Source organism: Colobus angolensis, unplaced genomic scaffold (assembly GCF_000951035.1).
Source record: "Colobus angolensis palliatus isolate OR3802 unplaced genomic scaffold, Cang.pa_1.0 Scaffold100, whole genome shotgun sequence".
NCBI classification, from domain to species: domain Eukaryota; kingdom Metazoa; phylum Chordata; class Mammalia; order Primates; family Cercopithecidae; genus Colobus; species Colobus angolensis.
In genome coordinates, this window is record NW_012110920.1 from 4,290,155 (window position 1) to 4,362,243 (window position 72,089).

Here is a 72,089-nt window from a genome sequence, read left to right on the forward strand (position 1 = left end):
ATATAAAATGGAAGATACATGAATGGTGATAAAATTTAAGGGATTTGGTAATTTACAAATCCATGCCTTATTTGGATATGAAGAAAAAAAGCTAAAGAACATAATTTAGGCCAGTAACTAGGCTAAAGAAAGGAGTAGAAGATAAGATTGAATGAAATTTCCTGTGCAGTTCCCTGGGACGATGAGATATAGGGTAGTTTTCCAGTTCTCTCACAGTTGGTTTTAATAATATCAAAAGGCTCTCTCTTTCTTTGCTTTCTCCTGATTTTTCCTGCACTCATCTCCTAGGTCCCTCGGGGAAATACAATAGTTATTATAGTCATGTCTAACATTTCAAAATCATTTTAACTTAATCAAGCATGTTTGCACGGAAAAGTAAAGGCTTTGGTGCCAGAGAAATATGAGTCTGGTCCCTACTCCACTACTTCCCAATTGTGTGTTCTTGGGCAGCTCCTCAACCTCTCTGGCCCTCAGCTTCCTTAGGTGGATCAATGCTATCAACTTCTAAGGATTGTTATACACAGTAGCCTAGTACTAGGTGTGTAGTAACCACATAGTCAAGTTCAGTTGTTACCAAATTCTCTACAGATGTATGTTTTGTGCTCTTTATTTTCAACTTAGTACAGGTCCTTGCTTTCAAAATCAAGGTAAAACCAAAAGGTATGCAAATGCAGTGTAACAAACAAGCCTAGACAATTAAAAAACAAAACAAAAAACCTGAAACAATAGGACTAACATTGAATAGCAAAGCAATTTAGCGAAGAAAGAGGTTATGAGAGTGAGACACTCTCAAACCTCCTCTTTCTTTTTATGTTAAGTTCTGGGATACATGTGCAGGATGTGCAGGTTTGTTACATAGGTAAACGTGTGCCATGGTGGTTTGCTGCACCTATCACCCCATCCCCTAGGTATTATGCCCAGCATGCATTAGCTCTTTTTCCTGATGCTCTCTCCCCATTGCCGCTCCTGCCCCCAAGCACCAGTGTGTGTTATTCCTCTCCCTGTGTCCATGTATTCTCATTGTTCAGCTCCCACTTATAAGTGAGAACATGCGGTCAAACTTCCTGTTTCATTTGGACCTCACTACAATTCTGTAATAGAGGCAGGGGAAGTGATCAAGGCATTCAACGAACTGGAAAAAGCAAAGCACAGATGGGTTTCAGCTCCATTACAGCTGCTATAAAATGAACTGATAGGATTAAGAAAATGTTAAAGTTTCTTTTAAGGCTGCAATTCTATTATTCTTTGGCTTTCCTAAAGTAAGCCTACTAGTTAATGTGAGATCTGATACCAGAACTCACGTTTCTTGATTCTCAGCTCAGGACTTTGTGCTAGACTGGGAAGTGTTGGGACATAAGAGAACCTCAAAATGAAAATCCCAGCTGGACAGAAATGCCCTCCTTCCTTTTCTACTGGCAGCGTTTTAATACAAGCTTCAAATGTTAATAGAACAGCTTTGGCAATGTTTGCTCAAATATGCTCAGGCCTGAATAATGATTTCCGTCTTCACAAGTAAGTACTTTCATTGTTGAAACTGCACCCAGTTCCTGCATAATTACTGCTGCTTGATCAGTTGAAACTCTTCCATACTTAAGCCTTTCCTCGTGCCAGAAAAACCACAGCTTTCCACCTCTTAAACTTACTTCATTTCTTTTGAGTTGTTTCCTCCATTATCACAAAAAACCAAACATGCTTTCCAAGATAAATATTTACTCTCAGAGTTCCACTCTTCTTTCAAAAGACAAAATAGACACCTTAGCCGAAGAGCAAATGACACATGTAGAATACTAACCATGGAAGCCACATATTTCTATTTGTGGGCACATAAGTGCATATATGCCTCTAGTGTGCTTTATGGTTGACTTCTTTAGACTCTAATTTGATCTGAAGTCCAAAGTGGCCTCAGCTCCCTGAAGACACTGGGGCCTTATTTTGTTCCAAGAGACAATGCCATGGCAATGTGGTGTTTGCCTGGTTACAATGACTTCCACAGAGGCCACATATTCCTGGCAAGATGTTAGCAGGTGCTGAATTTGAAATAACTATAGCATCTCTACAATTTGATTCTGCATGCTTTTATTCTATGAATCTGGTTATATATAGTAAATCCCTATTATGTGAATAAGAGGGAACTATATTTGACTGTTTAGAATGTTAGATAAATTACATTTGCAATAACAGGTTGCTTTTATATGTGCCCAGTCATCTTTTTAACTCATTTCCTGTTTAGAAAAAAAACACTGCATCTTGCTGCTGTGCTCATTTAATCTCACATAAACATGCTCTTTGAGGCTGAAGCAAATCTGACTGATTTTCAGTATGAAAATAAAATATAAAAACTGTTCATGAAGTTATTTCTAAATAGAACTTGTCTCTAATCCTAATGCAACAGAAATGTATATGATGTTATAAAGATTAGAGACAAGAGTATTCTCAGGGCAAATGGGAAATGGGTTAAAAATCTACAACTTCATCATATTTATTAGATTATAAGAACCTTGATGTGTGGAACTTAATCTTATTGCTCTCATCTGGCACCTAGACTAGAAATTGGTACAGAAAAGCTACTACATTGATATGTGATTCACATAGGTGTTGAGAGTACTATGACATACAATAGCAGATTCTGTGCCATAGAAATACTAGAGGCCTCCAAGGTAGTGTTCGGGATTCAGGTTCCTTTACTTACAAACTTTGCAACCTGACCAAGTCATTAATTTCCTCCTCTCTAAAGTTGTGATATAATAACATCCTCAAAGTGTTATTGTGAAGAATTATTGTGAGGTTAAATGAAATTATGCATAGATGTGTCTAGCATAGTACTTGACGCATAATAGGGGCTCAATTTGTTAAATCTGAACTTGTTGAATTAAAAAGAACATACTGAAGAATGGGCATGAGAAGTTTCATGAGGATGAAAGTGTGATTGAAAGAAGTAAAGGAGAATGTGATTTTGTAGTCTGCATGAAGGAGACTGGCAATATCTTGGAGGTAAATGAAGACTGAAAGAAAAAGAAAAGAAGAGGGCAACCTTGAGTCCCAATGAGGGGTTGCAGGAATTTTAAGAAGTCTAGGAATTTTCATGCTCAGTTAAACCAATTTCTGTAGGACAAATTAATGGACTAATACTTATGAAAGTATATGCATGCTATTTTGATTAATAAGCAGAATACATTTAGAAGTACTGTATTTCTGAATCTGTGTTAGCTTTTTGTCATTGTATACTTTTTAATCAAAGGGCACTAAAAAGCAAAACTACTATTTTACAAGGATCCAGGTTTTGATGTTCAAAATGAGTTGTAATACTGGGTTGAAAACCACTAGTTTAGACTGATAACAATTAAGGGACTGACTATAAAACCCAGTATAAGACCTGTCATGCTGGCCCAGGAAAATCCTTGGATCAAGTTATGAGAGTCAGTGTGCTTCCCAATAAATCCAATAATAATGTTATAATAACATGCACAAATTCTATGTTAACTTTACATATTTATATAGGAAATTTTAAAATTCTCCCATACCAACAATGTGAAAACGGTGTCATGTCAATTATTATAACACATAGCAAACACACACAGAGCCACATGTGGAACTGAGACCAAAAATAGTTTTTAAGACAGAGAAAAAATGGAAACTTCAGGCAAACTGTGGTCTAAGAGCCAAATAATTAGAAAATGCAGACATTGAAAAGTGCAGAATTCTGAAAAAAAAAAAATCTCTCTTCAAAGCAGATGATTCTCTGTGTCTCTGTGTTACACAGACATAGTTCAGCTCGTTCCTCTGAGCTAAAACATTGTTTGTTTATTTTGCACAGGTTCTAGTAGGTCACAGTGGGAGTTTCTGGTCTTAGAGCAGACATTTGGGAGTCAAAAGCTATAGGCTCTATTATCATGTATAATGCTGTTACTGACACCCTTTTCTCCATTCCCTTAGTTTATCCATTAGTTAGATATGGAAAAGAATTGCTGCCTCTCAAAATGTTAAGCTTCTTTAATGATGTATTTGTATGCTACCAGGGAGGGGGTAGTGCTCATAAATTATAGGGGAATGTTAACATTAATTTGTTTCCTGTTGTTCAGCTATATATTAATTTACTATTAAGTGTAGGGTTGGGAGTAAATGTCAGGAATATAGCACTCTGCAAGGATGATTGATAGATAGCAGAGTCCACAATTATTCTGCTAGTCATAGGTGGTCCAAGAACTTCAGGGCCAAGAATAAATGGACATTTGTAGGAGGGTCACTTGAACTCCAAAGGAAGTAGATGGGAGGCTAAGGAAAAGGAGATGAAGTCAAGGAGATGAAGTCAAGGACTGGCTGCATTTGCCATAAGAAAATACAAAACATACCCAATACGTAACTTAGGCAAAGTCAGCATTGAGACTGTCTTCATTACATCTTCTTTCTTCGTTGCCTCAAATGCTTATTGAAATCTTACTATCTCTCAAGCTTTGTGCTGGGTTTTAGATTACAAGACTGAATAACATAGACATGACCTCCTTCCTCCTGGACCTGACAGTTGTTCCTTCAAATCACTCCCACACATTCATTGCCTGGGGACTGGAGACTGGATCCCATGGCCAGACCAAACCCCAAAGGTGGGTACTGGAGTGTCCTTAACTTGGGACAGATATTCACACTGCAAAGGTTTGAAGAAGCAGGAGCTCTCCAAAGGTAGGACTGATCTGTAGCTCTGTAAGACAAGGGACCAATGCTTTTAAATGGGATTTGCTCATGAGGGTACCTCTTGAGAATAAGTTGACTTTTTTCTTATTTTCTCTTGGACTATGGTTACCAGTATATTTAACCAAGTGTTTTTGTTATTGTTTTTATTTTATTTTCATTTTTAATTTCCCTCATACAATAGAGTATCTACCACCAACTCTTCAGAAAAATCTAATGCATCAGGATAGCTTTACCTGTTACCATTGCAAGGAATAAATGTATGAAATTTTTTTTAAAAAGGGTGTGGCCTGCCTCACATTCACTCCTCTGCTGAAACCCATGTAGGACTTTGAGGAGGCGATACCCAGGTATTCTAGGAGGCAGCCAGCAGTAAGGGAGGCTTTTCCTTGATGGAGTTTGGAAAGAAGAGGAGACACAGGCAATGCATGAAAAACAACTTCCAGAAGTCTGAGAGGCAAAACTTTCCTTCTCCTAAAAGTCTAGGGAAATTAACCTTTAAGAGCATGTTTGTAGGAAGGCAGATGCTCGCCTTACATCTGCTAATTAGAAGGGGAAATCTATGGAGGCTCAGTGAAAGGTGTATTGAGAGGAAGGGTGGAAACTTGAGAAAAGCAAAAAAAAGTGTGAAATAGATGAGGGGGAGGATGGGACAGAGGGTTGATGAAGAAACATATACTGTGTTCCAAGTTCAGTTAAGATGGTTTAGTGTCCATTTGGTTGTCTTATTTTCTCCAGCAGATTATCTGAAGATATAGAAATGGGCAACAGTAAGGTTCATCTAGCTCTGGTATTTTGCCAGGCAGGTACAACAGAAAAGCAAGATAGGAAAGATAAGGGCACTGGAAAGAAGGAGGAAGGGATGGGCCATAGAATGTCAATCAGGAGAGGAAGAAATGAAGACAGTCAGGAACTGAGAGGAAGATACAAAGTAAAGAATCTTTGAATTGGAAGATCTCAATGAGGAAAAAGAGTGATAGGTTGAAGTCATTTGATTAAAAGTTATGCTGAGAGAGTCTGACGTTTGAAAAAATGTTTTTGGAGCTGGAGCATTTCCAGACAATGACATGTTCCAGGGTGTGTCTATGGGAATGACTGGCTGACGTGGAGGAGGTCCATGGAAGTGAGTAAGTCAAGGCAGTAAGTGACGAGAGTATCAAATAAGGATATGATGTCATCCTGAAAATGGGTGGATGTTGGACAGACAGGAAGACTCTGAGGGTGTCAAAAGCAGGGTTGAAGAGAGGTCAGTACCCAACAGCAAGCAGAAGGTGTTGAACGGCAGTATTGCTCAGTGGAACGATTTCCACAGAAGATGGGAGACTTTATATGAGAGGGAAGACGAGAAATAATCTGAAACTGACAGAGTGGAAAAAGCATAGAGTTTTCATTTACTAATAGAAACCACAGAATTGGTAAGGCTGGATTGGTATTTTTTAACCATTTCTTTTATTTTGAATGGAATTTAAATGGAATTTAAATTTTAAATGGAAAATCAACTGTAATCTGGTAAATGGCATGCAGTTTGTTACCTTGCTTGCATATTTTGTCTTATTTTCTGTCCCTTGAGTTTGTGTTAGTCTTAGGCTCTACGTCATTCTTCTCTGTGCCTGGTAGAATGGTTTGTTTGTACCGCCCTGCAATATATTTCATATTATGATGGCACATATTACGTACCATGCCCAGATCCTATGACTCACAATAGGAAAGATAAGAGACATGAATCATTCATTTATAGCTAAGTGACATGTTATTTTATTGTTTTATTTATTTGATTATAAGCCCATAAGATGATAGCTGTTATGTACATAATCCCTAGACCAAGACTGCTAATCAAAGGAAAGGGAACTAAACTAAATCTCTGTTCTTGGCAGCGTCACTCATTGTCCATTCATTCATAGGTGTATTGACTCTTATATGTCTTGCACTGTATTATATATCTTATATGTCATGCACTGTATTAGTTGGTAGAGAGGTAATATGACCGTTCCTAATCTTTGTCCTTGAGAAGCCATGGTCTAGTGGCAAAAACAAATAATTACAGATCTTTGTTAAATGTTATAATAGAATATTGTTCAAGGTGTGTGGGAAGGTTACGGAAGACTTGCTGAAGCTGATAATAGTTAATCTGCATCCTGAAGTAAAATGAGTTAGGCGAGTATGTAAAGAAATCGCATCTTAGGTAAAGGGCAAAGCAGCTGAGGTGGAAGGGCTGGAGCCTAGACAATCAACGCACGTCACGTTCTGGAAGCAGCATGCAGACTGCCAGTTTGCACCCTCCACACACCATATCTGCTTATCCTGAAATTACACTGGACTTTGTGGATCCTTCGCATCAGAAAAGCCTTCACTAAGAAACACTGAAACATATTCGGATTTCAGCTGCTAAATTAAAACTACTGACATTTCTCAAAGAATCTGATTTGTCCATTAAGTACAAGCTGATATCATCACAGAAATTTTTTATCTTGGGAGCACCTTTTGGAAACTGAGATTCCAGTTACATATTTGAAATGGTGAAAACCTTCTTTGTCAAACAGCACTTCAACTAGAAGCAAAACCATTAGTGCTTTGTGCGCACATTGGGCACCTGTGATCCTTCAGGATTGGCTGCTCTTGAGAAAGAAAACTCCCTACGGGCTACCACACCCTACTACTTTATCCATGGGGAAGCAGCAGTATCAAATAGCCAATGGTCCTAGTTCCTGGCACAAAGTAGAAGCATGATAAACATTAGTGATTAAACATATTAAACATAGAAAACATATAAAATTAGTGATTAAAAATTAGTCTAAATCTATGTCCTACCAGGTGAATTGTTATCTCCAGAAAACACTGGGCCTTGAATTCACTTTTTGTCGAGGAATTTTGTTAAGAAACATGAGTCAAGTCTGAATATTTTTTAAAATATAAATTACAAGTTAATTGGCTTTGCAAAAGACAAATGTTGATGTACTTTGTTGTATTTTAGGTAGCATTTTGGTTAAGAAGAGCCCCCTCTTTAAGCTATTTAAGAGGAAAAAGAAGATTCACAGTTTGCCTTATTTGCTAGGTATTTCTATCCCGGGGGCAAAGAAGATTTTTCAACATATACCTCTGTTCTCTGTTTTGACATATCCAGTTTTTTCAAAGTTCCTAGCCAGATGCTAAATTCATACTGGCTGATAAAGGAGTCTCTGTTCTTAAGATGATAATAGAGAGCATTTCATGAAATGCTTAAGCAGTAACACATATACATAGTATATGTGTATATACGTATATATATAGTGACTTCTATTGAAAAAATGATGTGACTATTCATATTTATTTCCACTCTTTCTCAAAATACCACTAAAATGACAGTGTCATTTTAACTAAAATTAAAAATAATTTTTTAAAGGCATAAACACACAAAAAAACAAATGGCAGAGGAGATGCAGAAAGGTGTTTGAATTGTTACTGATTTAGTAGAACATAGAAAGCTAAAACCTTCCTGCCTGTAGCCAGTCTGTTTATGCTGCAGAACCCCAGAAAGGCTCAGAAATTGGAAGCACAAAGAACCTCTGGAGATGAGGAATTAAACTGAAAATAGGAGGATCAGTTGAAAGTCTATATGAAGTCGACAGACCTGAAGGACCCTTCTCATATGCAGAGCATTTAGGAGACTATTATCATGCTTTTACTTTGTTCCAGGAACTAGGACCATTGGCCATTTGATACCACTGCTTACCTTATGGATAAAGTAGTGGCATGGGGTGTGGTGACCCCTAGGGAGTTTTCTTTCTTGAGAGCAGCCAATCCTGAAGGATCACAGCTGCTCAATGTGTGTGCACAAAGCACTAATGGTTTTGCTTCTAATTGAAATGCCGTCTGACAAAGAAGGTTTTTGCCGCCATTTCTCCTACCCAGAGAGGAGGCAGGGGGCATTAAATGGAAAAATCAAAACCAGAGTAGTTCTCAACTCTAGGAAAACTGACAGTGAAAGAAGAAGGGTAGGAAAGGCAAACATTGAATGGTGAGACCTGTAACTCCCTGGTGAGACTAAGATCCCGGAATGTTGGTAGCCAGGCTTAGACCTCTCTGTTCCACTCCAGGTGAGACTTCAGAGGATTTCTTTTTAGGGAAATGAATGAGTCTAACAGAAAATACTTTCAGATGCTAACATATGGGGTTGTTTCCCACACTGTCAAGTTTCCAACCCAATAACCTTACACTGAACCCAACCAGGAAACACACAGTTTACAAGTAGCTTTTTGGAGTTTCATTGGTAAATATTGAAGGAAACGTCATTGGTCATAAGATGCTTGAGAGGCCTCCAACATGAAATACAGAGAACAAAACTAACAAACACAGACAAGAAGAAACTCGGAAGACAGACAAGCAAACAGAAGAAGAAAACAAACCACCATTAAAACAAAGTAAAATCCTGTATATTTAATATCATCACACATAAAAGAAGATACTATATATGTTAAATGAGTAAATAATTCTGGTTAAATATTCAGAGAATAAGTAAGAACTCATGGAAATTACAAATATTATAGCAATAATAAAAGTTCAACAGAAGCACTGGATAAAAGTTGAGACATTTTAAGAAAATATAACAAGATGAGAAACAAAAATAGAAAAGATACAAGGTTTAGATAACTAATAGGAGCTCTGGGATTAACAGTCTGACTAATAAGAGTTCTAAAAAGAGAATACTGAAAAAAAGTATCAAAAGAATAATATAAGAATAGTTTCCAAAATTGGTAGACACAAATTTCTAGACTGAATGGTCCAGCACAGTGAATGGAAACAGACTAACGCAAGGCACATTGTGATTAAAATTTCAGAGTTCAAAGTTTACAGAGACAAAACCATAACTTTCAATAGAATAAAAGTGGATCAATCATAAAGAATTAAGAATCAGAATGACATTAATATTCTGAAAGTAATTCTGAAATTAGATGTCAATGGAGAAATGCCTTCAAAATCCTAAGGAAAATGGTTTCAACTTAGATTTTAAGACCTAGACAAACTATCAATCAAGTTTATGGGCAGAATAAAGCCTTTTCAACATTTAAAAAATCTAAAAAAGAGAATTACCTCCCATGCCTCCTTTTTTTTTTTTTGCAGGAAGCTATTGGAGAATACACACCTTCAAAATGAGGAGAAATACAAGAAAAGGAAGACAAGAATTCAAGAAGCCGGGCATCCAACAATAATAACTAAAGAGGCAGAGTAGTTCTCAGGATGATGTAACAGAAAGTCCGGATTGGTGAAAGACAATGAAGAACTACAGGAGGTTTGTACTCTGAAAAGAAGAAGGAAAAAAGTGGGATTCACAGTTTGTCTAAAGTTTTTTATCATGTTTCAGGGAAGTATATGGTTCTGTGCAAAGTTAGCAAAAGGTATATTAAAAAACATGAGAAAAAAAACAAAATCAGGCAATTACCAACTAAAAGAAGTGTAAGGAATTTGGTACAAAAAAGGAAATTAATAATGCACTACATGCTAACTTGTTAACAATTTTTACATAGTACCAATACGATAAATACAATGTTAATTTCAAACTGCAATTAATTATGCTGGAAGGATGTGGAAAGTGGGAGTATTAAGAGAGTTAAATTATAATCTTCATAACAGGAAGTCAACAGATAATACTTACTGAATATTTCTACTTTCTAGAGGGATGTTGGGTTGGGGAGCTACTGTTTCATTTCCTTAAAATACTATTTGGCTTTTTAAATTGCCTGTGCACATGCATACACATACATAATCTAAAGTTAAATTTTTAAAACCACATCTAAAAAACCATGTGGGAAAAGAATTATTGTGAATGCTTACTAAAAGAATGCATGCACAGCACATAATACAATGTTGATACACCATAGAGTATTAATAAAGTCCCCAAGATTTGCCCGCTTGGGATAGTCTTAGTAACAAAAGTTAATCTTGTTAATAAGACAGTCAACAAATATATAAATCCTTACTCATCAGTCCCTAGTAAAATTTTCCAAGTGTTGTGGAAGATATAAAGAAATATGAAACATAATCCTTACATTAAAATACTGTTAACAACAGTTATGGCAGTTAATATTTAATTGGTGTTAAATGTACAGTAGGTACTGTCCCAAGTTCTTTACATATTATCTCTTTTAATTCTATGAGATAGGCACTATTAGCTCCATTTTATCATATAAATGAGGAAACTGAGGCACACTAAAATGAAGTAACTTGTCCAGGTCATAGAGCTCATATAGAGAGGGAGGTAGGATTCCAATCCAAGCAGAAGGCTTGGGAGTCTCAAATTGCTTTATAATCTAATTGAGGGGGAGAAGAAACAGAGCTAAACAACCTTATATAAGGAGCAGTTCAACATAATCCTGGAAGAGATATCACAAACAAACGCAAGCATACTTTAGGGGAAATCGCTGTATTACACTAGGAGCTCAGAAGAGAGTGCAAACCCTTCAGACTGATAGCCAAGGAAACATTTAACTGGACCAGCTGGGTGGGGAGGGCATTCCTTGTAAGTGAATCAACATGCAGAGGTGGTAACCATAGCATGCCAGGGATCGGCGAGGATAGCACATTTTGTTCATCCAGAAATAAAACCTGTGAGAGCAAAGCAGGAAAGGCCTAATCTAATCTTACACAGGGCCTTGAGAGTAGACTAAGAAGCTTGGACTTTATTTTGTGAAAACTGGAAGTGATTGCTGAGCACGTGAAGTTAATCTGGACATTGAACATATAATCAACTGACAGGAAGAGAACAAGTAATGGCTTATTGTGGCAGTCTGGATAAGATTTATCAAAATCTCAAACTAGCCTGGGGTGAGAGTGGAATTGGCTGGATCCTGGATGAGAAGTCCCACAAGGACTTACAGAAACAATTTGCATTTTATCTTTCTACCAAGGAGAAAAGTTTTTCAAACTACAAAGGCTAGATATAATTAAAAGGAAATCAAATTTCAAAAAGTTCAAGTAAGAGTATCTGCTTTGAAAAAATAAGTTTCTAAGTTTCAACAAGTTACAAAACAGCATAATCAAATACTTAACTATTATGATTATGAATCGGCTGGCAGGATTTCTTTTAAAATGAAAGTAAAGCTTTCTAGATGTAACAATAAAGCATGCTACATGTGGAGAAAATATATAAAGAAAAAAATCAGTAAACTTATTTCGATACCCTTAGTTTTGTTATTTTTTTTCAATCTTTTCTATGAATAACTTTGTTTCCATGTTAATACAGTTACAATTGATCATCATAATATATATAGAAGATATAATTTTCTTCTTGCTTAAACATTTTAAAAAAACCTTTTTTCAGTCTTTTCTTTGAATATCTTTGTTTCCATGTTAATACAAAGTTACAATCGAATTTTCTTCTGGCTTAAACTTTTTTTTTTTTTGAGACAGGGTCTCGCTCTATCACCCAGGCTGGACTGCAGTGGTGTGATCTTGGCTCACTGCAAACTCCGCCTCCCAGGTTCACGCCATTCTCCTGCCTCAGTCTGTAGCTGGGACTACAGGTGCCCACCACCATGCCAGGCTAATTTTTCTGTATTTTTAGTAGAGACAGGGTTTCACCGTATTAGCCAGGATGGTCTCTATCTCCTGACCTCATGATCCGCCCACCTCAGCCTCCCAAAGTGCTGGGATTACAGGCATGAGCCACCGCACCCGGCCTTGCTTAAACATTTTAATAAAGCATTTCATATTCCATTACAAATTTATATGTATACATAACTAATAATTGCATAATATTTAATAATGTGTGCATATGTACTAAAAGGTTTTTAACTATTCCTGTGTAGTTGGATATTTAAGCACATTCTAAATTCTCTGTTTACATAAGCCTAGTATCTCTTTGCTCAAAATCAATTTTCTGTATTGTGGATTACCTCCTCAGGCCAGTTTTCTAGCTAGAAATCCTAAGAAAAACAATGGAGAATGAAAGAAGTAAACAGTTTAAACATAACTTCTATTGAAGAGGGCATAAAATGGTTAAATCGCAAAACCTTAGTGAGTCACCAGAGTGATTATTTTTAACCACACTATCCCTGAAGGACAGCTGATAATGATATATGGGAAGTAACTATAGTGTAGAAAATATCTAAGCAGGCATAACTAGTGTTTAGTAATTAACATCAGAATGACATTATAGTTTTTATTATTATTTTTATTTTTTGAGACAGAGTCTCACTCTGTCACCCAGACTGGAGTGCACTGGCGCAATCTTGACTCACTGAAACCTCTGCCTCCCAGGTTAAAGCAATTTTCCTGCCTCAGCCACCTGAGTAGCTGGGACTACAGGCGCCCACCACCATGCCCAGCTAATTTTTGTCTTTTTAGTAGAGACGGGGTTTCACCATATTGGCCAGGCTGGTCTCAAACTCCTGACCTTGTAATCTGCCCACCTTGGCCTCCCAAAGTGCTGGGATTACAGGCATGAGCCACTGCGCCCGGCCATAGAATGACATTATAGTTACATCTACACTTAAATGCATTTTATATTGCATTTAAATTTATTTACATGTATTTTAACTAGTAAAATAGACTCAACTGGTAAAATTCTGAAGCATGGGTATAATTATTCTCTTAATGCATCTTATTCTTTTAAATTTCTGAATTAATGGAATCTGTAGAATTATTACAAAGATATATCTGAGCCAGTTATATTACTGAAATTACCTTTGCAAAAATTGTAACAGTGAGAAAAATGTGACATAGGAAAATTATGACAGTGAAGGAAATCTGACCTAACCAACTCCATCTTGGTTCTAACCTCCAAGTTGTCCTTGTTCATTCCCAGGTACAGGCTGAACTAACTTGGAGAGGAATTTAGCTTATGGTTTAACTTCGAAACAAAGATGATAACAGCCTTCCCCAAAACAAACCCCCTCGTTTGGGGGCCAGATTGCCTTTGTAAAACTAACAAAATCAGCCACAAGATTAGGAATTATGGAGTCATGTAACCAGAGATCACAAGATTCCTAACCTCCTCAATTGCTGATAGATAACATTACTATTGTAAAACCTAAGATCCAGAGCTTGAGATACTTTGCAGGCCCTGTATTGGGATCAGGTGGCACCACTCCAATCAATAAACTTGGCTCATCTGGTTTTGTGGCCCCCACCTAGGAACTGACTTAATGCAAGAGGACAGCTTGGACTCCCTGTGATTCCATCCCTGACCCAACTTATCACCATTCCCCATTCCCTAGCCCCCTGCCCACCAAACTGTCTTTTAAAAACCCTAGCCTCTGAACTTTTGGGGAGGCTGATTTGACTAACAATAAAACTCCAGTCTCCCATTTAGACAACTCTGCATGTATTAAACTTTGTCTACTGTAATTCCCATCTGGATAAATCAGCTCCATCTGGACAGTGGGCAAGAAGAATCTGTTGGGCAGTTACATTACCCACTGACAAAGTAAAAATCTGGTGCTTGGAGTGAGCAGACCAAATGTACAACACCCTTAAAAATATGGTGCTTGCAGGGATCTGCTTTTTAGAGTGGATCTGAGGATTAAGTGAGATATTAGTGGAAAACACCCCAGAGATGATAAGTCCTACATTCATCTAAATTGTTGCTGTCATTATTTCTGTCTGCCATATTATCCTGGCACAAGATTTAGTGAGGATTCATTGAGCACGTGAGAGGTGATGTGGAAAACATCCATAAAATTACCTCATTAGCTCTGAGAACCTATCACTAGCTCTTCAGATGGAGCAATGAGAACAGGCTGGGATCAAACACTATGGAGAACAGACTCTCCTTGATTCTCCTTTCATGGGAAATTGTATCAGAAGTTCCTGTGGATGGCTTGGTAATTGGCGAGCATTCTGATTCAACACTGTGCCTCTCAGAATAGAGTAAACAACCAAAGTTATACTATCCACAAAAAATGGTTAATGCAATATGCTTATAATTGTTTTGTGATTTTGCCAATTTTCTCATATATATAACAACTCAGTGTTTTGCAAGTCAGCAAAGCCCATCAATGTTGTTCTTTATGGGCTCAAATTATTTCACATCCATAGTTAACACTATTTCAAACTGACTGACAAAATTAGGGGGCAAAACGAGAAAAGGTGTATTTGGTTGTGCTATTCTTGACACATAACCCAGTTGATTCACTGTTGCCAAAGCCCACCAACTCCACATCTGAAACCTTTGATTCTACTTTATGATTTTTAATCAACTTCATTGAGGTTTAATTTACATAAAACAAATGGAAACATTCAAATTATCCAGTTTCATGAGTCTTCACAAATGTATACACCATGTAACCACTACATCAATAAATATATACATTTTCCCCCAAATGTTCCCTTTTGCCATTTTGCAGTAAATTCTCCTACCCTCTTGCACTCCCCACTCCAGACAGTCATTACTTTGATTTCTATCATCATAAGTTGATTTTGCTTGTTCTGGAACTTCATATAAATGATATCATATAATATCCACTTTATGTGCCTAGTTTCCTCTGCTCAGCAAGTTTTTGAAATTCATCCCTATTGTGTGTATCATTAATTCGTTCCTTTTTAATGTGAAGTAGTTTTCATTGTATGGAAGTGCCACAATTTATTTAACCATTCAGCTATTTATGAATTGTTTCCAGCTTGTAGCTGTTGAAATAAAGCTGCTATAAACATTTATGTACAAATCTTTGTAGACATTTTTATTTTCCCTGGGTCCATACTTGGAAATATAAGGTCATACGGTAAGTGTCTGTTATGTAAGAAGTTACTGAAGTATTTTCCAAATTGGTTCTTTTCCATGCAAACCCTGACACACACAAACAAACCCTGACATAATTATTATAGACCTTTGGGCTGAATGGACTAAGTGACATCAAAATGAGGCCACGTGCTTTGGAAACATAAGGGGGAAAGTATGTCACAGAAGTAGTAGAGGAGGTGGTATCAGATGGTGGCATTGAGAAAACAGAAGTGTTTTCAATAAAACCTGCAATTATTGTTTTTCTGAAGTAAATTACCTTCTTCATAGCAGAACATTTGGCTATATGAAAATGTAAAATTTATTCAAGAGAAATGATTGTCATTTAGGTAAATTGATTTTTGACATCTGAAAGACATCTGAAAGAACAGTGCTAGGAAAATACTCACCGATGAACACTTTTAAGATTGATGAACCCTTTAGTCTTCATTATGCACCAACAAATAAAAGGTAACATGTAGAGTGGATGGAACATAATTTTAAATCTCCCCAGACCTGGTTCAAATTTTGCTTGGCTTTGTCATCTGTATTGTTTTATACAATCATTTTCCCCTCTGAACCTGTCCCAACATGTGCAACTGGAAGTAATAATAGTTTACTCATGGCATTGCTGGATGGTTAACCAAGGTTAAGTCTCAAAGTGAGAGTATCAGTGGAAGGTGGTCCCTTCAATGTGAATTTCTTCTTTCTTCCCTCCTTACCCTTGTGCAATTCTAATACGCTTAAATTGTAAATCTGCTTCTTAACTTGCAAGCTGATAAATCAAGGGAAACAAACTGCAGATGGGACTACAGTGGAGGTAAAGAACCCAATGTTTAAACAATTCTGAATCTTGGTAAATGACCTAATCTTTGCTACAGGAAAAATACTACTGGGTGGGGAAAGAATAAGGAAAACAGCTCAATGATCTCCACATTGCTAATATATGAGAATTTTCTATTGCTTTTACAGAATTTTAAAACTGTATGTCATGACATAACTATTTTTATGGATTTCATGAAAAGTGGCCAAGTCTTATTATGGGAAACATTCATTCATGTCACCCATGATCATTCATTAATGCTAATATTTATTGAGTACTGTGTGCCAAGCAACGGACCAAATGCTTTACATACACTATTTCCTTTATTCCTCACAAAACCCCTATGAGGTAATATCATTACACCTGTTTTATAAGTGAGAAATTTGTGTTTCAGAGCAGTCGGGTGCTGGACCACACTCTCACATGTACACACACTCTCACATGCTCACACACATTCATACATGCACACACACTCTCACATGCTCACACATACATTCATACACACACATGCTCACACACATTCATACATGCACACACATGCTTACACACTCATATATATACACTCACATGCAAACACACTCTCACATTCTTGCACACACACACTAAAATGAACAAACTAGCCACAAGATTAAAAATTGTGGCTCAGAAGTCATGCAGCTAAAGGCCACAAGATTCCTAACCTTCCCAATTGCTCCTATAAATAATGTTACTATTGCAAAACCTAAGATCTGTGTTTGAAGTTCACACATGAACACATAGTCTCACATGTATATGCACACACACATTTCCTTGTTCCTGCCACTACCTCCAAAGTGGAGGTAGCAAAAATTCACTGTTGTCTCAGAAAGTTAGGTCTTGGCAAATAAATATTTGCTCACATAAGTCAAGCACTGCATTTCCCCCTGGCTGCTGAGCCTGTTCTCACACACACAGGGAAGTCAGCTGTAGGGCAGGATGCCATTACATAGGTGAACATGTCACATGGAATTAGACCACATTTTCCTAGGTCCTGCTGAACCTGCACCTAGTGAAAAGGAAAACTACTATGTCTGCTGCAATACACTGATACCTTGATTAGTGAATTCCTGGAGAAAAGAACTCATGTATAAGAAACAGGAGAGTCCATTCATTTGTTTTCATTTATTAAAAAATACCCTTATTCTGTGAAGCAGAATTACCTGTATTTGCAGCTGCATGACAAAAATGCCTCAATATAAAGTTCCCTCCAACCCCACCCTGCCCCAGCCCATTGGCTATTTTAAGATAAGTTGGGAATATATTTAGGCTGAGTTAGAATGTAAATATGAAATAGACTGGTTCCTTAGATGTGAGGCACAGATAGGCACATTACATACTTTGGTAGCATAGAGGAAGGTACCAGGCATGATGTCATGGCAAGGGAGATTTCCTGGAAGAATGATGCCTGGCCAGTCTAACAGAGGCATTAAGATCCTAAGCACTAGTTCTACCGCCAACAAGCCATGTGGTTTGGGGCTAGTTTCTTAACTTCCCTAAACACCAGCTGGTTCACTTGCAATGAGGGTGATAATATTAGCTCACAGTTTTGTATCCCTTGGCTTTCAGGAAATTGCACGATTCTCTTTCCTTTCTACTACCTTCTCCTTTCCCTTTCTCTGTCATTTGTACCTTCTAACGTGGGGCTCCTCAAGTCTCACACCTTGGGCTTCTCTGTTTGTATTTCCACATCCTCCCTTGCCTGCAGTCACGTCTCCACCCACTCCACCTCCATCTTGCCTCCATTTCAATCACATGCTGGACGCTGGACGTTTCCAAGTAGACACTCTGCCAAGGCATTTAAATTTCAACAAGTGTAAAGCTGAATTTGTTGTTCTTTCCCTAAATTACCTCCTGGCTCTGGAATGGATAGTTCTTTTAAATAGGGCTGCTAATCTCACAAACTCCAAACTTCCGAGTCATCTGTAACATCTTTTTCCCCACTGCTCCTTATTGAGTCAGTTGCCAAATTCTGTGGGTTATTACTTTAAAACTTGTTTGGTTAGAGCAGGAATGGAAATTCAAAAGTCTATAATTGTGTCAGGAGTTTTATAGAGCAACAGGACTGGGACTCCTTAATATAGAGGTATTATTTTAAAACTAAAAGACATTTTTGTTCTCTAATCCTAAACACATGAACTGTTGTAGTTAGCTAAACTGGATCTTAGCTTACACAGTCATTCTCATTCCAGCATCTTAGATGCAAATTCCAAATTACCCAGGTGCTTCCTCCTTACAGCTGTCAACAGTTCTTTAATGTTTCTGAATGGTGTAAAAGGCACAGGCCTTGCCTTTAAGGCTCCCTCAAATCTCTTTCCAGCCTCTCTCACCCTCTTCTTCCATGGCCTCAATTAAGTTCTCCATACTCTCCGTAAACTAAACTCCTTACTACTCTTGGAATCAACAGGCCTTTTCCTGACCCCAAACATTTGTTCATATCTCTTTTCCTATTTTTGCCCTATTGCTTGACACTTGTCATATTTAGTTGAATCACTGGGCCTTTAGCCTCCCCACCCCAATCACCACACTCCCTTCTCTCCTTTCTGAAGCCCCATACCACTTTGGTTGTGATATTTGTAAAGCATTTATCATGGAAAACCTCCCTACTAGATTATAGATCCTCAAACACAAGTATTGACACTTAGTGGGCTTCTGTGTGCTAGGGAAGTTTATTAAACAGTCTTTGATTTAGTCATTGTATGGTTCCTGGGACAAGAGTAAGAGCCATGGTCCCTTGCTCTGTCAAAATCATAAACCTATTTTCTTTGTATTTTGGCCTAATTACATAAACTTGTTTTGGATTGGAAGCTCTATAGAGACTATTTTAGTGCCAAACGCTTTTTAATCAATGCGGAAATAAGCCCTTGAGACGTGCAGTGACTCAGCCGAGGACACATAGCTAGTTTCTGGTAGATAAGTATGAAGCCTCGGAACTACTGCTCCTATCATGAGCCCCTGGGTTCCCAAATCACCTCCCCAAGAACCTAATTCATTGTCCTCTGCACACAAGAAACTTTTGCTGATTCCAGTAAAAAGAATGCAGTATGGTAGGACAGACATATAGGTTTTGAAATCAAACTAGGTTTAGATTCTGACCTAGTTGCTAGTTAGTGCATGGACTTTGGTAAACAGCCTCTCAGCCTGTTTCCTTGTCTGCAAAATATGGATAGTTATCTTCACTTCATGAAGTTGTGCTGATGAAATGGTATAATGTGTATAAAGCAACTGGAACACAACAAATGAGGCCATTTATTTAAAATAATCTTTAGTAAGTTATAAATTCACATATTTGCTTTTTCTGAGGAATGCTTAGATTTTATCATAGATCTCTTTTCTAAGTTGAGTAAATACATAGCGGATTTCTTTGTTTCCTTCCCCTCAGAATGTTGACATTTGGGTGGTTGTAACTATTACTTAAGACTCCATCCAGTAATTGTTCATAAACTTTTTTTTTTTTTTTTTGAGATGGAGTTTTGCTCTCATTCCCCAGGCTGGAGTGCAATGGTGCAATCTTGACTCATTGCAACCTCCGCCCCCCAGGTTCAAGTAATTCTCCCGCCTCAGCCTCCTGAGCAGCTGGGATTACAGGCGCATGCTACCATGCCCAGCCAATTTTTGTATTTTTAGTAGAGACGGGGTTTCACCATGTTGGCCAGGCTAGTCTCGAACTCCTGACCTGAGGTGATCCTCCGCCTTGGCCTTCCAAAGTGCTGAGATTACAGGTGTGAGCCACCACGCCCGGCCAAAATTTCCTTTTAAAAATAGTTATTGCCAATAACTAAGTATTCTGGAAGGTGAATGCTTAGGACATTTAGTGTCACTAAGTTGTGTGATAGATAATATTTTTGACACTTTGCAGAGCTCATTGTTTTCTCTGCATATAAAGCTATGACATTCACATAATAAACACGTAGAGAGCTTTAATAGACTTCAATGTTAAGTCTTCTGGCAGCTGCATAACTGGTCTTGCTTGCACCTGTCTTCTTCACAACGCTACCTTGCCTTTCACACCAATTCTGTGAGCCCAAGCAGGAATGAAGATTACCTATGTATAATGGCACGACAGAAGGGAGTGGTGGTTAAGGTTACGGGAGGTTATTAGGGTGAATAAATGAAGACCTGGTGCCACTTCTAAACACTGCCAGGCCCTGACATACCTTGTGTTTTTATATCCAATATGGGAGTAAAAGTAAGGTATTTTAACATCAAATATGAGGATAACACTAGATGGTTTTAAAAGCCCCCCACCCTAACTTCTAAACTCCACAATGTTTGAGTATTGTTAGGTTTCAGTGAAATCCTACAGTAGTCCCTTGCTTCGAATCACTGTAGGATTGGTTCCAGCAATGGGCAACACAGGGTTTGGTTCTATACAGTAAGTATGGGTCAAAGAAAATGCTATGATTGAAAATTGTTTTCCTCCTTATAAAGCTCATACCAACCAGTAAAGAGCTATCAGAAAACCTTCAGGAAAGAATATCAAGATAGGATATAACAAATACCCCCACAGCTGGTCCTTGGACCAAAGTATAATTCCAAGTAGGGAATTTCACTTAACCAGGCAAGACATTTAAGGGAAAAGGAATCTAGGCTAGGACTCTGCTAGCCAGACCCAGACAAATTATTAAAGGGAAGCATGTTCTTGAGGCTATTCTCTATGAAGAAGGGCAATCCACCTTGTCATCTATATCCTTTCTGTTTTTGACAGGGGTGGTCCTAGGCTGGATAGATCTTTACTCTGACCAGTACCATATAGGTCTGTGGTTCTCAAACCTGGCTGCACAGTGTGGCACTTTTAAGTAATCCTGATACCCAGTGCCATCCCCAAAGGTGCTGATTTAATTTGTTTAAGGTGTAGTTTGGGCCTCTGGATTGGAACCAACCCATATGCCCATCAATGATAAACTGGAAGAAAATGTGGCACATATACACCATAGAATACTATGCAGCCATAAAAAAGGATGAGTTCATGTCGTATGCAGGGACATGGATGAAGCTGGAAACCATCAATCTCAGCAAACTAACACAGGAACAGAAAACCAAACACTGCATGTTCTCACTCATAAGTGGGAGTTGAACAATGAGAATACACGGACACAGGGAGGGGAACATCACATACAGAGGCCTGTTGGGGGGTGGGAATTAGGGGAGGGACAGCATTAGGAGAAATACCTAATGTAGATGATGGGTTAATGGGTGCAGCAAACCACCATGGCACGTGTATACCTATGTAACAAACCTGCATGTTCTGCACACGTATCCCAGAACTTAAAGTACATATATTTATATATGTATAAATATATATGAATATATATAAATATATGAAAAACATATATATGTGTGTGTGTGTAAGCTCCCCACATGATTCTAATGTGTGGCCAGTCTTGCAAACCTCAGGCTATTTATTCTTAAAGGTTTGTAACAAGCCTTCCTCTTAAAATCCACCCCACCACCATTCGGTTTTTTGGGGTTTGTTTGTTTTTGTTGTTATCCCACCCCCTCCCCCACCTCCCGAGGCAGACACACACACACTGATGAATTTCTCTCTACAGTCAGACTGGAGTAATCCCAAAGTGGTGTCTTTGGTAAATAAGGAGAACCCGGGTGAAGCAAGGGACTCCCACCAGAACAAGGCATGAACAATGTTCACTCCCTACTGTGTTACTCAACCTGTTTCCCTAGCTCTCTGTTGTCACATTAGAGAGTGTTCTGGGAGATAACGGCCTCGCTCCCTAGTTACTTCCCCACCCTCGTGCTGGCCTTTGACAGACCTCGCAGTAGAGGCCCACAACACCGGGAGGGCACCGCGTCTCAATCCCCTAGTCTCAGCCCCCGAACTCCACCGCACGTGGAGCTCGTCTTGGCAGCACTCAAGCGCGGCGATGCTCCGCTTAGACGAACTCACGTTCCGGTAGCAAGGTCTGCGATACTTGAGCACCCCTCCCCCTCTTCCGTTTCCACCCGGTTTGTGTTTAAGTAGCGAGGAGACATTCAGGTTTCCAGAAGTCAGGTCATCGCAGGCCCCACCCAGCAGTGGAGAGAGTGAGTCCCAGAGGGGGTTGCCAGCGAGTTCCTCCTCCTTCCCCTTCCCGCTGTCCCCGAGTCTAGGGCTCCCAGAGGCGTATGACGCCAGGGCCCTCTGACCGCACCTCTGACCACAACAAATCCCTACTCCACCCGTCTTCTTTGTCCCACCCTTGGTGACACAGAGCCCCAGCCCTGGCCCCGCCCAAAGCACTCATTTAACTGTTATTGCGGAGCCGCCAGGCGCTGCTTCTGCTCGCTGCAACTCGCTCAGGCAGCTGGGCGTAGCTGCGACCCGGCGGAGTCCCGGCGGCGCGTACTTACTCTGACCTCGCGCGCCATGACTGTCGCGCGGCCGAGCGTGCCCGCGGCGCTGCCCCGGCTGCTGCTGCTGCTGCTGCTGTGCCTGCCGGCCGTGTGGGGTGAGTGGGAGTCCGGGGGCCCGGCGGCCAGGGAAGCCCCTGGGCCGGGTGGGAGGTCCAGGTCGGTTTCCGAGACACGCACAGGGACTGGGGACTTGGCAGGTGGGGAGCGTGGCCCGCGGTCTTGGTTCCCGCCGTCCTGTACCTTTAAGGCTGTCGCCGCTCACCAGCATTTGGGGCTCCTGCTGTGTCGGCCCCCAGCTGACTTGGCTTTAGGGGTTGTCGTGAAGGGTTAAAGAGGCCCCGGCTGGGTTTGCGGAGCGGCCAAGCTTGGGAAAATCGAAAGGGAGGGCTCAAAGAGAGCCTTAACCCCCAAAAAGCTGGTCTAAAAGGATGGGAGGCCAGACCGCTGACGGCTGCCCACTCTCGACAGAGTCCAGCCGTGTAGAGCACACCATGCTGCAAACTTGCATGTCATCTCTTTAAGGTGTGGCATTTCAAGGGGGCGTGTGTCTTAAAAACAGCAACTGTGAGGACCCTTGATAGTCATTTCCTTCAGTTCTGCTTTCGTCTCCCTAGCTGACTGTGGCCCTCCCCCAGCTGTACCTAATGCCCAGCCATCTTTGGAAGGCCGTACAAGTTTTCCCGAGGACACCATAGTAACGTACAAATGTGATGAAAGCTTTATGAAAATTCCTGGCAAGCAGGACTCAGTGATCTGCCTTCAGAGCAGTCAGTGGTCAGATATTGAAGAGTTCTGCAATCGTAAGTTCCTCATTTTTTTCGAAAAGTTATGGGAATGGAATGTATCTAAAATTTATTTTTATATATCTTTGAAGTGACTAGTAATTGGTAGTTTTCTAGTGTTACTAAACCCCAGGGTAACACTAGTGCCTTGTTGGCACTTCACACTCCAGCTAATTGAAGACATTTACCTCCCTGAGTAGGTCCTGCTGCTTCATTAAAGAGTTTTTCTTCCTAACACTGTACCCCTTGAATGAACTAGTAGAGAAATTAAACAATATGTATTGTTTATGGAGAAAATATATAAAATATATTTGGCAATTGCCTTGAGACACATAGCGTAAGTGATCTGTTTTCTTAAATATTTTGTAAAGTAGGGCTTATCAAATACAACTCTGTGGTGGCATTTTTAAAAGCTCTCAATATTTACTTTCAAAATCTGTTATACTTGTACGTATTTATAGGTATTTATAGATCATACAATGTGTCATGATCAATCAGTGTAATTGGGATAGCCAGTACCTCAAACACTTGGCATTTGTGTGAAGAATATTCCAAATCTTCTCTTCTTGCTACTTTGAAAAAATATATGTATATGTATAAATTGGGATATATATAGGGACATATATGTATGTATATATGGAGATATATATAGAGAGAGATATATGTAAATTGGGATATAGATAGACAGGTAGATAGACTGATTGTTAAAAATGAATCAGAGGCCCAGTGAAGAGTTGTTTTGGGGCTAACACAGTAACCGTGTTTGATATTGATATCTAGTAGAATTAAAAGAAATGAAGATTTCTTGTTTTAGGTGAATATACATACAGTCATCCACACCTCATGTGCCCTTTGGTTTCATAAAATATATATCGGCATTATCTTGGAGGAAAAAAATCTGTTATTTACATAGCCCTGTATTAGCTTTGAGATATAAGAGTAAAGATAAAAGAGACCCAATAACCTGGCTTTGAACAACTTAAATCAATAGAAGCTACAGTAAATACAGAAATTGGCACAAATACTTTTAGAAGCCATGCGTGAAATAGGCTTTAACTTTTTATTTTTATCCACGATAGAGGCAGTAGGATGAAGTACATAGTCTTTGCACACATATGTTTTAACTCTTCCCCATGTTGTTACTTTATCCAATGGTGGAGGAGACAGGCCCCAGTAGTTAAATAACTTCCTCAAGAGCAGCAGCTTTTATGCCAAAACCAAGGTGTAAACTTGGGTCTTCTGACTACAAATCCAGTGACCCTTCTGCTTGACCATGCCTCTCTAGATTCACATTTGCCCAGCTGTTTACAGATATAAATACTTTATGTATACAATTGACTCATCCTTGCCCCCAGGGCTTGTGGGAATTAAATGAGTTTATATGTAAATAAATGTCCTGCTATTATTGTTGTGCGGGACATTAGTCCAGGAGTCTGGAAATACCCTATTCCTGTACTGTATGGTGCTGTGTACTTCTTTAGGGTAGGATAAGGAAACTAACATTTACTGAATGCCAGAACTGTGCCAGGCAACTTAAATGTTTTTTTTTTTTTTTTTTTTTAAGTGGGGATAGTGATATCTGTGTACCAACTCTACTTCCTAAGCCTCTAGTAACTGGGAAATAAAGTATACATGTGAATACATTTGCTACATTGCAAGTGCCATGGTGATATTAATATAGCTAAGTACCAAATGTGTGCAAAGCAGTAAAGAAAGGGGGTCATTAGGGTCCAGATAATTAAATATAGATTATAAAACAAACATTGATACTACTTTTTTTGTTGCTGCTTTTGTTAATACATTTAGGTAGCTGCGATGCACCAACCAGGCTAAATTTTGCATCCCTCAAACAGCTTTATATCACTCAGAATTATTTTCCAGTCGGTACTGTTGTGGAATATGAGTGTCGTCCAGGTTACAGAAGAGACCCTTCTCTATTAGCAAAACTAACTTGCCTTCAGAATTTGAAATGGTCCACAGCAGCTGAATTTTGTAAAAGTGAGTAAAATTTTTTAAAGTATTTTCAACCATCTGGTGTTTGGGGGAAATAGTATCCCTTCCTTCATTCATGCTAGAATTCTATGTGTATATATTATTATTTAGGATGTTTCTTGATAGGACCATGAGTGTCAATTTATTTTGAATTAGACAAACTAAATATTTATGTGGTAGGAATACTTATTCACTCAAAAATTTCACATTTAATTAGTTTGAGGTTACCTAAAATGAAAAAAGTGTATATTCTAAATACGTTGCTTTTTCAAAACTTATTATAAAGAGAAATTAGAATTAAAGAAGTCTAAGGGTCAGGCATGGTGGATCATGCCTATATTCCTAGCACTTTGGGAGACAGAGGCAGGTGGACCACTTGAGGTAAGGAGATTGAGACTATCCTGGCCAACATGATGAAACCCCGACTCTACTAAAAATACAAAAACTAGCTGGGCGTGGTGGTGCATGCCTGTAATCCCAGCTTCTTGGAAGGCTGAGGCAGGAGAATCCCTTGAACCTGGGAGGCAGAGGTTGCAGTGAGCTGAGATTATGTCACCACACTCTAGCCTGGGTAACAAAGCGAAACTCCATCTCAAAAAAAAAAAAAAAAAGAAAAATCTAAGGATAAGAACTATCAATGGTTCAGATGATGAATTTACATATATGTGCTTGATAATTTTTTCAAAATTTTTTCCCATGCTTCATTGAGGTATAATCAACAAATATTTTTTAAGGTTTAATATATGTGCACATTGTGAAATGATAAACACAGTCAAACTAATTAACATATCCACCACCCCACATAGTTACCTTCTTTGTGTGTATGCCTGATAATTTAATTAAAAAAAATCAATTTGTATTCTATTCTAGAGAAATCATGCCCTAATCCTGGAGAAATACCAAATGGTCAGATCGATACACCAGAAGGCATATTATTTGGTGCAACCATCTCCTTCTCATGTAACACAGGGTAAGTTTGGGCATACTAAAACCGTGTATTTAGGAAATGAGAAAACAAATTAGGACTTAAGATGAGATTGTTAGTTTCATGACTGGTATTCACAGCTACTAGCAACTAAAACAATCCTTCTCCTCAAAGACCCTTCATCATGAGCTCATCACAGTTAAATTTACTAAAATGGGGCAAGAAAGGAAGATTTCTTATACCACCAAAATTCTCTAAATTCTGATTTCAGTAAATATGTGATTCAATATAAAATTTTAAATGTGATTAATAAAAAAATTTGAGATGATATTTGCAGAAATAATTCTTCAAATGTTAAATACTAAACCAATCTTTAGTTGACCTAAATAATGAATTTGCATGAGTTTTTCTCTATGCAAACAAGCTGTTACAAAACAGCATGAGTTAAAGACATTCCTAGTGTGAAAATATTCTAACCTAAGTTCTTTGATAAGTTCTCTATATAGGAAAAAGGAACTCATTCATTGAGTACCATCAATGTCTCAGACACTGTTGAAAACTTTACATTTATTTTCTCATTTCATATCTGTAAATTAAATAATTCTATTTTACTGTGTGTGTGTCCCTATTCTTTATAAAGTAAAAATATCAGTATCACTTGTCTCCTTTACGAAACATATGTTGGTTAGGTCACAAACACAGAATCTGGGAAGTACATTGAACCCTTTAAATACAAGTACATTCTATTATTCTATGAAGCCTATATTTAGAACCCAGAAGTATAAAATGTTCAGTCATCTATGTCATTTAAAAATGTGTGAAACACTTTTATGCTTTCTAACATATTCCCCATGCAAATAAAAAATGTACATGTCTTACCCGTTTTTACTCTTTGGATGTCACCTTTTTAAACTTAATTTTTCTTTTCCTTTAAACTACTGTGTGGACTTTTGTCAACTACTGTTTTATTTTCACCTGCTGCTATAGTAAATATTTCAAGATAGTAACCTGGAGAATTTGAGGAAAGTCAAATACGTGTGAATGTAACAAACTCTTTTTTCTTCCCCTGTTGCTTTAGGTACAAATTATTTGGCCCGACTACTAGTTTATGTCTTACTTCAGACAGTGGAATCCAGTGGAGTGACCCGTTGCCAGAGTGCAGAGGTAAGAGTTAAAAATCTAAGCACTCAGGTTGTGAGGCTGAGTACTCAATGATAAATTAATTTCTGCCCCTTAAGAATTAGCACAGTGTGTATTTGTATAGCAAACCCAGCTTTCAATATATGAGTACTTTGCTAATTTTAATACCTTTTCTAGTGATGCTTCTTAATTTATTAGCTGTGGAGATAAACCATCAAGTTTTCTGAGTCCCAATTCCCAAACAATAGAATGAGGATTAAAAACAAACTTAGATTTGTATTGCACTTGGTCATTTATTGTCTAACCATTACTTCTAAAGTCAAGTATGATAGGTAAAAGATTTCCACCCCACAATTTTAATGTAAGAAAATACTGTCTATCAGAGGGTCTATAAGACTTGACCCCATATCCTAAAACAAGTGGCAATGGAAGGCCTTTAACCCAGGTCTCTTATTTCAGACCTAGCATTTTTCTAAAACCCAGTGTTGCTTACGTGCTTCTTCTTAGGTTTAAAATAATTAAGAGATAATTATCTAGAAGGATTCTAAGGTGTGATATATTCTTATCATTAGAGATAAGCTTATACCATAAAGGAGAAATACTGTTTCTGTATTTGAGAATCTTCTCAAAGAAAGATATGGTGCAGCAATAATATTATAAATGGATATATATCCTGTCAAATTTATATCAGTTAGAGAAACGTGTCTCTTGGAAATTGAGAGGAATAAAATACAGCAATATTTTAAAATGTAGGCTTGCTTACTTTCCATCCTTCTCTTTCTCTACACACAATGTGCCCTCCTGCAAATGACTTCTGAAGGCCCTATTGTCAAAATTATTGATAAGTTAAAGTTTTTGTGTGTTACTAGGGGAAGAAAACTAGAGTAGATTTAGTGTAATTTATCAAACATTTATCGACTGACACTCTGGTAGGCAACGTGTAGGGTCAACTGGTATGAAGACAAATAAAACGAAGCCGTGCCATCAAGGAGCCTGCCCCTGCCACACCCACCATGTGCCCTTCTTTTTGAGATGTCATACTGCTACCACCAGTTTTTTCTCATTGTAGTTGTTTTTAAATTTTTCATCATTGCTACCCAGTAGCACCTTTCCCACTTTCCTTGTCCAGTAAGAGACATTGTAAATGATAGTAAATTAAAGATAGAAAACAGGGAAAAACTGGGCCGTATCTTTTGTTTGACCCAGGCAGCATGTCACAAAGTTCAGACAAACAGTCTCCCATCTGAAGCCAGTATTTGCACAAGCACCTGCTGTGTCGTGAATTTGACGGCAATGCAAACCCACTTTATCTTCCTGCTTGCGCCATCTAGGTCTCAGCCTTGCTTCCCTATTTGGTGTCTTGAACTCCATGCTGAATATTCTGATGTTCATGTTTTCCTCCTTGACTCTTCTATCCTCTCTGACTCAGCAACTACTGACATCTGCATCCTGTAGGAAAGAGCCCCTGTTCTTAAGCAATCCCAGTGCCTTCAAATATCCCCATAAGGCCTTACTTCTTTTAGGATCATTTTGATTTTCCACATAACCTGTTTTGACCATACCAAAAAGATTGAATGGAAAGTAGATTCTTAAACAATGTAATGCTTCACCTCGAGTATGTAGCCCTAGCCTATAAACACATGAGATTGCTTCAGTGTCCATGCGTGAATATGGATATGAAGAAGGAAAGAACAATGGATACATCCACTAATTGTCTGTAGTTATACAGAAAATGGAGGTGATGCTGATTTACCTGTGAATGGAGCCTCACTGTCAGAGGACCTGTTTGCTTATCTCTCTGCCAATATTTTCTTTTTCAAAATTTTAGTTGACTGATGGTATCTGCTAACCTAGAATCAATCCCTGCTATATAATGACTATCATCCCAGACCCTTCTGTTTATCTTAACTCCTCACATCTCATCCCTAAATCATTGTGCTTTACTTCCTCAATCTGTTTTTCAAACTTGTGTTTTGCCTTCCATCTGTATACTTATGGCATAGGTTATTATTCCTTCTGTGGACTATTGCAATCACGGCCACCTCGAACATTTTCAGGGCCCAGGCAAGAATATAAATGGAGGTCACTGGCCCAAGACCCACTTTCTTTCAAATAGGCCTTCCTCTTCCCACACTGTATGGGGAACTCAGCCTAAATACCCAAGTCACATCCACCACATCCACCATAATTTGTATCCACCCTCCATTGTCTATTGGGTTAGAGGTGAAGTATATCAGCAGGATAGACCACCCCCAAGAAGGTGGACCAGTGGGAGGGACCCTCTCAGGCCCTGGAAAAGGTGTTGGCACAGGGAATTCTGCGTGCTAGTTCCTAGAGCATGTTCTGGAATAGAGGAGAAGTCGTAGGACAGGTTGTCATTGAGTGTATGCTGTCAGCCTACAGATATCCTACCAACAGGGGAGAGACGCATCCAGAGGAGGGCCAGAGCACAGCCTTTTAAAATATGGGGTCTGAGGCAGCAGTCTTAGTTGCCTGAGTTCAAGAGTGACACTGATAGCAATGGCCTCCTGCCTCCATTCTTTCACTCTATTAATGTTTCATCCATATTTTACCCAGAGCGATCTGAAACACAGATGTGACTTAGATGTCTGTTTCCTCCTTAGAACTTATTCATATCTCCTATCACTTACAAAGCCCAAATTCCTTAGTATAGTGTACAAGACAGTCATGGTCTACCTACTGCTTGACACTCAGGTCTTGCCCTCATGTTTTATATGCCTTATACATGCAAACTGCTGTGGTTTCCATGTACCTCTTTTTTTTCTTTTCTTTTTTTTTAAATTGAGGCAGGGTCTCATTCTGTTACCCAGGCTGAAGTGCAGTGGTGTGATCACAGCTTACTGCAGTCTCAATCTCCTTGGCCCAAGTGATCCTCCCACCTTAGCCTCCCTTGTATCTGGGACTATAGGTGCACACCACCATGCCCAGCTAATTTGTGTATTTGTTGCATAGACAGGGCTTCCTCACGTTGCCCAGGCTGGTCTCGAACTCCTGGGCTCAAGCAGTCTGCCCACCTCAGCCTCCCAAAGTGCTGGGATTACAGGCGTGAACCACCATGCCCTGCTGCCCCTTCTTTACTTAGCTATATTTTCCTAAGAGTTAGTTCTCTAGCCCATCAGGAAGATTCCCAGGCTGGCTACTTCTATGATGACCCTTGCAATTTTTATTGAAATCATCTCTGAATCTTTTTTCCCCACTAGCTTTTAAGACATACAAACTATATCTTGTTCAGCTTTGCACTTCCAGTTATAGAAAAATGCCTGGCATGTGTTAGGCACTTAGAAAATGTTTGAACTGAACCAATGGTATGTGTGTCTCTGCATACTCTAAGTTAGTGTAAATCAGAACAGCTTGTTCTTGCTGCTTGTTTTGATCCAAGACTGAAGAGTGATTGATAAATGTGCTAAGTATTTTCTGTGTTCTTAAGTATGCTTGGTGTAACATAATTTGAGATACACACATATTAAATTGCCTTCCATTCTTAGAAAAAAAAAAAAAAGGACAACAACATCGTGCCTTTGGAGTATGTGGAACCATTGAATTTTTTCTCAGGGCAATTGCCAGAGAGTGGTCCCTTTTTACATTATAACTAAAAAAAACCTCTGCTTGTATTTATTTTATAAGTTCAACTGCTCAGTAAGATTGTTTTGAATGAAGTCTCTGTGAGTCAATATGTACTAAAATGTTTACTCTAGAAGTCAAAATGTAATCCTGACATTTAAGATCTCTGCTCTATCTAAAATGATCTGTACTTAGTTCTTAAACATGCTGCTTGAATTTTCAACTCCTTGCATTTGCTATCGTTTCCTTCTTAGAGTGAAGAGTAATGCTCTCTCCTCTGTTCTCTCTCGAAAGCATGGTACATATTACGTTTAAACTGAAGTTCTATTTCCCTGCCCAAGTCTTCTCTGACTATACTGCTTTCATCCCTAAACTCCTGCAGCATTCACTTTTCCTAGCACCATTTTGATATGCACAAATCTTATTATAATTTTTCCTTTACGTACATGTTCTGAATCTTATTATTTTTATGAATTAGTTTCGAGGTTAGCATTTGTCTTCTACACCATTTGCATTCAAAGCTATAGTATACTACCAATTACTTAATAGGCATTTATAAGCATCTCTTCTTGATAATGCTGAATTTAGAAAAATGATATTTTGATTTCTTTAAAATATAATCTTTAACATGTTTTGGTCTTATTTGTAAAAATGTTTTACTAGTTTTATTTATTTAAAAGATGTTGGAATTGTTTTTTAAGAAATTTATTGTCCAGCACCACCACAAATTGACAATGGAATAATTCAAGGGGAACGTGAACATTATGGATATAGACAGTCTATAACGTATTTATGTAACAGAGGATTCACCATGATTGGAGAGCACTCTATTTATTGTACTGTGAATGACAATGAAGGAGAGTGGAGTGGCCCACCACCTGAATGTAGAGGTAATCACTTTGGATAGTTATATTTTTGCTTTATTCTTACTCTTAGGTCTACATGTGAGTTGCAGACATTCTATGAACCCCCTAAGAAAAAAATGTAAAATGTTTACATAAACATATTTGTATTTTTCTGTGGGACGCAATTTTTCTAAAGCTTCTCAGAAAGGTCTATGGCTTGTATACACATACATTATGATGTGTATATATAAAATAGGCCTCATATTTTTGGTGAATTTGCTTAAATTTGCTGTTTTATACCATGTTGCTTTCAGTAAGTTAATACAGGTACTTTGTTTATACAAAGAGGATATAAAGTGGTTTATTGGAGGGAGAATCTTAGATTGAAGGCTCTAGATAGTGACCATACATGTTGCAACAACTGAGAAACTCTTGCCATCTGTTGACTTCCCTGAATTAACATTCAATTCTTTTCTGCCTCCAGAATTTCTGTTATTATCCATTCTCCTTCATCCTTCTAGACTTTTTCTTTCAATGTCTTTTTATACCCAGAAGGTACTCTCAGAATCCTTAAAACTGCTCTTTAAATATATTTTAAAAGAAATATTTAGAAGATCAGTGAAGCTGGACTAAACATTGCCTAGTATCAATAGATGGCATTTAAGTAGTGGTGAATACCAACATGACTCAAGCATTTGAGTATTTACTTTTATAATTAAAATTGAAATTTTATTAGTATGAATTTTTAAAATTCCTTATTAAAAATATTTTTATTATAAGTATTATACATAGACATAATGACATAATATTAAAGCCATGGAGATGAGTACAAAATGGGAAGTGAAAGCCTCTTCTCTATTACTAGTCCTACTCTGAGAGGTAACCATTTTTACAAATTCTTTTGTTTTATTCCAGAATATAAATAAACATACAAATATTTTTTATTTATTATACCAATGGTGTGGGTATTCATTTATCTAACCAGTCCTTTATTGATGGCAATTTAGGTTTCTTGTTCTAGTTTGTTTTTTTTTAATGAACTATTATTACAAATGATGCTATAATAAATATTCTTGTACATCTGTCACTGCACATGTATGCAAGTACATTTGTACAATAAATTCCTTGCAGTATAATTATTTGTAACAAAGGTATGTGAATTACATTTTTCATACCCATTAGTAACGTTGCTTTTTAAAAGACTGTACCAATTTAATCTCCCATTAATATTACATCATTGTGGTGTTTGCACCTTTAATGATAATGATTGTTAGGGAGATTTGGCAATGTAAATGGTAAAAATTTTTATTATTTGAATTCATTTAGTTATGAAGTAAATTTAGTGTGTGTCCTTTTTTAATTTGGCCATTTGATCTAGTTCATATTAATTTTTCCAATTTTATTAAATGATCAGTTATTTAGAGCTTAAAAACCATATGGAAGTACCCAAGTAGGTCATGGCAGGCTAATACTTCCATTAAAACAACTATAAAATCTGAATAGATTACCAAAAATTTATATTTTTTAAGGCATAAGATATAGCTGTGGAAGTAACAAGGTCTGAATGAACTAAAATTCCTGGGGGCGAGTGGTGAAGGCAACCCATTCTGACGTAAGCCAGTTTTCCCTAGGGACATTTGCTGACTCTGAACCTGGACTAAGGATTCACCTTGACCCAGACAAAAGACCACTTCCAGGAAAGAGAAATCAGCAAAGCTTTAATGGTTATGGAGGGATAGGGTAATACACTGGAAATTGAGGCCCTCAAATGCAGAACCAGTTTTTCCTAAAGGCCATTTGCTAATTTTGGGGCTGCATGTGAGAGGCTGGGAAGCTTGACCCAGAGCTTCTAAAGTACAAAATGAAATCTTTCAGAACCTGATAGTATTTGGATGGCATATACCTACCAGAGGAACAGGCTTTTATCTAGCATACCATAGGTCTCCACCTTAGCACGTCTGTGCTCATTTTGAAACTGTGTAGGGAAGGACATTAGATGGCTGGGAGAACTCTGAAAGATAGACCTGGATCTCCTGCCATCTTCCAAAGGTGAAACAACAAAAATCTGCCAGGCTTTCAATCAGAAGCCCAAAAGGGCCCTTCCCAAGGAACAGAGGCAAGAGCAGAAATAGATGGAGTCTTACTGAAACTGAAACCCAGCTCAATTCCTAATAGGTTGAAGATATGATTACCTCAATGCAGTCTGCTTATCAGAAAGGCATATCGTATCATCCAGATGTTTTATATACAATGTTTGGCATACAACAAAAGACTGTTAGATATGGAAGGAAGCAAGAAAATATGACCAAATCAAGAGAAAACAAAACCAAATAAAGAATATCCAGATAATTGAGTTAGCAAATGAAGAACTTAAAATAACTGATGAACAAGTTTAAGATGATAAAAGAGAACTTCAACTGGAATCTGTAAAAATGGAGTAAAATGAATATTCTACAACTGGAAAATATCTGAAATTAAGAACACAATAGATAGGTTTAGCTATTCAGACAGAGCAGGAAACAGTATTAGGAACTGAAAGATCAGTTAAAAATACCCAAACTGATGCACAAAGAGAAAAAGCAAAAACAAACAAAAAAAAACTTCAAAGAACCAGCAGTAAAACTGATCACCGCTCAGCAAAAAAATGATGCAGGCCAAAGGATAATAAGAAGAAATCTTTAAAATACTGTAAGAAAATTACTGTTCACCTAGAATTCTATACCCAACTAATACAGCATTCAAAACTGAATGCAAAATAGAGATGTATTCAGACAAAAACCAAGAAAACTTTGCACTAGCAGACCAAACATGCACAGAATGAGAAACGAAAGGAAATTTTTCAAGTAGAATGAAAATAATCCCAGGTAAAACATGAAAATACAAGAGGAAATGAACACTGACAAGGATAAATGAATACTGAGTTTATAAACAGTGAATGTAATGTCCTGTGGGGTCTGAATTATACATAGAATACAAATGCACAATAACAATGCAAAAGGCAGAAAGAGGTAAATTCACGTGAAGGTTACACAGTTCTAGCAGTACTGAAAGGTGGTAAAAGTGATAGTTCGCATAACTGACTTATAGTCTAATAAATATTGTGATCTCTAGGGTTGCTACAAATGAATGACAGAAGAATACATAAATCACAAGCTAATAAAAGAATAATAATGGATATTTAATCCAAAAGAGAACGAGAGAGAGAAGTAGAAAGGAACACAGAATAGATGGGAGAAATAGAAAACTAATAAGGTCGTTGATATAGACCCAAGTATGTCAGTAATTACATTAAGTGCAATTTGACCAAGATCGTCAGACTTAAAAAAGATTTTTAAAAAACCTAGTTCTTTACTATCTACAAGAGACACAGTTGAATCAAAAGAACACAGAATAGTTGGAAGGATGGAAAAATATACCATGCAAACATTAACCCTTCAAAATAAGCTGACACAGTTATATTAATATCAATGTCTATTTTAAGATGAAACAGTTCATAATGATAAGGAGGCTAATTCAACAGTAATATATCACAATCTGGAATCTATATGTGCTTGATAAAATAGCTTCAATATATATGTAGCAAAAATGGACAGAAAAAATAGACAAATACACACTCATAGTTGGAAAATTCCACACCTATCTCAATAGCTAATAGGATAAGCAACCAAAAATCAGTGAGACTAAAGAGCTGAGCAACAATTAAACATATATACATATGAGATATTAAACATATATACATATGAGATACATAGGACCGATGACAAGTATTTTTTTTCAAGTGCACATGGGATATTTACCAAAATTGACCCTATGCTGGGCTCTAAACTACAATACATTGCAAAAGATTGAAGTTATTCAGAGCATACCTTCTAGCCACAGTGGAATTAAACTAGATGTCAGTAACAAAAAGATAATAACTAAAAAATTAACTTCTAGCAAATTTAAACTCTAAGTTAGTGTATACATTCTCTGGATCAAAACTGAGAACTAACTTGATAGAACAAAGAATAATTTAGAATAATTTTTATATAGGAGGGTCTCAGAATGAAAAGTTCATAAAAAAAAACTTTACTTATCTTAATAATGATTATCATTGAGTGCCTGCTAAATGCTGTGTTACTTGCTAGGCGTTTTACTCAATTTATCCCTTATAGCAGCCTGTGAGATAGGTTAGGAGGCAGAAAAAAAGACTGATACCATCTGAGTTCCTAGGGCATCCCGTGTGTGATGGGGCTGGCAGCAGTCATCCTGGATGATGTAATCTCTTGCTTCAGGGACAGACACTGTGAAATAGCTTACTCAATTATTTCCCTTAATCCTTACTTAATAATAATTACTCAATCTATTCTGCTTTTATCCTCATTTTACAGATGAGGAAACTATAGCTTAGAAGGGTTAGAGGGACTTGCTAGAGGTCACTAGTACGTGGTGAAATCAGGCTTCAGCACTATCCAATGCTGCCTCAACAGGAGCTTTGTATAAGTGACCCAATGGCAGATGGGCTCTGAAGACCCAAAAAGTTGCTCTGCTGTTAGATTTATGCCTCTCAGAATATGATCTTACGAAAGTTTCACGTGACTTGTTATCTAGTCTGAAATCTAAAGAGGAACTAGTGTATGGAAAGTTGGTAACCAGCATAAGAGAATTAAAAGGAGTTATTTTTACTCAGACTCAAGTATCACTTTAAATAAGAAGTGAAACAAAACAAGTTCTCAAGCTCATTAAGGTTAAGTGATAGAAAAGACTGTGATTGTCTCTGTTGGCTTAGTTGTTCTAGAACAACATCGTGTTGTTCTTTAGTATTAGCACAGAAGATAATTTGGGAGAGAAGATAGAGATGTGCCACAGAATAAGATCACTAGTGACTCTAACTTTGATTTATTTCACAAAAAGCAGCTTAAGCACCTCAGTATAGTTTTGTATGTCTTCTTTAGTCACCCGTAGGTATGATTTATATCAAAGCAAGAGCGACTTAGAACTTCAGCTCCTTGAGAAATACACAATAAGACTTGGTTTCCTGAAAGTCATACCTAGGTGTTTGTGGGGGAGAGAGAGGATAGCCACAGAGCAAGCAATGACTAAGAATCTTAACATGGCCAGCAATGTTCAGCTAACTTGTTTCTTAACTTTTCCTTTCACAGCAAACTCTCTAGCTTCCAAGGCCCCACCAACAGTTCAGAAACCTACCACAGTAAATGTTCGAACTACAGAAGTCTCACCAACTTCTCAGAAAACCACCACAACACAAACCACCACACCAAATGCTCAAGGTACAAAAACTCCATCAATTCTTCAAAAACACACCACAGAAAATGTTTCAGCTACAAGAACCCCACCAACTCCTCAGAAACCCACCACAGTAAATGTCCCAGCTACAGTAGTCACACCAACACCTCAGAAACCCACCACAATAAATGCTCCAGCTACAGGAGTTTCATCAATACCTCAAAAATACACCACAGTAAATGTTGCAGCTGCAGGAGTCTCATCAACACCTCAAAGACATACCACAGTAAATGTTTCGGCTACAGGAGTCCCATCAACACCTCAAAAAAACACCACCGTAAATGTTTCACGTATAGAAGTTTCACCAACTCCTCAGAAACCTACCACAGTAATGTTTCAGCTACATTAACCCCACCAACTCTTCAGAAACCCACCAGAGCAAATGATTCAGCCACCAAAGCCCCAGCAGCAGCTCAGACATCTTTCATATCAAAAACCCTATCTACAAAGACCCCTCCTGCAGCTCAGAATCCCACAATGACTAATTCTTCTGCTACACAGGCCACACTAACAGCCCAAAGATTCACCACAGTAGAAGTTGCATTTACGCAGAGTCTTCTAGCAACACGAAAGTCCACCAATGTACATTCCCCAATGACTAATGGTCTCAAGAGTACACAAAGATTCCCTTCTGTTCATATTACAGCAACACGGAGTACACCTGCTTCCAGGACAACCAAGCATTTTCATGAAACAACCCCAGATAAAGGAAGTGGAACCAGTTCAGGTCAGTTGACACTGTTCAGGTTTACTGAGTGTGGATCTAATGTGCTATGGTGGAAATAGGAACTTGACCGAGATTGCAGGATTAAATGGTCTCTAATTTATTGTAGCCGGGGTTTTTTCATACTAATACTTTTTGCTTTATTTGGAAGCAGACTTGGATTATACTAGGGCAAACCTTTAAAAAAAGAAACATTTACAATAATAGAGAAAAAGACTGTGGCCCCATAAAAAATAAATGCTAAATTAAAATTGGTAAAAAAAAGAAATTCTGTTTTCTGTAGTAGTTTTAGGGAGTCAACGAATTCGTCAAGACCCCTTCAAAGAACCAAATAAATACTGTCTTTAAGGTTGAGTCCTGGGTCTGGTTCATTGATAGAGACCCATCCCTCAAAGCTTGCTAAGGAATCTTTCCGGATTCCCTAGAGTTGCAGATGCGGTAAAGCAGCTCAATAGTGTCGTCTAAGTAATTGAAAATACAGAGATCCTTTCAAATAATTCGTATTACTACAAGCTCTGTAAACGATAGGTTCTCAGTGACACCAAGTAATTGTGTTTTATCTGTATAGTTTTACCCATTATGACCATATTTTCAGAATGATTTTATGTATTTCATAGTTGTTACCTTGAAGCCTATTTTGCCAGCACCTGGATATTTTTAAGAATTTAAACGTTATGGATGTTATTGTTAAAGTTCCCTTAATACATTTCACCAGCCCATTTTTCTCCCTCTAAGGCAATTACTGCCCTGAAACTGATGTGCTTACTTCCTGTCTGTTTTCATTCTTATACTCCATGTATCTTTCCATAAGTAGTACATAATAATGTTTCATATTTTTAAAATAATTTACAGAAACTGTATATGTTTCATTGCCTTTTAGCACTCAGCATTGGTTTTGTGGCTTACATTGATTAATTTAGATTTACTTCACTAATTTTAATTCTTTATGAGGTTTTTTACTTCTTTACAATTTTATGACACCTCTTGGTCTAAAATTTCTAGGTTGAATATGTCCAGTTTTTAATAGGGCAAGGCAAAGAGAAATAAGTGTCACTTATAAATTTGTTATACAACTTTATTGACATATTTTCTTCTGTAAAAAGTATAAGATAATTTAACAAATTTAAACTGAACCTAATGAGTCAATAATAATATCAGTATTTGGGATCAAATTTTACTCTTAGGTACAATTAATTTACTCTTTCAGGACCCAGTATAAAATGTCATATTTAACTCTTTTTAATTGAAAAAAAATTGTAGCCACCACTTACTGAGTATATACTGTAGGGGTATGTTCCATTCACCTTCTATTTGATGCCACTTGTCGGTACTACAACCTTGCAAAGTATCTTTAGATTGATTTTATCGATGAGGAATTAGAGGCTTAGAGATTAATTCATACGGTTCATATACAGTGCACAGTTTAATCCTGCACTTTTTCTGCTGAGTAATGTTGCTTGTTCTAAATGGCACTCTGAGTCAATGTGTTCACCTCACTTAGGAGAGCAGCTTATTTATTGTTATAATTTTGCTTATCTGAAAGTAAATTTATTTTTGCAATGTCTCATCCATAATCATTGAAAAATATAACCAATAAGGTGATATGGTAGTTTTGAGTTTTGATATAGTCTGTTGAAAGGGACTTAGTCTTCTTATAGTTTCTTGATAGTAGGATTGGATCAGCAATTATTTGCTGTTTACGTTTTCAAACATGTTTCTTGCCCTCAAGTCTTATAACCAAATTTAAATGGCATTTGTTTTGGTGGTCAATAATTCTTTATCATAATTTGTATTTATAATGTTGATTCTGTTGAACAGATATAAACAGTAATGTTTACATTCTACTTAAGTTAATGTGTAATTGTTTTTATAAATTTTTAATTATGGAAATTTGAATTGCTTTTGAGTTTTGTAGTGTAGTTTATTGATAGTATATGAAATTGCTAGCAAATCAATGACTTTAACAAACTTTTGTTTTTAATCCTTTTTTTTCCCTTCATCTATAGGTACTACCCATCTTCTATCTGGTAAGTTTGGCTCTCAGGCAGTTAAAAGAAATTGTTTTCACTGTGGGATATACAATCCATATTCCTGGGAGATAATATTGTCTTCTTGTTTTTTAAAAAAACTATCCTACAGTTTATTTTAAAACTTTTTAGTATGGAAAACTTTAAACATCACTCAAATAGGGAAAATAGTACCGTGAATCCTCATATACTCTCTTGGATTCAGCAATTTTCGACTCATGGATACCCACGTTCCCCACATCCCCTAGATTATTTGGAAAATAATACCAGACATCGTATCATTTCCTTCATAAACATTTCACTAAGTAACCTTTATAAAAACATAACCACATAGCATACCTAAAAAATCCGGTAATTCCTTAATATCAGCAAATATTTAGTCAGTATCCAAACTTCCCTGATTATGTTACAATTTTTTAATTGAAACATAATGTTTTATATATTTATGAGGTAAATGTGATATTTTGTTACATGCATGGACTGTGTGATTCTCAATTTGGTATTTGGGGTATTCATCACCTTGAGTATTATTTTTGTGTGTTGGAAACATTTTAGGTCCTTTCTTCTAGTGACTGTTAAAACTATATTACACATTATTGCTAACTATGCTTACCCTACTCTGCTATTGAATATTAGAACGTAAACTTTCTATCTAATCGTATGCTTATACCCATCGGCCAAAGTCTCTTCATCCTCCCTCCTGCTCACACACTTTTCCCAGCCTCTGGTATCTAACATTCTATTCTTTGCCTCCATGAGAACTTTTTTAGGTCTCACATGTGAGTAAGAGCATGTGATATTTGTCTTTTTTGCTTGGCTTATTTCATTTAATATATGGCCTCTAGTTCCATTCATGTTGCTGCAAATGACATGATTTTATTCTTTTTATGGCCGAATGTATTTCATTCTATATATACTAGATTTGTATTTATTTATTTATTTATTTATTTATTTTGAGACAGGGTCTCATCCTGTCACCCAGGCTGGTAAGCGGCGGTGTGATCATAGCTCACTGCAGTCTCGAACTCCTGGGCTCAAGCGATCCTTCCACTTCAGCCACCCAAGTAGCTGGTACTACAGGTGTGTGCCACGACACCTGGCTAAGTTTTTGAAATTTATTTTTTGTAGAGACAGGATTTCCCTATGTTGCCCAGGCTGGTTTCAAACTCCTGGCCATAAGCGATTCTTCCGGCCTCCCAAAACATTGCGATTATAAGTGTGAGCCACTACACCTGGCCCCACGTTTTCTTTATCCATTTGTACATTGATGGACACTTAAGATGATTCCATATCTTTGCTATTGTGAATAGTGCTTCAATAAATATGTGAATGCACTTATCTTTTTGATACGTTGGTTTATTTTTCTTTGGATAAATACTCAGCAGTATAATTGCTAGATCATAAGATAGTTCTATTTTTTATGTTTTCAGGAACCTCTATATTGTATTCCACAGTGGCTGTACAAATTTACATTCTCACCAACAGTATATAAGATTTCCTTTTCTTCACATCCTCACCAGCATCTGTTATTTTTTATCTAAAAATGGTCATTCTAACTGAGGGTAAGAACTGATATCTCATTATGGTCTTGATTTGCATTTCCATGATGATTAGTGATGAGCAGTTTTTCATATACCTGCCGGCCATTTGTATGTTGTCTTTTGAGAAATGTCTGTTCATGTCTTTTGCCTACTTTTTAGTGTGATTATTTGTTTTTTGCTAGTAAGTTGAGTTCCTTGTATATTCTGGATATAGTACCTTTACAGATGAGTAGTTTATAGATATTTTCTTCCATTCAACAGGTTGTCTCTTCACTCTGTTGATTGTTTCCTTTGCTGTACACAAGCTTTTTAGTTTAATATAGTCCTATTTATCTGTTTTTGTTTTTATTGTCTATGCTTTTGAGGTCTTAGCCATTAAACCTTTGCCTAATGTCCTTTAGAGTCTTCCTGATGTTTTCTTCTAGTAATTTTATAGTTGTGGATCTTATGTTTAAGTTTTTAATACATTTTGATTTGATTTTTGAACATGGTAAAAAGCAGAGGTCCACTTTCATTCTTCTGCATTTGGATATCCAATTTTCCCAGCACTATTTATTGAAGAAGGTATCCTTTTCCCAATGTATGTTCTTGGCACCTTTGTAAAAAATCAGTTAGCTATAAATATGTGGATTTATTTCTGGGTTCTCTGTTCTGTTCCATTATTCTGTGTGCCTGTTTTTATACCAATACCATGCTGTTTTTGGTTACTATAACCTTATATTTTGAAGTCAGGTAGTGTGATGCTGCCAGCTTTGTTTTTGCTCAGGTTTTGTTAGCTCTTTGGACTCTTTTTTGGTTCCACAATCATTTTAGGACTTTTTTTTTTTCTATTTCTGTGAAAAATGGCATTGGTATCTTGATAGGTTGTATTAAATCTTTAGATTGCTTTGGGTGGTATAGTCATTTTAACATTTCCTCTAGGTTTCCCAGTTTGTCGATGTATACTTATTTATAATAGTCTCTGATATTTTGTATTTCTGTGGTATCAGTTGTAATGTCTCTTTTTTCATTTCTGATTTTATTTGGGGCTTCTCTCTTTTTTTTCTTGGTTAGTCCAGCAAGTAGTTTATCAGTGTTGTTTATCTTCTCAAAAAAACAAGTTTTCACTGTATTGTTTTTTAGTCTCTATTTTGTTTAGCTCTGCTCTGATTTTTCTTATTTCTTTCCTTCTGCTAATTTTGAGGTTGGTTTGTTCTTCCTTCTTTAGTTCCTTAAGATGCATTGTTAGATTGTTTATCTGAAATCTTTCTACTTTTTTGATGTAATCATTTGTTACTGTAAACGTCCCTGTTAGCACTCCTTTTGCTGTGTCTGAGGTTTTGCTACACTGTTTCCATTACTATTTTTTCAAGAAATTTTTTTTATTTCATCCTTACTTTCTCCCTTGACCTAATGGTCATTCAGAAGCCTGTTTAATTTCCATTTATTTGTGTGGTTTCCAAAGTTCCTGTTGTTATTTTCTAGTTTAATTCCATTATGGTTTGAGAAGATACTTGATACGATTTTGACTTTTTCAAATTTATTGAGACTTGTTTGGTATCCTAACATATGTTCTATTCTGGAGATTGTTTCCTGTGCCATTGAGAAAATTCTGTGGCTATTGGGTGAACTCTTCTGTTAGTGTCTGTTAGGTCCATTTGGTCTAATGTGCAATTTAAATTCAATGTTTCTTTGTTAATTATTTGTCCAGATGAGCTAATGCTGATGGTGGGATGTTGAAGTTCTTCACAATTATTTTATTGGAGTCTATCCCTTTAGATCAGACGATATTTGCTTTGTATGTTTGGGTGCTCCAGGATTGGGTGCATACATGTTTAGAACTGTTATATCCTCTTGTTGAATTGATCTCTTTGTCAATTATGTAATGACCTTCTTTGTCTGTTTTTACTGTTTTTTTTCCTAAAGTCTGTTTTATCTGATGTAAGTACAGCTACTCCTGTTTGTTTTTGGTTTGTGTTAGCATGGAGTATCTTTTTCCATCTCTTTACTTTCAGTCACAATGTGTTTTCACAGATGAGATGAATTTCTTGAAAGAAACGTAGTTGGGTTGTGTTTTGCATCCATTCAACCAGTATACATTTTTTAAGAGGAAAGTTTAATCTGTTTACATTCAGGGTTATTGATATGTGAGGGATTATTCCCATCATCTTATTAATTGATTTGTGGTTGTTTTGTTCTTTTTGTTCTCTCTTATTATTGTAATATAGAGTTTTTCTTTCGTAACATTTTAGTCTTTTCTTTGTGTTTTTGTTCTACAGGGGTTTTTAAAATTTCTGTGTGTTTTCATGATTGTAGATATCTTTCTTTCTCTTCTGGGTATAGCACTCCCTTAAGCATTTCTTGTAAGCCATCTCATGGTGATGGATTCCATCAGCTTTCTTTTGTCTGGGAAAGACATTGTTGCTCCTTTATTTATGAAGGATAACTTTCCTAATCCTTGGCTGGTAGTCTTTTTCTTTCAGCCCTTTGAGTATATCATCCCGTTCTCTCCTGGCCTGTAAGGTTTCTGCTGAGAAATCCATTGTTAGTCTGATGGGGTTCCTTTATAGGTGACTAGATGCTTTTCCCTTGCTGTTTTTAGAACTCTTTGTCTTTGACTTTTGACAGTTTGACTATAATTTGCCATGGAGAAAACCTTTTTTTTCTTTCTTGCTTTTTTTTTCTTTTGAGACAGAGTCTCATTCTGTCACTCAGCCTGGAGTACAGTGGTGCAATCTCAGCTCACTGCAACCTCTGCCTCCCAAGTTCAAGCGATTCTCCCACCTCAGCCACCCGAGTAGTAGCTGGGATTAGAGGTGTGTGTTACCATGCCCGGCTAATTTTTGTATTTTTAATAGAGACAGGGTTTCACCATGTTTGCCAGTCTGGTCTCGAACTCCTGACCTCAGGTGATCCGCCTGCCTCAGCCTCCAAAGTGCTGGGATTACAGGCATGAGCCACTGTGCTGGGCCAGAGAAGACCTTTTTAAATTGTATCTACTTGTTGATCTCTGAGCCTCCTGTGTCAGGATGTCTAAATTTCTTGTTAGACTTGAGAAATTTTCCTCTGTCGTTTTAGTAATAGATTTTCTAATCCTTTCATTTTCTCTTCACCTTCTGAGACTCCTAAAATTGGAATAGTTGGGCACTTTAGGGTGTCCCATATGTCATGTAAACTTTGCACATTTTTAAATTATTTTTTCCTTATTCTTATCTGACTGTGTTATTTCAAAAGACCTGTCTTCAAGTTCTGAGATTCTTTCTTCTGCTTGATCTAGCCTATTATTGATTCTTTCAAGTATATTATGTATTTAATATTTCATGAAGTATATTATGTATTTCATCAGTCAGTTCTTTATTTCCGGAAGTTGTTTGGTTCTTTTATATGTATATTTTTTGATAAACATCTCATTAATATCCTGAATTGTTTTTCTGATTTCTTTGTATTTTTTTAAAACAAATTTTAAAATTTGTGTCTCACCTCCCTGAGCTTTTTTAATATCACAACTTTGAATTCTTTTCCCAGAATTTTGTAAATTTACTTTTGATTGGAATGTGTTGCTGGAGAATTATTGTGTTCCTTTGGTGGTATCATATTTTCTTGGTTTTTCACGTTTTCTGCCTCCTGAAGTTGATATATGTGCATCTGATGTGATATTTGTGGCTTCTAATTTTTTTGAATTTGCTTTTGTAGGGGAGGACTTTTCCTGAAGATGTATTTATGGTGTCTGTTAGGTGGGGCACTTTGGCTTTGATTCTGGGTGCATGCAGTAGTGTAGTTTCTGTATGACCTTCAGCTGTAAATAGCATCAGTGGTATCTGTCATTTCCTCAGTGCCTTAGGATGCAGTTACTAGTGGAGATTTGCTAGGGAATAGGATGCCATGTGGGCCAGTCTTCAGACCCAAGTGTTGGCAGTGGTGGGCTGAGTTTGCCTGTCCTTGGGCCCAGGATGATATTGCTGGCACCAGTGTTAGCAAGCCCAATCAGGCCAGGTATTGGTGGGTCTCTAGGTGGGTTTCCAGGTGGCTCACTTGGGTGCCAAAAATGATAGGTGACCTGGTTCTCAGGCTACTTGGCAGCAAGTGGGGGCATGAGTGATGGCAGTAGTAGTGGTGGGACAACCCTGTGGGACACAAGCAGTCTGTGCCGGTGTTGGCTGTGGCTGCGGTGATTAGGCAGGTCAGTTTCCAGGTCTGCAGGTGGCTTGCCAGCTGTGATGTTAGTGGCAGGTTGAGTGGGCCTGACTTCAGACCCCAGGATGAGTGCTCAGCTACCAATGGTGGTGTACTGGCTGAGCATCTAGGCACCTAGATGGCAGGCTTGGGTACTGAGAGAGTGAGGCTGGGCCAGGGGGACTTGTCCTCAGGCCTCCCTGTGGTGCATGGGAGTGCTGGCTGTGGTAGGACGGGGTAGAGTATTCCTCAGCCACTGGTGGAATGCTTAGGTGAGGACAGTGTGGCTGTGCTGTGGACCAGCTACTTGGGAGAGCAGAATTGTTTTCAGTTGGGAGCAGCCACAGAGAGGTGGCTGGGGCACATGCAGTTTGCTCATGCCTCAGCCCAAAGCAGCCAGCAGCAGCCATAGCTTCATGCATTGGAATTTGTCCTCAAGGAACCAAAAAATGCCTGCTGCTCCTCTCTTGGGGGTGCCAGGTTGCTGCCAGTGGCTCCTACTTTGGCTCAGGCAACAGTGGCCCCAAAGCAAGATGCAGTCTGGGAGGGACTGGGCTCTCAAAATAGTGTTGTGCTGTGGCTGCTTAGGACTCAGGGGTTTGTAGTACTCAGTGTGAACTTACTCTCTGGAGTAATGCCATCACACTGTCTCCAGGCAGCTTCCTGTGTTATATCTAGGGCCTATGAGAATCAAGGGACTCCTGTAGGGAGTCCCATTTTACCCATTTTACCCATTGTGGGAGTTTTCAGAGGGAATGTGGACTGGTGGGGTTCTCTCATGTACTCTTTTCCTGCATTAGGGAGTCTCTCCAGGCTCCCAGGCAATCTCAGCCAAACAGGCTGCCTTGCTTCTGTCTCCTTCCTTGCTTTGGTGCATCCTGTCACTTGTTTGTTAAATTCTAGTGTTCTGTCTTTGATGATCTCTTCGAAATGTGATTATGTAATCACTATTTAGGTTTCTCTCCATGGAAGAGGAGAGGACCAGAGGCATCTAGTCAGACATCTTGAAGCCACTCCCCCTGACATTGTCTTAGGAAAACAATCAACATGTAGTGTTCGTGGATACCAAAGGGAAAATGGGTAAACACATTTTTTTCTTCCACCTTTTATTTTAGGTTTGGGAGGTACAGGTGAAGGTTTGTTACATGGGTAAATTGCGTGTCATTGGGGTTGAGTGTAATTATAATTTCATCACCCAGGTAGTGAGCTTAGTGCCCAACAGGTAGTTTGGTGATTCTCACCCTCCTCCCACCTTCCATTCTCAAATAAGCCCCGGTGGCCATTGTTCCCTTCTTTGCATCCATGTGTACTCAGTGTTTAGTTCCCACTTATAGGTGAGAAGATGTAGTATTTGGTTTTCTGTTCCTGCATTAATTCACTTAGGATAATGGTTTCCAGCTGCATCCACATTACTGCAAAGGACATGATTTCATTCCTTTCGATGGTTGTGTAATATTCCATGGTGTATATATACCACATTTTCTTTATCCAGTCCGTCACTGATTTGCATCTAGGTTGATTCTATGTTATTGTGAAAAGTGCTGATGAACATACGCATGAATGTGTCTTTATGGTAGAATGATTTATGTTGATTTGGGTATATACCCAATAATGAGATTGCTAGGTCACATGGTAGTTCTGAGTTCTTTGAGAAATCTCCAAACTGCTTTCCACAGAAATCTCCAAACTGCTTTCCACAGAGGCTGAAACTAATTTACATTCCCACCAGCAATGTGTACGTGTTCTCTTTTTTCCACAACCTTACCAACATTTGTTATTTTTTCACTTTTTAATAATAGGCATTCTGTCTGCTATGAGATGGTATCTCATTGTAGTTTTGATTGCATTTCTCTAATGATTAGTGATGTTGAGCATTTTTTTCATACACTTGTTGGCCTTACATATGTCTTCTTTTGAGAAGTGTCTGTTTATGTCCTTTGCCCATTTTTTAATGGGTTGGTTTGATTTTTGTTTATCTGTTTAAGTTCCTTAGAGATTTTGAATATTAGAACTTTGTTAGATGCATAGTTTGCAAATGTTTTCTCCTTTTCTGTAGGTTTTCTGTTTTCTCTGTGGATGTATTTTTTTTTTTTTTTTTTTTTTTGCCATGCAGAAGCACTTTAGTTTAATTATGTCCCACTTGTCAATTTTTGTTTTTGTTGCAATTACTTTTGGAGACCTCATCATGAAATATTTACTAACACCTATATCAGAATGGTATTTCCTAGGTTTTCTCCTAGAGTTTTTATACTTTTACATTTTAGGTTTAAGTCTTTAATCCATATTGAGTTGATTTTTGTATATGGTGAAAGGTAGGGGTCCATTTTCAATCTTCTGCACGTGGCCAGCCAGTTATAGCATTTATTGAATAGGGAATCCATTCCCCATTGCTTGTTATTGTCAACTTTGTCAAAGATCAGATGGTTGTAGGGGTATGGCTTTATATCTGGGTTTTCTAACCTCTTCCTTTGGTCTATGTGTCTATTTTTGTACCAGTACCATGCTCTTTTGGTTACTGTAGCCTTATAATATAGTTTGAAATCAGGTAGTGTGATGCTTCCAGCTTTGTTCTGTTTACTTAGGATTGCTTTGGCTATTTGGGTTCTTTTTTAATTCCATATGAATTTTAAAATATATATTTTTTAGTTCTCTGAAAGATATCGTTGGTAGTTTGACAGGAATAGCATTGGATCTATAAATTGCTTTGGGCAGTGTGGCCCTTTTTAAAAATTTTTTATTATTATTATAATTTTTTTGAGACAGAGTCTCACTCTGTCACTCAGGCTGGAGTGCAGTGGCATGATCTTGGCTCACTGCAACCTCCGTCTCCTGGGTTCAAGCGATTCTCTTGCGTCAGCCTCCCAAGTAGCTACGATTACAGGTGCACACCACCACACCCAGCTAATTTTTATATTTTTAGTAGAAATGAGGTTTGACTATGTTGACCAAGCTGGTCTCAAACTCCTGACCTCAAGTGATCCACTTGCCTCAACCTTGCAAAGTGCTGGGATTACAAGCATGAACCTCCATGCCCAGCAGTATGGCCCTTTTAAAAATATTGTTTCTTCCTATGCATGAGCATGGAATATTTTTCCATTTGTTTATGTTGTCTCTGTCTTCTTTGTTTTCTATTTCTTATAGAGATCATTCACCTCCCTGGTTAGCTGTATTCATAGGTATTTTATCCTTTTGTAGTTGTTGTGAATAGGTTTGCATTCTTGATTTGGCTGTCAGCTTGACATTGTTGGTGTATAGAAATGCTTCTGATTTTTGTACCCCGAAGCTTTACTGATGTTATTTAACAGTTCTAAAAGCTTTTAGTTAGAGACTCTGGGGTATTCTAGGTTTAGAATCATATCATCTGTGAAGAGAGAGAGTTTACTTCCTATCTTCCTATATGGATGCCTTTTCTTTCCCTTGCCTGTTTGCTATGGCTAGGATTTCCAGTACCGTGTTGAATAGGAATGATAATAATGGACATCCTTGTCTTGTTCTGGTTTTCAAGGTGAATGCTTCCAGCTTTTGCTCATTCAGTATGACGTTGGCTGTGGGTTTTTCATAGATGGCTCTTATTACTTTGTGGTATGTTCCTTTGATGCCTAGTTTGTTGATGACTTTTAACATGAAGGGATGTTGAATTTTGTCAAAAGTGTTTTTGGCAACAATTGAGATGATCACGTGGTTTTTTGTTTGTAGTTCTGTTTATGTGATGAATCACATATATTGATTTGCACGTGTTGAGCCAACCTTGCATCCCAGGAATAAAGCCTACTTGATTGTGGTACGTTAGGTATTTGATGTGCTGCTGGATTCTTTTTGCTAGTATTTTGTTGAGAATTTTTGCATTTACTTTCATCAGGGATGTTGGCCTGAAGTTTTCTTTTTTGTCATGTCTCTTTGCCAGATTTTGGTATCGGAGTGATGCTGGCCTTATAAAATGAGGAGTCCCTCTTCCTTGATTTTTGGCATAGTTTCAGTATGATTGGTACTGGCTGTTGTTTGTATGTCTGGTGGAATTTGGCTGTGAATCCATCTGGTACAGGGCTCTTTCTGGTTGGTAGGTTTTTAAAATTACTGATTCAATTTAAGAACTTGTTATTGGTCTGTTCAGGTATTTAATTTCTTCCTGGTTCAATCTTAAGAGGTTGTATTTTTCCAAGAATTTACGATTTCTTTTACATATTCTAGTTTGTGTACATAGAGGTGTTCAAAAGAGTCTCTGAGGGCGTTTTGTATTTCTGTAGGATTGGCAGTAATATCCCCTTTGTCATTTGAGATGGTGTTTATTTGGATTTTCTCTCTCTTTATTAGTCTAGCTAGCTATCAATCTTATTTATTCTTTCAGAAAACCGGCTTTTGGTTTTGTTGATCTCTTGTATTCATTTTTGCATCTCAGTTTTATTCAGTTCAGCTCTGATTTTGGTTATTTTTTTTTCTTCTGCTAGCTTTTGGGTTGGTTTCCTCTTGTTATTTCTAGATCCTCTAGAGGTGCTGTTACTTTGTTAATTTGAGATTTTTCTAACATTTTGATGTAGGTGTTTAATGCTATGAACTTTCCTCTTAACATTGTTCTGGCTGTGTCCCAGAAACTCTGGCATGTTGTATCTTTGTTTTCAATAGTTTCAAAGAATTTCTTGATTTCTGCCTTAATTTTCAGAATACCAAAAGTCATTCAGGAGTAGGTTGTTTAACTTCCATGTAATTGTATAGTTTTAAGAGATCTTCTTTGTATTGATTTATATTTTTATCATGCTGTGGCCTAAGAGTGTGGTTAGTATGATTTTGGTTTTTTTAATTTGTTCAAAATTGCTTTATGGCTGAGCATGTGGTCAATCTTAGAGTATGTGCTATATGCAGATGAGAAGAATGTATATCCTGTTGTTGTTAAGTGTAATGTTTTGTAGATGTCTGTTAAGTCCATTTGGTCAAGTGTCAAGTTTAGGTCATGAATATCTTTGTTAGTTTTTTGCCTTGATTATGTGTCTAACATTGTCAGTGGGGTGTTGAAGTCTCCCACTATATTGTGTGATTATTTCCATCTCTTTATCGGTCTTTAAGAACTTATTTATGAATCTGGATGATCCAGTGTTGGATCTGAAAAGAGTAATAAAAACATTATCATTACTACCATTATTATTTATTGTGGTTATTTTATATTTTGAATGAACTTCTAAGCTAAAAGATTTATCTTGAAAGATTCCAACTGTTGGAATTCACTTTGTTTTAAATAGAAATAAAAGTGTTTCAAATGAAAGTCTGATGATTTAATGATCCCAAAAGTTATGAGTTTAACACATGAGTTTTTTCTCACCTGCTCAATGGCACTCAATGAAGGTTTGAAATGCCTTTTTTTTTTCCTGAAATTCTTTAAGTATTGTACCCTTTGATTTTCTAGAAAACTTTCCTTAGTGTTAGTTGGAATTCCAGTTTCTGTTAAAAATTAAAGAGGGAGTCCTTCCTTCTTAAACTGGATATATGGCAACATTTTTTTGTGTGTGATTTCATATTTGTAGGACATAAACCTGAAAATTATATTCATTAAATTTATTCCGTGAATGAGGTTACTCTTCTTTAAAGATAAATTAACTCTACTGCAAGAAAATTGTTTCATCGATTACACTGCAATATAAGTAAAATGATACAGATGATCTTTGAATTTTGAAGTATTTGATTTTTTTTTTCCTGTTCTGCTAAGGAAGAAAGACCGACTAATGTTACAGAACTTTCCAATTTGCCTTGTAAATGAAGCGTGTGTTGTGAATTTTAAATCTGTTCTTCCATTGGCTCTGTATAAGTGTTTCCCAATTTTTTTGTGTGTCGGAGGGGCGTTAATTCTTGCTCTCTTCTCACCAAAGACCTTTTTAGACATTTTTTTCTTGATCATCGTCCACACACATATACTGTAAATCATTTTATGTATCACATATATATCTGCACTCTATACTTAAAAAAGGAATTTTTTTTTTGACTTTCATCAGGTGTCACCCCCATTGAGAATGCTTGCTTTCTGTTGGTTTTGTTTTTATTTTTTTAAAAGACAAAATCATGTAGAAGAAATAACTTAACCTCTGGAGTCAAACCAGTCGGACGTTGGTTTGAATCCCGTTTTTTTCACGTAGTAATTATTCAACCCAAGTGATTAACTTAATCTCTCTGAGGCTCAATTTCCTCATTTAAGAGATAGAGATTGTGATTCCTATGTGAAGTATTTGAAGCCTAATGTGGTTAGTGGATATGAAAACTCCAAGCACAATCCTAAAAGTTGAATAAATACTAGCTTAAGGAAGTCACTGCATGCAATCACTATTATATTCCTAAGCTGGATTTCTGATAATTTTGTCACTCCCTCTGGCCACACCAAAGAGTAAAACAGTCTTTTATTCAGGTAATATTTACATGTTTTCTCTGTGGCAAGTACTGTACTGATATTTTTTAATGTATTATTTTATATTCTTCTCACAACAATCTTATAGTGTAGCATTTATATCCCATTTTCAGCTAAGAGAACTGTGGTTTTGCAAGATTTGTAACTTGCCCTTCACAGAGCTAGTAGGCAGTAAATAGAGGCAGATGACTAGTTTCTCTATTACCAGGTTTGTTTGTTTGTTTGTTTATTTATTTTGAGGGGGGACAGGGTCTCACTCTGTCACCCAGGCTGGCGTGCAGTGGTGCAATCTCAGCTCACTGCAACCTCTGTTTCTCAGGCTCAGATGATCTTCCCAGGTACTTTAAAAGGTAGAAAGATGCTCATCCTAGTGACAGACCAAGAGACTATACAATGCAAATTGGACAGTTAAGGTGCCCTGATTCCCTACAGTATTGCTTTATTCCCCTCTGTTGCCAAAGTCCTATACTGAGACATTCATAAGTCCTTCATGGGGACTAACAGATCAATTTAAAGAATAATAAATAAGAAGTCAGGAAATACTCAATGAAATATAGAAAATATTTTTTCTGTATCCCCTAGCAATTGTGTACTTATTTATCCTTTAAACTTGAATATGGCTTATATTACATACTAGCCCAAATCTAAATGTACTTTCAAGAGTCTTGACGCTTAAGTAGGTATTTGAAATTAATACGATGTGGTTACAGGGGTCTTTATGTCTTATTACATGCCCCTATACATGACAAACTTAAGTCCCATTATAAAGTAACATCAGTTATCTGTCTGTTATTCACGTTTAAGTCAGATAATATAATCATATAATCTTTCTGTGATATGTTTAGCCTGGAAAAGGAAGTATGTGAATTTCCCTTATTAAAAAAATTGAAGAAATACAGAGGTACAGAAAATCCAGCGATGATGGCAAAACATTTAAAGGGTCCTGTGGATGTCTCTCTGAGGAAGCAGAATTGAAACTGCATTTACAAAATGGAAAATTTAAGATTACTCAAGCATACTGTTTTTCAAATCATGTATGAAAATCTCTTCCCAGGGTGACTTCACTTGTCCATAGACCCTGTATTCTGTTACGTTAAGTATGATATAAGCAAGAACAAAACCTTTCCACAACTTTGCTTTTTCATAGCACATGGATTGCATTTCCACTTTGTTAGCTCTGCAAGTTAGACCTTTTGAAGTGTCTAGGTCATCCCACATTTCTTCAAAAAAGATGATGTGCATCCTCTAGGTAACTGCAGTTCTTGTAGGTAGGTAGGTGGAATTCTAACTTGAGTTTTTTGGCAGTGAAGATGATACCCTATATATTAATGTAGTATCTGTCTAATGTAAATTTTGTTTGATGAATATCAGGTATTTTATGGAAAATATTTCAAACAGTTAAAATTAGGGCCTGAATCTGGGGCTAGAAGTAAGTTTTTCTCTGGCAGTAAACTGATTTATTCTTTCTTGGTCTGTTTTCTTATCTGGAAACAAGATATTAAGTGCAATTTAATACATATTTGTTAAACACTTTCTACTGTTCTACTGTTTGCTATGCACTGTGTTAATAAGGAGAGGTGATCAAATGAGATAATAGGTGGCAAACTGCTTTGCAATGTTTTCAACACTACAGAGATACAGTTCTACATGATGGAGAACCTTACTAAAATACTCCTTTTGTAGGGGAGAAAACCTTTTTCTAACATCATGTTATTTTCCTACCTAAGAGCTCTTCAGTTTAATCTTAGGAACATTGGAATCATAATTATTATTTCATTCATTATTTCATACTTTCATTTATCCCAAGTTGCATAAATCTTAATGTTGATTCACCTTTGGTTTTCTGTAGATACCAAGTGAATTTTGAGATCATAAACAGTTGCCTTTGAGCCTGAAAGTTTTGTTTCTAATTTGGGAGATCATATGCTCTTATTAATTTACTAAGAAGATACGTAGAATTTTGTTTTTCATATTTCTGTGTTTTGCCCTGGTTTTCTGTTAAACTATCAGCCTCTACACTTTCTTCTAGAACTATGTATATGTGTTGATCATTGTTCCGGGAATAGCCTTTTCCTTCTGTCATCTGGATGTTCTAGATCACTCTGAATCTTCTATCTTGATTTAGCATTCAAATAAAAAATAAGATATTGAAAATGATGGAATTAGTGGGAACTGGTGACAGGAAGGGGGAAACCCAAAATTTTTTAGAAGCTGTGATTTATTTCATGGATAGTCTTTCTAAGTTAATGATACAATCCTAGGGGATCAGTTAAATAAGCTTGTAAAGTGAAATACTGTAAAAACTTACCTGTGGTAGAAATAGGTGTTTTTTTAAATCACAATTTCCATATGGCAGTGCAATTGTACAGTGTCTCTATTTTGCTGATTTGGAGCCAAACACACTCATTAGCCACGTTAGATTCAGTTACTATTCTAGTGTCATCTGTCATTTCCTTTGTAGTACAGACCAACAGAGTTGAGTCCAAGGACACTGGACAGGGTTGATGGTGGTGGGGGTAGGGGGGTGTTGGTGAGGAAAGGGAGAAGAAGGATGGTGAGAGAAAAGGGCAAATGGGTACATTTGAGAAGACAGATTGTGTAAGCTATGAAAGTGATTTGATATTGACCAACTTATTTGACCAATTATTTGCTGTTGTTCAGCTCCAAATAGTGCTTTGGATCTTAAAAGTGAATATAAATTTTTGAAATGAAATTTAATCTACAATAGGCTGAACACTAAAAAGCATATTCTGTAGGCAAAGTAAATATAGTTTGCCCTCTAATCTCAGATGATAATAGTACAGGCATATTTCCTGTGATGGAGAAATGTCTACATATCTGTTATATCTACTATAAACTAGGTAAATGTCCTTCCCGTTAACCACTTATGTTAATGTTCCTTCTTTCTGAGACTCAGTTTACTCGTCTAAAAAATGAAAGTGAGCTCTAAGATATTCTAGCTCTAAAATAACATAATTCTGTTACCATATTTGAATGCTCAACGATCAAAACATTTAAAATCGAGCATGATTGGGTTGAAACACTTTAGAAGCCTCTCAAACCTGTCAAAAAATTTTATTTGAGCATTGTGATACTCTAAATACATTTCTTCTTTTTTCTTTCAAAGAAAACAGGACAAATAAAACATGCATTTGTCAAAAACGTGTGACATAAGGAAGTCATATACAAAATGCAATTAATATCTCCTATTTTTTAACTCACTTCATAACCAGTATGTTTGTCATTGTAAAACTATAATGTAATTTTACTTGCTCATGTTTCTATTAACTGTGTTACCATATCTTTTCCCCTTCAAGGATTTCTTGCTGGTACTATATTAACTGGTACCCTAATTCTAGTCATTGGAGTATGGAAAATCAGGGTGAGCAGAAATTCTGATGATTTTTTAAAATTTATTCCTAGTTTATTTCCAGTAAAAATTTGGTACTGTATCAGTAGATGACTCTCTTAGCTTTCTTTAAATTTTGGCATGTCTCCGTATTCATTTTTGTCTGTAATTACTATCTTGGATTAACAGACTTCATGTCTGTTTTTCCTCAATATATTCAAAGGCACATTTCAAAGCAAAGTGACTTGAAGTCTCATTTTGTGATCTATCGATCCACTGATTTTTTTTTCCACTCAGAATAATTTATGGTAGTATCTAAGTGTTGCACAGAAGCAAAGAAGTCTAGGAAAAATCAAACTCTAACATACTGTGAAATTGCCTGTGATTAGGGCTTTTTCTCAGTTATATTAATAGATGCCAGTCCAGCTCAAAACAGCGCAGTGGTTAAGAGAGCAGACTCTGGAGACTGACGGCTCAGTTTGAATCCTGGATCTGCCATCTGGGAGTTATTTGACTGTGAGCAATTTAACCTCTCTATGCCTCAGTTTACTTATTTGTAAAATGGGGGAAATATAGTACCTACCTCATGTGATTATAGTAAGGATCAAATGAGTTGCCACCTGTCAAGTACTTAGAACATTGCTTGGCACATAGTAAGCACTCAGATATTAAAACAACAACAACACACACACATCAGTATTATTTGAAATATCTAATCTGCATTGAATATACATAATGTTAAGTATAAATGTCACCATTGGCTCTGATGTGTCCTGTAGCAAAGAATGATATAAATTGACCCTCTTCTGTTTTGTAGTTTTAACTGTTCAGAAAACTACTTGTGGAATTCATACAAACTTGAGTTATTTCTAAGCTGCCCTAATGCCTGTCCATTTTTCCCATTAATAAGAGAACTATAATTTAATGCTGTGCTTAAATTGTCTGTTTTAATTCTTTGGATGATGTGACCTATCTCCTTTTTACCCTCTACAATTTTTCTACTTAAATTAACAATATTACTTAAGCCTATTATAAGTTAAAGTATGTAAATATTCTTTGACTCACTAAATGAGTCAGTCTTTTGGAAAAATACTTGATCATTAGGTCCAGGGGAGTGATTAATAATTTTTACAGGCATTTGTTTAATATCAACAAAATATTCTAGCTATCATGATAGCAAATATAGTAAGACATAACTTTTTCTCCAGATATATCAGAAATGTTTTAGGAATGTGATTTAGAACCTAACAAAAACTCACAGTTAGTTCTAAGTCATCTAAAGTGAGTTGGTATGGAAGCATCAGCAAAGCTACTCTGAAAAAAAATTAAACCACCAATCTTATGTACTTTCTTGTATTTGTTCCAACTCTTCTTTTGAAATACTGTTATCAATTTATCAAGTTATAAAGTATCAATGTAGAGAGTATTATCAATTTACCAAAGCTCCTGCTTTGAGGCTCTCTGAATCAGTGGGAGTGGAGACTGGGTGGGGCAGGACAGCAGGATGTGGTAAGTTTACCAGGTGCTGTCTCTTGGCTTTCATCAGTTTCTTTACATACTTTGGTAAGGTGATTGGCTGTGATACTTGTATGTCCTATTAAGGAACATAGAAGGAAGGAATACAGTAACTTCTGCTTATCCTTGGTTGGGGGCAGGGTGTTTCAAGACCCCCCAGTGAATGCCTGAAACCACAGATAGTGCCTAACTCTATATGTGCTGTGTTTTTTTCCCATATGTACATACCTATGAGATAAAGTTTAATTTATAAATGAGGCACAGTATGAGATTAACACTAACTAATAATCAATTAGAACAATTTATTGTAGCAAAAGTTATGTGAATGGGGTCTCTCTCTCTGTCTCTTTCAGAATATCTTATTGTGTTGTACTCACCTATTTTCAGATTGCAGTTGACTGTGGGTAACTGAAACCACAGATAAGGAGACTAGTATATTTGTTTTGAATTGTATTTGGGGGGTTTGCAGTGAACTTAATTGCTTATTTTCTGAATTAGAGGGAAACTCTTGCAAACTCCTAAGAAAAATTTGTCTTTTTTATGTGCACATAAAAAATATTCCACTTGCCTTATTTTGGAAGCATAAACTGTTGAGGGTAAAAGCTAGCTTTACATATGTTTGGCTAGCCTCCTGATTTCATGCTGATTTAATTAAATATTTGATCTTAATCAAGACAGGATATAGTTAATGTGCAAGTGATAATGTGATTTCATTTAATGATTCTTCACGTTTGCCTATCAGGATTGATTTATTTCTTTTAGAAGAGTTAGGTCTATATGATAAATATTAGTTTAGGAATGGAAGTGTAAGCAGATGCCTGACTTTGTTTTTTGATGGAAATGACAGTTATATAATTCAATTCAATAGTTTTTTTCTTCTCTGCTATTCAGCTCTTATAATGCACATGAGAGCATCAAAGTACTCAATGTTGTGTTTGACCATTTAAGTGTGACTGATGGTCCCTCAGAAATAAGACTTTCTGGTAAATTATAAAAGGTATATATGATTTAATAACATCACATTTCTGTATCTTGTAAAATATCCATTAATACCCTTGGCTAGGGGGTTCTTCATGACTTTTAAAGGATAATAGAGGCTTGAGTCAATACTGGCGTTAGAGTTGTTTTTTTCTTTGTTGAATGAATGACTAGCGCATTGAATCATTACTGTGACATGTTGTCAGTTCTGGACTTGGTAGCAGTATGCTTATTATCTCATCCTATGTTTTGAAGTCAGTTTATTGTAATGATTAGATGTATAATGCCACAAATATTTGGGGGGAAAGGGATGATATATTAGGACTTAAAGAGAATGCCTTCATTATGATAATTTGCATCATGAGATGGTTGACCTACCTTGTATTTCTCCTTTTGCTTGGTGGCTTTTAGAGTTTTCAATGTTTAAGAAAAATTATAATATGTGCTAAGATATCCTTTTATAGGTCATGTTTATAGATCTTAAAAGACATCTCATATCTTTATACAAAATTATCACACAAAAATAACTTTGTGTAAATGTATCTGTAAAACTGAGTGTCTTCATCTCTTAATCTTCTCTTCCACATGTAGTAGTATTCAGGGGTTTTTATTTTTATTTTTTTTAACATCTCCCACACTTAGGAATTCATTGACTTTTAATCTGAGAGTACCCTAATTCATTCTAGCTTAGCCACTCTTCATCTCAAGAAACTAAAAACTCCATGTCATATTTTAGGTGTTGCTGTAGCTGATAAACCCCACCTGTAAAATCTTGTCCATATTCTATTACCATTATTTTTTTTGTTTTGCACCCCAAATTAACTGATTCTTTTTGGCGATTTATCACATAGTAACCAAAAATTAATGTTTATCACTAGTAAATAAAATCATTTTGATTTTAACTTTTTTTTTTTTTTTTTTTTAAATTTTCAGGGTACACGTGTTTCACGTTGACAGGTTTGCTTGGGACGCTAGTAACCATGGGCTGGCTGACTTAGCCAAAGAAGAGTTAAGAAGAAAATACACACAAGTATACAGACTGTTTCTAGTTTCTTAGACTTATCTGCATATTGGATACAATAAATGCAATTGTGCTTTTCATTTAGGATGCTTTCATTGTCTTTAAGGTGTGTTAGGAATGTCAACAAAGGAGAAAAAAGGCAGTCCCAGAATCACATTCTCAGCCCACCTCTACCTCTTGAAAATAGAACAACTTGCAGAATTGAGAGTGATTCCTTTCCTAAAAGTGTAAGAAAGCATAGAGATTTGTTCATATTTAGAATGGGAACACGAGGAAAAGAGAAGAAAAGGGATTTTTTTTTTCCACAAGATCTGTAATGTTATTTCTACTTACAAAAGAAATAAAAAATGAAAAACATTTGGATATCAAAAGCAAATGAAAACCCAATTCAGTCTCTTTTAAGCAAAATTGCTACAGAGAGATGAACCACATTATAAAGTAATGTTTGACTGTAAGGTATTTTCATTTTTCCTTCAGGTTGGCAAAATATTTTAAAGGTAAAACATGCTAGTGAGCCAGGGGTGTTGATGGTGACAAGGGAGGAATATAGAATGAAAGACTGAGTGTTCCTTTGTTGCACAAATACAGTTTGGAAAAAGCCTGTGAAAGATGTCTTCTTTGACTTAATGTCTTTAAAAGTATCCAGAGATACTACAGTATTCACATAAGAAAAGATTATATATTATTTCTAAAGTGAGATGTCCATAGTCAAATTTGTAAATCTTATTCTTTTGTAATATTTATTTATATTTATTTATGACAGTGAACGTACTGATTTTACATGTAAAACAAGAAAAGCTGAAGATATGTGAAGAAAAATTTATTTTCCCTAAATAGAAATAAATGAGTGATCCCATTTTTTGGTCTCATGTAGTATTTGAAATTTATTCTTAAACATGACTACTTTATTTCTGAATAAGAAATTCCCTACCTGCCTCCTACAGGCAGTTCAGAATGCTGTCTCTTGGTTGTCCTAGTGTGAATAATTTTCAGTTACTTTAAAATTATATTGTACTTTCTCAAGTATGTCATATCCTTTCCTGTTAGAGTGCCTATGTTACTTGCTCCTGATTTACCTGAAGACAATCTGATTAATTTCTAGGTTTTTACCATATTCTTGTCATCTTGCCAATTACATTATAGGTATTAGACTAGACTAAGATGTACTAGTTATATAGAATATAACTAGATTTATTATGGCAATGTTTATTTTGTCATTTTGCTTCATCTGTTTTGTTGTTGAAGTACTTTAAATTTCCTATGTTCATGGAATTTCACTGTAAAGACTTTAATGTGTATTTCTCAAAATAAAACTTTTTTTCCTCCTTAACCACAGTTATCACAACTAGCAGTACTATCAATAATTTCCTAATAGTTTCTGATATTAGGAAATTCTTTGAACTTTCCTAGAAGTTCTAAGAGTAGGCACATATCCACCTATCCATTCATTCATTTGTTAAATATGAGGGCCTGCTCTGCCTATTCTGTAATAACCCAGTGCTTCCAGGGATAGCAGTAACACTGGCTCAGCTATTCAGAAAAAAAGCTGAGTGCCTACTATGTGCAAGTTGCCTTATGCTAAATGTGAGCTTACCAAGATAAATACAAGTGTCTGCCCTCAAGTTGCTTATAGTTTGCCACAGGAAGACCAAAATATATGCTTATTGAGAGAAAGAAGATAAAGTTATAAGTGTTACAGCCCCAAATATGATGGGTGCTTAAGCTGTTTGTTAAGTAACTGAGTGGCAGGGAGGGAGACATTCAAGGCAGGAAGCTGATTGAGAAAGCAATAATAGATGAGATTATAATGGCAGGATGGTTGAAGTAGGAAAGGCTTAGAGCAAGGGCTAGACTATGTCATGTGTTCTGTGTAGATGTGAAAATTATAAGCTCTAGACTTTTTATTCTGCTCAATCAAATTAGAATCAATGAGCATAAAATAGGTTTATAATAGCAAGAACTTGCTATCTTTGGATAAGGGTAAAAGCGGAAATGCTATTTAACAGTCATTTACCTTGAAGAAAATATAAACAATAGGCTTGCTAAGGGTAAAGCTGTTTTCTTGTAGGATTTCTGTTTACTGTGTATCCTGTAGTTATGAGGTTGAGCAGTTTTATTTTTGCTCAGGATAACGTCACCTATGAGATTTTACTTTGCAAAGGTTGTATTGCTTTTCCTCTTGAGACTGATGTATTTGTTACAGCAAGTTATACCTGCTCACCGTAGAAATTTGAGTTTTATAATATTTAGCCCAATATCACTGTCACTTTTCTGGGAACACTTGAACATGAATAGTTTTTGTCTTGTCACACCCTAACCCTGTTTGCTTTGGTTAATGTCCAATGTACAAATGCCTCATTTTCCTCCCACCCGTCCTGAGTGTTTTCTTCCTCCTTCCTGAAACTAAAAACAGCCCATTCCCTGAAGGTACTGCTTCCTTTACAGCCTATTCCAGTGGTGGCTGGTTTATTTTCATGCATATGACTCATTGTTAAGAAGTGGTGGAGGTGTTTTCCTTGTTCCTCACTGTCCTGTCTTCCATCTCAACCCCCACACACAACTCTTTAAAAAGAGTAGCTGTCCGTTCACTCTGTAGGGTAATTTACTAAAATGTCAAATGTTTTCCTTATAATTCTCCTTGGTGAAAAGCATGGATTCTGGAGACAAATCGGAGCCCTGGCATTTATCAGCTGCAGGACTCAAGCTGCAGTTCCTTGTCAGTGTACCTTAGTTATCTATGTGTAAAGTGGACCTAAAATCAGTACCAGCCTCATAGGATTTGCAATGAGAATTAAGTTAATACACATAGAGCTTAAAATGGTGCCAGTCATGTAGGAAGTGCTCAGTAAGTTTTAGCTCTTTTTGGTGCACAGGTGGAGAGATTACCTTAGGTGGAAGCATGCAGGGCTTCTGTAGATACCAGGAAGGAACTGTTTGCAGGTGGATTGGAGATGCCCATGGTGGCAGCTTTTGGAAATTGATTTCACATTTCTTCTGTTTTCTCAGGGACATATACATCAAGGTCATCATGAAAATGATGACACGTGAGGAGGTGTTATGTTTGAAGACAGGCAGAGAAGGGAAGGACTAGAGACATTTAGTCAATTAACAGGCCATACTAAAGACCCAGTTGAGGTGAGTGCTCATGAATTTAGAGAGCAATCATCAAGCTTGGTTCTGAGTTTTTCTGCAGTCATATTTAGCTTTCTAGAGATGGTCTCAGAAAAGACCAGTTGCTTGGATTTAATCATGATTGGGTGTTCCCAGGTGAATTTGATGACGTGAGTTGAGCATGTGCACAAGGGAGTGATGAAAATGATGGACCATAGAATTTAAGCTATGTGAGAAGGGAAGTGAAGACATATGAGTGGTAAGAAACAAAGAGTAACAGGATCAATATTTTGTAGGCCTTAATGGGGTCATGTCATTGTTAGACTTGGGGTACTATTTAGGGTGAACTAGAATGGTAATATGTAGTAGTGAGAAATAAGAATGCTTCAATTGAAGGTAAAACAGAATTGGCAACCAGAGGACAAAACTGTCTACAAATATACTTCCCCTTCATTTTGGGCACAAAGTTAGACACATTTCCTGGCACCCTTGCAGTTAAGTGTAGAAGGACTGAGTTCTGGCCAAAGCAACATGATCACAGATGTGTAGCATTTCTAGGTCTGGCCCTAAAACATTGCATATGCGATCCTCCTTGCCTCTTTCCCTACACTGAGTTGATGAAAGTAACTCTAGTAACCTAGTAAGTCACATGCTAAAGATGACAGAACCACAGAAAGGAAGGAGCTTGAGTCATTGCTTTGAGTAGAGCTGTCTGCTGATCGGCAACACCCACTTTAGATTTCACGTGAAGAAGAAATAAACTTCTGTTATGTTTTGAGTTCCAACATTTTGGGGATTGGTGTGTTACATTATTGTGGTCGCCATTATCTAAACTAACACTGAAGCCTTCTAGATTTTGGTGATGCAAGAGTTTAGACAGAACTGTGGTTGTGAGAAGTTGAAATAAAATGGTGGACAAAAGTATTGGTGCAGAGGAGGCCATGGAACATCTTAATTGATACTGAAATCACCAAAAAGCATGGGGATTCATGTTAGAGAGGTATACTGAGTCAAGGGCTAAAATCCTCAAGAAATGAGGAGTGGCTTGTACATCTGAAGATGATTGCAAACAGGAAGACAGCAGGTGCTATATTCTGATGACATGCAACTCGAAAGGGTTTTATGGAAAGGAAGGAGGATTGGTCTGCAAATAGCAATGATGAATAAAATAGTGCACCAACTTCACCTCTGTGCCTGGTACTATCTGGAACAAAAGTGCAATGAGATATTTTTGCCTACTGGAGATTTGTCTGCACATTCAAACCCACTGTTTGATCCTCTTCCACTCCTTGTTATTGCAATCCCTTTACTTTCTGGTCACCCACCCCTGTCTGTTGAGGGATTTGGAACCTGGCTCACTGTCTCCCAACCATCCTACAATCTGGTATTATCCATAATTATTTCACATTGACAAGGATGACTCCTTATAACATCCGAGCCTCTGGTTTTATTGACCTTTTGATTTCTAATGACGTCTTTCACTGTACCTCAGTCACTCGTCTCCATGGAGCCTTCTTAAATCACTAATTCAGGCATATTTTCTTGCTCATTATAATCTATTCCGCTTTCTAGTTTAGTTACCCCAGTATGTTAATCAACTCTCCACTTTCTTCCTATTTATAAGTCTCCTACTGTGGTGGATGTTTTCTGTTTGTTCATCCAGAACCACTCTGTAGCACACTCCAACTTGCTGTGACCTCAGAGGCTGACCTAGAATGGAAGCTGTGGAGGGGAGAGAGAGCTGCATTCTTTCTAATTTTTGTTTTGTATCAAAACACTCCACAACTTCTTATTTTATTTCATTTTTTTTCTACCATTCTATCACCAAAGGATGGCTCCCCTTCCTTTTTGCCCTTTTCCTCTTTTAGAAACTACATCTTTCAAAAGCTATCAACTCAGATCACATTATGTTTATGCCCCTTTCCTGAAGGTGTGCTTGTAGTTAGTGCTCTGGTCTACAAGGACACCTTTTCAGCATTTTCATTTTTACGGCAGACTCTTACTTTCTGGCAGTGGTCTTGGAGCAATTTGAGGACTCTGCTAGCTCAGCTTTTTTCTCTTTCATGAAGTCTTTCCACAGACTACCCTTGCTCACCACAGAGGCTTCTAGGAGCAGTGTGAAGGACTCCTAGGTCGTTTTTGTTTTGTTTGTTTTCTTACGGGCAATTTGAAGGTGGTGCTTTGTCTTCTAGTTATGTTGAGAGTGTGGTTTTTGTATGACCACACTTCCTATTGGTGTAGCTGTGGAAAATCAGATGCTTTTATATATTATTGGTGGGAATGCAAACTGATATGGCCATTTTATATGGGAATTTTTCAATATCTAAAACAAATGCATACACATTTACCCTTTGATCCACCAATCTCATGTCTAAAAATGAACTCTGAAGCTGTACCTCCAAAAATACAAAAATACACAGGTACAAGATTATTCACCAGAACATTGTTTGTCATTGCAAAAGACTGGCAACCATCTAAATGACTTGCTGAATAAACTATGTTATATCCAAACAGTGGAATACTATGTAGCTGTGAAAAAGAACAAGGAATATCTCTGAACTATTATGAAGTATTTCTAGGATATTATTAAGTGAAAAAAGTAAGTACAGAAGACTTTGGTATGCTACATCTCATGTGAAAAAGAAGAAATAAAAAATGCATGTCCTTGTTTGTACAAAAAGAAACATAGGAAGGATAAACTAGAAACAATGAGATAGTTATATATAAGGATGGGTGGAAACAATGGGGAAGATGGGAATTCCTTCTAATTTTTGTTTTGTCTCACAAATTTTAGAATCCTTGTCTCACATATTAAAAAGCCAAGTAAATATAAGCAATAAAAACAGAGAAAAAAATTCAACACAATACAAACACAACAAATGAACCTTATTTTATATATAATACATATTTATGTATACATATGTTTATATATATTTTAATATCTATTTATATATTTTTTATATATTTATATATATATTTTTTTTTCTTTTTTTTTTTTTTGAGATGGAGTCTCACTCTGTCATCCAGGCTGGAGTGCAGTGGTGCAACCCCCATCTCGGTTCACTGCAGCCTTCACCTCGCGGGCTCAAGCGATTCTCCTGCCTTAGCCTCCCAAGTAGCTGGGATTACAGGTGTGTGCCACCATGCCCAGCTAATTTTAGTATTTTTAGTAGAGATGGGGTTTTGCCATGTTGGCCAGGCTGGTCTCGAATTCCTGACCTCAAGTGTTCGGGCTCTCAAAGTGTTGGGTTTACAGGCGTGAGCCACCACACCCTGCCCCTTACTGTATTTCAAGTGAATAACTTGACCACAGTTAAGAGGGAGCTGTGATGTAGAACTGAATTAACCTTGGAACACAGTATTTTGATTATACAAACAAAGGGCTAAAGACAAGAATATGGACAAATGTTGGATTTTGTCTAGTGGGTTTGTTCTTCATAGTAGTATGGGTTAGCAGTTTCAACACTATGTACATTCTTAGATGGGGTAGATAAGCAAATATATTGCAAATAATGAGTCAGGTTTCTCACTGTTGAAGGGAATTACAAATAAGGGAACACTAGCATGGAGACTGTGGTATTTGTAATTTGAGTTATCAGTATAAACTCATGATTTTGAACATAACTGATACACAGAGAAACATGTATACACACACACACATGAGTGTGCATATCTGTATTAGGTTCTCCAGAGAAACAGAACCAATAAGAGATATATAGATATATGAAGAGATTCATGGGAATTGGCTCATGCAATTATGGAGACCTAGAAGTCCCATAATATGCCATCTTCAAGCTGGAATCCCAGGAAAGCAGGTGGTGTAATTCTGAGATTGAAGTCTTGAGAACCGGGGGAGTCAATGATGTAACTCCCAATCTAGGGCTTAAGGCCCAAGGACCAGGGGCTGCTGGTGTGCAGATCCAAGTCCTGGAGTTCAAAGGATTGAGAACCAGGAGCTCTGATGGCTGAGGGCAGTAGAAGATGGATGTTCCAGCTCAAGAAGAGAAAGTAAGAATCCGTCCTTCCTCTACTTTTTTGTTCTATTCAGATGAGCCCTCAATGGACTGAACGATGCTCACCCACACTGTGAGGGCTGGTCGTCTTTACTCAATCCACTGACTTAAGTGCTCATCTCTTCTGGAAACACCTTCACACCCAGAAATAATGTTCTACCAGCCATGGGCCTGTCACTTAGCCCAGTCAAGTTGATACATAAAATTAGCTATCACAACATCTGTGTGTGTATATACATATGTATTTGCATGTGTGCGTATATACGTGTGTGTATATATATAAATGTGTGTGTATATATATAAATGTGTGTGTGTGTGCTTATAAGTACATTATAAGTTATGTATCTATGCTATATGTATTTATTATATATGTTATGTTATATATAATTTATTGCATATATTTATAATATATAAAACATATATAATCTGTCTTCTTGGAAAAGCTTACAAACAGTGAGACTCCAGATCCAGATTTCTTTTTTTTTGAGACAGTCTTACTCTGTCACCCAGGCAGAAGTGTGTTGGTGTGATCCTGGCTCACTGCAGCCTCTGCCTCCTAAGTTCAAGCAATTCTCCTGCCTCAGCCTTTGGAGTAGCTGAGATTACAGGCACGCACCACTCCACCTGGCTAATTTTTGTATTTGGATATTCAGATCCAGATTTCTAAATATCTTTCTCCAGTTAAAAAAAAAAAAGACGGCTCCTGGGAGAAATGGCTGATCTCCAGGCTAGTATAGGGAAAGTAAAAGATGAACCTGGAACATCTTGTGGGTATCACAAATTAAGCTTTCTGAAATAAGTGCTGAAAAAATTATAGTGACATGTCAAATGGATTCAGAAGCCAACGTGAACAAGCTCCTACTGACCAAATCTGAAACAATTACAGCAAATAAATAAATAATGATGACAATGGATCATAGCACACAGAATAAAATAAGAATTTGAGGCCGGGCGCGGTGACTCACGCCTGTAATCCCAGCAATTTGGGAGGCCGAGGCGGGTGTATCACGAGGTCAGGAAGTCGAGACCATCCTGGCTAACATGGTGAAACCCCGTCTCTACTAAAAATACAAAAAATTAGCTGGGCGTGGTGGTGCGCGCCTATAGTCCCAGCTACTCGGAGGCTGAGGCAGGAGAATAGCGTGAACCCGGGAGGCGGAGCTTGCAGTGAGCCGAGATCGCGCCACTGCACTCCAGCCTGGGCAACAAAGCAAGACTCTGTCTCAAAAAAAAAAAAGAATTTGAGTCCATACTAGTATAATTGAATAAATAAAGACAAGAAAGTCACCTTCTTTATAGCAAGATTCCAATTACCTACATGTAGAAAAAATGATGCAATTAGAAAGTCAGCATTTGGCAACCATCACAGTAATAATTATTTCAGGCAAGAATCAATGAATGCTAAATCAGTAAAAGTCTGATGAGAAATAATTATATAGTCTTCAATTTTTTGCTCCACAAAATACTTAATTGCAAATAATAACTTGGCAGAAGAAAAACCCGACACACACTATTTTAGACAAGTGATCAAAATTAACATCACTGGTAATGGGACAAATAACACCTGGTTCCTCCTGATAGGATACATTGAAAAGAACTCTGTCATTTCTGTGGTATTGTTGCCAAAAATCATCATCTGAATCAAAATATGAGGAAGTATCAGAAAAAAGACAACTCGACCATCATCCTACAAAATACCTCTTCCAGAGTGGAAAGGTAATGAAAATCAAGTAGAAGAAGGGAAATAAAAATTAATTTTAAAAATTAAGAAATGAAATAATAAAGGTAAGTGTAAAAATTAAAATAGAAAACAAAAATAATAAGTGAAAATCAGTGAAATCTAAAGCTGGGTCTTCAAAAAAATAAAATTGGTAAACTTTCATTTAGATTGATAAATATTAAAGAGATAAGACAGAAATTGCCACCCATGAACTTTTAATAATGCAACAGAATACGTCACTCACTGCAGAGAATAATCATTGAAAGAAGAATATGAGAATATGGCAAGCAACTTTATGCCAATAAATTCAACAAACTGAATGAAATGAACAATTCATTGAAAGACACACATTACCAAGACTAACCCAATATGCAATATAAAACTTAAATTGCCCTATTAATTCAAAAAATTGCGTTTTTAATTAAAAATCTTTCCAAAAAGAAAAGTTCATGCCTAAATGGCTTCCCTTGTAAACTCTAGCATTTGAGGAAGAAATAAAACCAATTATACACAAACTCTGAGAAAATAGAGAATACTTCCAAACTCATTTCATGAGGCCAAAGATGTAAGAAAACTACAGACAAATATCCCTTATGAATATAGACAAAAATATACTTAAAATTTTAACAAGGCAAATTAGTACATGTAAAAGAATATTATACATCATGATGGAATGAGGTTTATCTGGGGAGTGAAAGGTTGGTTTGACAATTTATTGAAAAGAACTCTGTCATTTCTGTGATATTGTTGCCAAAAATCATAATCTGAATCAAAATATGAGGAAGTATTAATCAATATAATTCACCATATTAGAATAAAGAAGGAAAACCATATAATCATTTCAATAAATGAAGGAAAAGCTTTTTATAAAGTTCAACACTAATTTGTGATTTTAAAAATCTATCAGCAAATGAAGAATAAAAGAAAAATTTCTCTTAATCTAAGTAAAGGCATCTTCAAAAACCTACATCTTTCACTGTACTCAGCAATGAAAGCCTCAGAGCTCAAAGATAAGGAACAAGGCAGGGATATTCTATTCTGCCACTTCTATTCAACATTATACTGGAAGTTTTTGCTGGTGCAGTAAGGCAAGAAAAATAAATGACAGTCAATAAATTGGAATTGTAGAAGTAAAGTTGTTTTTATTGGTAGATGACATGATCATGTATTAATACATAGAAAGCTTGAAGAGTCTACTAGAACTAATAAGTGGATTTATTGAGCTCAGAATACAATGTTAATGTACAAAAATTATAATTTTGTATATTAGCAATGAACAATTACAAAATGAATTTAGAAAACAACTCCATTTCCAACAGCACCCAAAAACATGTTAGAGATAAATTTTACAAAACATGGAAGATACTTCTTTTCCTGTGCAGAAGTTAATTAGATCCTATTTGTCATAAAAAGAATGAGATCACGTCCTTTGCCGGACATGGATGAAGCTGGAAGCCAACATTCTCAGCAAACTAAAACAGGAACATAAAACCAAACACTGCATGTTCTCATAAGTGGGAGGTGAACAATGAGAACGCATGGACACAGGGAAGGGAACACCACACACCAGGGCCTGTCAGGGAGTGGGGGGCAAGGGGAAGGAGAGCATACGGACAGATACCTAATATATGCAGGGCTTAAAACCTAGAGGATGGGTTGATGGGTGCAGCAAATCACCATGGCACATGTATACACCTATGTAACAAACCCGCACGTTCTGCAGATGTATCCCAGAACTTAAAGTAAAATCTTTTAAAAATGGAAGAATTCTATTTTTTAAAAAAACTATAAAATTTTGCTGAGAGAAATTACAGACAAGTAAATGTTATTAATATATCATTTTCATGGGTTGGAAGCCTCAATAGTGTTAAGATAGTAATTCTCCACATATCAATTTATAACTCCAATAGCGATTTTAAGAAAGTGATTCTAAATTTATGTTAAAATGAATTGCCTCTCCTAAACCTCCCTTGTAATTTTTTAAAAAAGATTTCAGAAAATGAAAGACTATATTACTCAGACTCCATTGGAGCTAGGAGTCTAGGAGAAAATTTGATCTACAACGTAACAAGCAGTTATGTGATATTTGGAGGTCAGAATTAAGATATAGGTCAACTTCCCACTGCTCCTTCTATTTCCGGCAAGATAAGATCAGACATAGGTGATTGTTTGTGGTGGTCTTTTTCTACTTTCATTTACCTGGTCATCAACTTTATGGGAATAAAAATCTGTGGTAGGAAAGCGATTGTAGCAGCAGCAGATTCCTGAACTCCATGACCTCGATGGTGTGATCCTGAAGCCAGTAGTTCAAAAAGGCAGTTCTCTAACTTCTAATATTCCCAACTCTTTCTTTCAAAGAAACTAAGAGGGATTTTTGTTTTCTTCACTGAAATGTGGCTAATCAAATATTCCACAGCTCTTAACTATTTTTATTTCAATCAGTTTCCTTCCCCTTAGCTAATCAATTAAGTTAAACCACTAAGTTCATCAGTGCCTTCCAGTCCACTGATTCTCTCTCAACATTCACTTTTGAAAGGGCCATGGAGGAAAATGAACCAGTAAGATCCTCCCTGGGGCAGAGCTACCACACTAGAGGCACACAGTATTGAGTACAATGAGACTTGCAGAGAAGAATATAGCAATCCGGGGAAAGCAGACCACACGTACTGAAAGTAGCACGACAGAAGTAATGCTTATTAATTTAGATTGTAATTTGAAATTGCCACATTATTCATTTCTAAGATTTCAAATTACTTTATATCTAACAGGTTGTACTTCAGACCTGCCTATTTTTGTTTTACTGGTCCTATTTAGTTACTAATGGATATTAATCCTTTATTTCCCAGATTTGTTTTGATATCTTTATCACATTTTTCTATTAAAAGAAATTTCACTTAGAGTCAGTTCCTTTCCAAAGTTGATTTTGTTGGCTCTCTCTCATGGCATTACATTTCTTCACATTTTACAGTTATGATTTGCAATTTTTTTTTAAGTAGACTTTTTGGTTTGTTCCATTCTTTGGTAGATTGTATTAATGTTTCCAATTCTTTACTCCTTCCCTTTTACAGAATTATACCTGGACATCTTTTGCCAGATGACTTTTCAGTGCCTTCCACTATAGTAGATGGAATATACTTCCGCACTCCATAGAGCCCACTTTTTGTTGACTCACCTATAGTATTAAGATTGTAATTTTTAAAATACAGTTAACTTGGTTGCTTTTTATAGAGCGATGAGGCCCAGTAACTTAGACCACCATTGTTTAAAAATGGAATTCCTAACCACAATGTGTTTACCTCATGATAGGAAGGAACACAAATGGGGGAGTAGGAGAAAACAGAAATGAATAGGTGACAGTATTTCAGCTTTATGTGTAATGTTTTATTTCTTATATTACAAAGTAAAAGACATGAAGCATTTGACTAAAAATGTTAATTTATATAATTTGAATGACAGGTGCATGGGCAGTTGTTATATTTATATATACTTTTATGTATTCTAAATTTTTTTCTCAAAATAAAAAACAGGAACAGTCAAGGGTTAGTATTGTGTCATCAAACTCATTACAGACCTCAATTCATTTTGTTTTATTTTTTTCTGAACAACATAATTTGAGGAAGTACAGCATACTTTAAGGAAATCTGTAGAAGGGCAAAGTAAAGGCATTTTAAAAAGTCTCATCACCTGAAAAGGGCAGAGAAAAAAAGAATAAAAGGAAGAAGTGCTCTAGCGATCTCATCTAGTTTGTATAAGAAAGAAAGTTGAGGTAATACAGCTGTGTGGGAAAAGGGATAGATTCATATACACTTGATCTTGAGAGCAGACGTTGTTAACAATGAATGAAATGGAAACACACAACTAATCTTTGAAAGAATGGGATGAACCTGAAAAAAGCAACAAAAATAAGAAAAAAAGGAAATAATGATTTAAAATAGATAATGAAGAAACTAAGATACAGACATTAAATAAAATGTAAATGGATTATTTTATTTCACTAAAGCTTAAAGACATAGTTTGGTTTAGAAAACAAAAGCTGTGTATGAGGGACATGGTGAAATAGTAAAGGGTGGAAAATAAAAGATAAGCAAAGATAAAATGTAAGGTCACACCAATTATAAAAGGCAAAAATTTATGAAAAAGGTAACATTTATAAATATGTATGTATCAACCTACATGCAACTAGCTAAATACATAAAGCAAAATCATTAGGAATTTGATAAGGCTAATAAAATATAATTATGAATGAAGATTTCAATACATCTCTGCCAGAATCAAACAGATTTGGTAGAAAGAAAGAAACCTGGGACAGGGAAAAACAACCTTATATTATCTAAAGACAATATGTTGGCTTTCCTCAACACTAAGATGCTTTGATACCAGTGCTTTCTTGATTTCTTGATCTTACCAGAATATGTCAAGTGAAGGTTTTACACAAGTGC

General features: G+C 36.8%; 1 protein-coding gene and 1 long non-coding RNA gene across 6 annotated transcripts; both read left to right on the forward strand.

The window, feature by feature from the left end:
• Positions 1–4,467: 4,467 nt before the first annotated feature.
• Positions 4,468–9,965, forward strand: LOC105508822. Its single transcript, XR_001001341.1, has 2 exons — positions 4,468–4,598; positions 9,781–9,965. It is a non-coding gene; the product is annotated as an uncharacterized LOC105508822 (long non-coding RNA).
• A 12,214-nt stretch (positions 9,966–22,179) lies between these two features.
• CD55 (CD55 molecule, decay accelerating factor for complement (Cromer blood group)) lies at positions 22,180–59,671 on the forward strand. 5 transcript variants are annotated; one of them, XR_001001340.1, is made up of 11 exons: positions 22,180–22,657; positions 23,177–23,362; positions 25,151–25,342; positions 26,207–26,306; positions 27,340–27,425; positions 31,685–31,873; positions 36,970–37,098; positions 37,761–37,841; positions 39,845–39,865; positions 49,255–49,339; positions 58,719–59,671. XR_001001340.1 is itself a non-coding variant. In XM_011937736.1 (11 exons), exons 1-11 carry the CDS (start codon positions 22,576–22,578, stop codon positions 58,840–58,842), a joined length of 1,308 nt encoding a protein of 435 aa, XP_011793126.1. In that variant the 5' UTR covers positions 22,180–22,575; the 3' UTR covers positions 58,843–59,671. The 5 variants fall into 5 exon arrangements, 4 of the variants coding, with proteins under 4 accessions (XP_011793126.1, XP_011793131.1, XP_011793134.1 ...); XM_011937736.1 differs by lacking the exon at positions 49,255–49,339 and adding an exon at positions 40,828–40,945; XM_011937741.1 differs by lacking the exon at positions 49,255–49,339 and adding an exon at positions 53,119–53,211.
• Positions 59,672–72,089: the final 12,418 nt, after the last annotated feature.

Excerpts from the sequence above, each read along its gene's own strand:
- CD55 (XM_011937727.1), top strand. The coding sequence starts at position 22,576 with ATGACTGTCGCGCGGCCGAGCGTGCCCGCGGCGCTGCCCCGGCTGCTG. Across the intron at positions 25,343-26,206 it reads AGCAGCTGAATTTTGTAAAA|AGAAATCATGCCCTAATCCT; the intron begins GTGAGTAAAATT and ends ATTCTATTCTAG. Across the intron at positions 26,307-27,339 it reads TCCTTCTCATGTAACACAGG|GTACAAATTATTTGGCCCGA; the intron begins GTAAGTTTGGGC and ends CTGTTGCTTTAG.